Source organism: Corvus kubaryi, unplaced genomic scaffold (genome assembly GCF_017639235.1).
Source record: "Corvus kubaryi isolate FWS band 111438036 unplaced genomic scaffold, C.kubaryi_AGA036_p1.0 132, whole genome shotgun sequence".
NCBI classification, from domain to species: Eukaryota; Metazoa; Chordata; class Aves; order Passeriformes; family Corvidae; genus Corvus; species Corvus kubaryi.
In genome coordinates, this window is record NW_024580666.1 from 7,606,603 (window position 1) to 7,678,691 (window position 72,089).

The 72,089-nt window shown below is 41.4% G+C and overlaps 1 long non-coding RNA gene across 1 annotated transcript; it reads left to right on the forward strand.

Moving 5' to 3' along the window:
- Positions 1 to 474: 474 nt before the first annotated feature.
- On the forward strand, positions 475 to 29,781 carry LOC121666260. Its single transcript, XR_006016635.1, has 3 exons — positions 475 to 1,162; positions 23,253 to 23,382; positions 29,011 to 29,781. It is a non-coding gene; the product is annotated as an uncharacterized LOC121666260 (long non-coding RNA).
- The last annotated feature ends 42,308 nt before the right edge of the window (positions 29,782 to 72,089 follow it).

A 72,089-nucleotide genomic window follows, 5' to 3' on the forward strand; every position in this document is an offset into this window, starting at 1 on the left:
TCTCATTTTTTTCGAGTTTCTACTTTCTGCTTCCTTCCCTCTTCCTCTTTTTTTTTCCCCAGAATTATTGTGGTTTTGTGTTTTTCAAAATTGTCTACCTGGAAGCAAAACAAACACTAGCTTGCTTTCTTTCAAAAGAAGATTTTGGTTGAGGCAGTAATAAAACATTTGTGGTGAGCAGTAAGGAGCCCTTGCAAGGCCCCTTAAGCCTTGGCTTTAAGGGACCCATAAGCAAGGGTTCACTGCTTAAAAAATTATTCACAAAGTAAGCGTATCAGTGAAATGCACCAAAAGCAAACCTCCCAGAGTGCTTCTCTCCAAGCTGTTATTTAAAGCTTTTGGGTTGCTTCAACTCACATGGCTTTGAACAGAGCTTCTGAGGATGTCTGGGTTAAAGCTGCCCTCTGTTTTACTTGAGGACAGTCTGCTCTCCCACTTTTTCAGCTACTAGCCTGCAGACAGGAAGATAAAAACCAACCTTGTATCACATGTGCAGGGACTGCAGCTTACTGGGAAGGCCCTGGACCTGCAAATGCCCATCAGACTAACCATATTCAGGACCATCATTAAATCAAAGGGAAATTTCTCATGAATGGCCTTCCCACAAGCTCTTCATGTTGATGATTTGCAAGACACATTCACTTCCAGTGTTAGAAGATGAAACCTGATGGGGATGACTGCCTTCTCTGCATGAACATGTAAAGGCAGGGACCTGGGGGAATGGTTCTTCGTGTTTTCACTTCTCCTGCTTGGCAAGTGAGAGGTGCCTTTTGACTGAAGAGCTGGGAAAACCAGCCCCTTCTCCAGTGTCCTGATGTTATGGCTAAGGCACCAAAGGGATTTGGGAGAAACATGATGAAGGCAGCAAGAGCCACCCATGCCTGCTCTGTATTTCATGAATCTCCACACTCCAGGTGTCTGTCTCCCTGTTGGTCCTGCACTGCAGTTCCTGCACCTGCAATGGCTCTGCCACACTGAGCTGGGACTTGCCACCTCTCATATGTGCCACTTGCAGTGGGAGAAGAAGAGATGGGAAGAGCTGGCTGAGTCTGCTCCAATTACTTCAGCTTCAGTAACACTGCTGAGGCTCTTCAACAGCTGCCTGCAGCCTGCTTATCACTGTGCTTGCTTATCACAGCGCTGACAGGCATTTTGATCCTGAGTAAGTAGTGTTGCAAGAAATTTGGGATGTTGGGTGTGAGCTTGTCTGTTCCAGTGAGCTTAGACGGTCCTGATCCCCCCATCACATGAAGTTTATAAGGCAGCTGGAAAAAGTTTAGAGATGGGCAATAAAGATGATCAAAGGTACAGCAAGGCTCTATATGAAGGATGACTAAGCTAGGACTTTTGTATTTGGAAAGGAGATAAAGGAGGAGGAGGTGATAGATTTACAAAAACAATCTTGAGTGGCATGGAGAGAATGAATAGATTGATTTTTTACTCTTTTCCAGGACATGAGGTGGGAGACATCAGATTAAGTTAATAAAACTGTAGGGCTCCAAACCAAACATCTCAGCCAGCTGACCCATGGATCTCCTTGACAAAGGATGGTGTGGGTGCTAAAGGTTTTAGAATTTCAAGGACAGACAAGAGATTTAATATAAGAGTAATCCCCTGGGAGTATTAACTACATATAGAAACCACAACCTCATCAGGAGGCTCCTGTTCTGAAAATGTCTGGAAACTGGGGGAGTGTTACAGGGAGTTTTTCATATATGCCTGTTCACTAGGCATCCACTGTTGGTGTGATGGGAAGTAGGGTAGAAGGATCTTCAGTCTGACATTTTACAGATTTTCTTCTGTTCTTCACAGCAGTGAAACGTCTGCAAAGCTGTACAAACTACGAGCAGGGTTTAGCTCACTTAACTTTAACCCTCGGAAAGTAGAGGCTCTAGTCACCCATCTCCCAGAAATCAGTGGCACGCAGGGCGTACCACCTGCCCTAAGATAGGTGTCCAAAAGGACAGATGAATCACCATTTCCAGCTACCATTGGTTTCTGCTTTCCCAGAGAGTCTGGACAGCTGTCTAGTGCTGGATGAGTAGTTTCTTTCTAACTTTAGTAAATCTTATTTGAGTGAGACTGATCCTGTTTAAAGAGGGTTTTGGCAGTAGGTTTAAGGCCTTTTTCTGCAAGGTTTTAAATGGCACTGTGTTAAGGCTAGCATTTATTAGATGTGTCCTTTGAAAAAAGCTACTTGAGCATGACTGGGAATTCCTCTCTTCAAAGGTCAGTGGTCTGCAGCAACAAAACCAATCAAGCTGTACCTGGGGTCTGAGAAGCTCTATTTCAGAGTGTGGGACTTCTGACATTTCACTGCCTATTTAGACACTGCATCTGAAACTAATTAAAAGGAAGGTGACTGATAGCTGAGAGACAGAGATTACTGGCTTGTGTTGTACTGTCCAGAAACATTACATGACCATTCCCAGCTGTTGTTCCGGCATGGGGTACACCAGCTGTCTCATCAGCTCACACCATGGAGTAACAGCACAGAAATCTTCTGTATTATCCTGCCATAAGAAAACAACTCCTACTGACAAGACCCCAAAACCAAAAAAGAATATCTTAAAAGCTAATTTTTTTGCTTCCTCTGATTACATTTTACCTTCCAGGAAGCAGATGTAAACACAGTCCACATTCATTCCAGCTTTGTAATCACCAGCCTTTGTTTTTGTAAATGTATCTAAGCTGCTAACTTCATTTTCACAGCACTTAAATTACTTGGAAAATTTTTTCTCATCCAGATTTCCAATATGTAGTGTGACAGACTTTGGCACTATTGGAACAGTGTACCCTTCCTGCCTTCTGTGGATGCTTCTGTGGATGTGTTAATCATTACAGCACAGCTTTCCAAACCAATCAGATATTGCTGAATGTTTTATACACCTTAATGAAAGTGAAATATATACTTTTTTTTCAGTTCTGCCTTTTAAAGGGATTTTGACATTGAAGATCTAAAACAAATTTGTACCAGAATTTAGATTTCATAGGGACAGACTTCGTAAAATCCAAGATTAGCAAAAATAGCCCCATTCTATTTTCCTTTTCTAAATTTGACTGGATGTAATTCTTTAAATGTATAACCAGTATCTTGTCAAGACAAAGCTACTGTATTTGATCCCAACTATGAAACTGGCAGGATATGGGTTACTACAGCAAAATGCAGCAATGAGGAATCCACTTTCACCAGCTTGCCTGAGGAAAAGGCTAAACATTTCAAAACTGTACTTTAATTGTAGTTGAATTTAAAAAATACTAGAAGTTATTTGGTATTGAGATATGGAAATAATAATAAAATCTCTGAATACTAATGTTTCAGGGTCTTACAGTGTCATAAACCCAGAAAAATGCCACTGAATACATCTAAATTCTGCTGATATAGAACTGGTGGAAGGGTAGAGTCAGATCTGAGGTCTTTTTTACCTGCTATGTTTAACCTGGCCAGACCTTTACCTACTATGGTCATTGCTGTGTGTGCAAAGCTCAGACATCAGAGTTTTTTGTCTAGAGAATATGAAGCAACACTATCCTTAAGTAAAGGGAGCCCTAAACACATTCAAAGGCTACACAGTGTGGGAGAAACTCATAATTTAAGCCAGTGTGGGTGGCTGAATACTCTGAATATTTTTATGGATCTTTTAAAAATTATGAGCTGACAGCATTGTAGCTTACCTACTGCCCTGAATGCTATTTCATGCTGTCCTTGATCAAGGCTGCCTGGGGGAGGTAAGGCTTGTTGAATGACTAAGAGCCAGCAGTGTTTAGACACCTTCCTCCCCTTCAGTTAAAATTAGGCACAGAAATGCCTTTGTGGGTTTGGACCTGGCGAGCAGTGAGATATGGCAGAGAATCAAAGTGACCTGCAGGAGCAGCATGGCAGCCGAGTGGTTGCAGCGGGTGTTTTGTGGCAATGCTGGTGGCAGATGTACCAAAGGAATTGTCTCTGGATGCACCACTGCTGTTCTCCTCTCCGTGCAGAAGCCCTTGCTCACCTGAGGCTGATGCTGACTCTCTAGGATGGATGAGAATTACAGCTGACCAAGTATCTTGTGCTAGCCGTCCCATCAGCTCTCTGAAGAAAGTGTTTTCTTAGAAGCATTTCTAGAAGTCCTCTGCAACTTGCAGAGGTGGTGAGGCACTTTTTAGGAATTTGCACAAAGTGAGACTGCGAGCAGCCAGACAAGGGTTGGACAGTGTACAAAGAGATTTTCCAAGAAAGAAGGCTAATATCAACAAATACAGGTCAGATACACATAATCATTTATCTGCTCTAGGCACACTAACAGTAAACCAGCTGCAAACATATGCAGATGACATGCTGAGTGTACTTCAAAGGCTTTTTACAATTCCCTAGCTTGGACAGAAGCAAGGCAATGTGGGCACCAAGATAGACACAGAAATCTTCCCCAGACAACCATTTCTTAGCCTGGCATTGCATGTTGATTACTCCCTTTCAGAAAAGGAGAGCTGCCATGATTACCTGGTTTTCTTGCTGTTATAATTGACACTAAGCTACATGGTTTTTATGGTTGCATTTAATTTTCAAGTCTAAAGGAAGGGAGAGAAGCCTAGGGCAGGGAAAGGTGAGACATGGGTTTTAGCTGAAATAATCTGTAGGGCTGGGCAATTTAGATAGAGCCACCAAATATCCAGTGTAAGGATCGGGAAAGTTCCTTGCTGTTTTCAGAGGCTGCTTTGGACAATGTGCTGGAAGTTTGTGTAAGGGGCAGGCTGTCCCGCTGCCCTTGCAGGGTCATCATCCTACAGCCATGCTGGCGGCAGAGAGACACAAGCAAGCACACTGAATGGTTAAAGGCTGGCCTGCAAGGCCAGGAGCTGGGCAACATGGCAACAAGAGTCATGCCTGCTGGGAGGGCCATGTCCCTGTTACCCCTGTTCAGAAACTGCCATCTCACTTTGCAAACTCTCTGAGGGTTTGTTGTGAGCCTTCTGTGGCAGTGACGTGCACCTGGGCTCATAAACACTATGCACCACCTATGAATCAGCACTGATATGATTAAGTCTTAGTGAATTATCTTTTCTTTTTTTCCAGACAGATAAAAGATTCCTTACAAATCTCTTTCAGGTGTAGTTCCAGTATATTTTCCATACTGAATACAGCTACAGATTTCCGATCTTACCAGAAACAAATGTGCCACAAGGGCTGTGTACAAGGACAGGTAGCAAATAGTGCTGCAAATCCCAAATAAATGTCATCATAAATACCTGTTGATTTTGGAGCCGTGTAAAAATGACAACTGAGCTCAGATTCAGCCAAAAAAAAAAAAAAAAAAAAAAAAGTATAAGCTTCTAAAAGAAAAAAACCTTGTGTATGTATAAAACTTTTCCTGGGATTGTGATTTTTCCAAAGTGCTGTGAGTTGAAAGTTGTTTTTCATTCAACAGCTACAGCTGTGACTCCAGCTGTCCCTCCTGAATGTTATTTGATTCAGGAAGCCTTTCATGCTGAGGGGACTGACCTTTCAAAGGGATTCATATTGTATGTTACCCCTTTTTGTGCTTCATTATGTATATGCTGATGAGCTGAGGGTGGTGGCCCAGTGATAAATTGCTAGCAAGTGATAAATTGCTAGATAACCTACTCATTAGTTGTAAGACTTGTATGTAAAGTAGAGAAGAAAGAAATGTGAAGAGCAAGGACTGTTAGTGGAAGCTGGTAAGAGGTCCTGTAGAACAGGATTAAAATGAGTGAGTCTCAACCTGACCATATGAGTGGATGTAGTTCATGCTGCCTTTTGGAAGGGATGGCTGGACATTCCCACCACAACTGGAAAGTTTTCTTCTTTAGCTCTTTGCACATGTGAACTTTTGTGCTTAGGAGTGTGTAAATAGATTGCTCAGCCTGTGTGTATCTCTGTAAATCTGTGCTATTATAATCTTAAAATGAATAGCAACACTGTCTGCTATGTGGAAAAAACCCTCTTTTCCTTGGGCAAGCAAGGGATGGGTATTTGGTTGATGCTGACTCCAGCGTGGCTTGAGATGCAGTTTGATATGTAAGGCCAGGCAGTACAGTAGTGCCACCTTCGACCTAAGGAAGGCTCTCTTCCTTGTTGAAGAAACCCTTCATTTTAGTAAGACTGCAGAGTGCACTGGGGTTGATCGTCCTTTCCTGCCCAAGAAAGCACTTGTTTGTTACCTGTGAATGCTGGCAAAATACCTGGAGATAAATGTTGCAGTTTCTGGCAATAAATTTTGGAGTTCTTGAGACTGCAAATGCTTTTCAAGCTGTGTATAGCTGGTGGAAGCCACCCCTCTGCCTTAGCTGGCCAAAGCTCATATTTAGTACCTATCAAAACTTAGTTCTTGAAAACTGCCCCCTGAGGGAAACACTTAATTAGCTGGGCTTTCCTGAAATGGATAGGTGCAAATGGGTCAATTTAATTACTTAATGTAGCAGTCTTCCCATGTAGGCATTGAGGATTTCTCTTGTCTAAAACTGTTTCTGACAGAACTAGGACTTCTGGTCAATCAGGGCTGGCAGTCACTGTGAAATTATCTGTGTTTTTGCTGGTATTGGAGTGAGATTGTTCTCTTGCCATCGTTTTTTGGCAGCACAAGCTACATGTGCAAAAGAGACAATAGTGGAGTCAGACACAGACTTATGGATCCTCTGTGGCTGTCTCCACACCTATGAAAAGAAAATGCCTGATATTAGCAATGACACACCAACTTTGGGAAGTGTTCCAGGAGTTGTCCCTGAAGCATCCAAGGGAGATAAGAGTTAAGTATATGCTCCAGGAAACAGAAGGACAAACACAAAAAGCATGTCAAGCCCAGGTAGCCAGTCTGCAAAGATGCTGTGCACAGAATAAGCATGGGAGGAACCACAGCAGATATGCTGGGGCTTTCACAGCTTTGTCTGCAGTGGGAGATTAATCTAGACTTCTGTACTGTGCCTACAATACAAGGCTGGGATCAGGTAACCTTCTACCTCTTTCTGCAGAGGTTCCCATCTGCAGTGACTGTAGCCTGGAGGAGTTTGTACCATCTGCAGTGGACCATCATGAAACAGTCTAAGCCACAGAAAACTGTTTATTTAGCTATTAAAGCGCTGGTATTTGGCAGCAAATACTTTTATTTACAGTCAGTGCATCAACAGCTCACCAGAGGAAGCAATGATTGTTCTCAAGACAGTGATTTGGAAGGTCCATCACTGCAAAACTTTAGCACCATTCACACATGGATATGCGATGATAGTAGTGTTTTATGCCCAAAGTTACTTTAGTGCTGCAGACAGCTGTATTTCAAATTCTTGGGCCGTGGAGTAGCATTGTGAGCAGTTAGTAATATATTAATGTAGATCAAAAAATACTTCTGAATATCTGTTGGGGCCCTTCCCCTGCCATGGGGTCCTGGGAGAGGGGCCCTGGGGGGGAGGCACGGGGTTTCCCTGCCCCTGCTCAGCCTCGTTCCCATTGGTTGTTTTGTGTTCCCCTGTGCGGGCAAGGACCCTCGGGTCCCGTGATTGCCTCAGTTCCTCGGCAGAGCTCCAGCCATGTGGCTGGAGAAATAAAACATCTCTGAAACATCTATCAAGAATCGGTCCGTATATATTTCTTTTCCACGGGCCTCATTGTTTGATATGTGTTGCAGTATCCACACTGTAACAAATATCTGTGCCTAGCAAACACTGTTGGTAGGGTGAGGGGGAAGTGACACTGAGGACTTGTAACACCCAACTTTCCAGACAGTCTCTTGTACCATTCAGTAAAGGGTCACTAATACCAATTCTTATTACTATTTTCTAGCTGTGTACAAAAACATCTTAAACCCCTTCAAAGACCTTGAAGTGAGATACAGTTTGAAGTTTTTGTTTTCCCAATAGAGCAATGGAGAGACCTGAAAGGGGAGAAGCCAATAAAATGACAAGCTTTTTGCGTGATCCAATGGAGGGGTTTTCAGCCACTGGGAGCTGGCAGAAGGGGGTTTTACCCCTCATGTGCCGACACAAAGAAGCCTGGAGGTCAACGCTGAAACCCCTCTGGAAGGCGGCACTCAGTGCCCAGCACACAGTGAAAACGGGGCAGAGCTCCTCACCCAAAAGGGGCTGTATCCATCTGTCACTGTTTAGCAGGCACACAGGCGAAGGGAAAGAAGTAAAGAGAGGGGACTCTCCGTAAGTGTTCCACGCAGGTTTACTCCCATGAAAAGACAGGGACGAAGAGGCCAATTGGTGGGAGGGTTCAGGGATCTTATGCTGAGTACAGAATAGGTGGGGAAAGGGATCTCAGCCAATGGGATAGAGACAAGCAGGTGGGGTTGACAGGAAGGGAACCAATGGGAACAACACATAGGAGGGACTCAGGGAAGGATCCAATGGGGCGTCGAGGAACAAAGAACTTTCTAGAACTAGTACATATTAAAGAAGGAAAATGAATATACATAACTTCCTACATAACACAGGGAGACAAAGTATTAACCAATCAGGGGAAAACATGCAAAAGGCAAAACAAGGGAGTCATGGGTTCTCAGCATGACTGCAAAATTAAATGCTAAACTTGGGTCGCTAACCACCACAGGTGGTTGTCTTAAGTTCTCCTCAGGAAAAAGAGTAGCTACAGCCACCTGCACTGCTACAATCCAAGATAATCTTCATCTGAACATTAGAAGCAGGAACATCATGTTAAGAATGGGGTGAGAACAATTGCTTTGAGGATGAAAGGACAGAAAGTGGTTTCCAGACATCAAAAATGATACTGTGGACTCCCACTCTAAGTCAGGATACTTATAGCAATACCGTATGTGCTGTAGAGGTGGGAAGAACGGTAGGTAGGAGGAATAGGAATAAATTACCAATATCAGAGGAGGTGAGCGCTTGTTCTAGATTGTGTAAATCCGTGCCAGGTAATGTGTCCTTGTACATTTATCTTTTGATGAAAATAACATTTTAAGAACTTCCTGCTCTCTTCCCATCCACAGAGCACTATTTACATCCACACACCCCCCTCATCCCCTTCCTCTCCACCTTGGTTGGGCTACACTGATGTTTAGGAGGCCACTGGGGAACTGGACAAGTGAATTGATCAGAAGCCTTTAAAAGTCCTTGCCAAAAAAAGCATAAAACATCCCTGTTCCTGAGCTAGTGGCCCCTACCTATGTTTGCAAGGTACTATTACTTCCAGTCCAAAGTCTCTGTGTGGAGCTTGCACATTCTTCCTCAGCCTGGATCTAGCTTGGGGTGCCAGCACAAGGTGCAGATAAACCTGGTTTATCCCATGTGCTGGCCACAGAATTGTCCATACAGATCCTGATTGGCTTTGTAAGATCAGGCCCATCTTCTATTAAAGGCACCTTAAATTATCCTGCTTTCCTGTGCTTAAGGGTTCTCCTGACAGAACTTCTTCTTGGGACATCTTTTCCTTAGAACTTTGGATAGTAGGGACATATATAAATACGCACATAATCCCAGGACTGGAAGCTTTGTGGATGCTGTGCACACAAGCCAAGCCTGTCACTGGGAGTTACAAGTATCCCATGAAAATAAGCAGCATCACAGTAGCAGGCAGTGATCTGGTAGTCCATACAAGGTGGGATTTCTTCTGCCCCTCCTCATCCCCATTTAAGGTTCCTCAAAGTAAAAGATACAGTGATATATTTTTGCTGTTTTCATCAGCAATTCAACCACACGAGTTTCAGCAAGCTTAATATAAAATTTTTGTTGGTAACTTGTGTTTTGAGTAGTTGTCACCATTTTTTTAAATGACAAAATCTATAAAAAACTTGATACCCTTAGAAATGCAATATCTACAGAGAAAAGCCCCCATATGAAGTTTGCTCAGGGTATTTCAAAGAAAACATGGTTATTGCAGTAACTGTTGATCCAAAACACTTCACATGTGGGAAAATTTAGCTGAAGAAAGAACAGTTCATGCATATAAAGATAGACATCTATAAAAATAGGTATATAACTTGACCATTTAAACTCCTAGTCATGAGTTTAAATAGTGAGGTCTAGCTCATTTCCTTTTCCCAGTATTTCATCTGCAGATTTATGGGCGTAAACTCTAGGAGAGAGATTCGGTTTACGTGTTCTATCCTGCTCCATCTGGCCTTTTAAGAAGGCTCACACTCAAGGTGGTTATCTCTTGGGATGGCACATCTTCATATGGTGGTGATAGCTTGTTTCCTTTTAAAGTATTTTTCTACTGTGGTTCTGTGTCTTAGAGGAGCCAATTAAAAGCATGCTCTTGGCAGGACATGACTAGCTTTTTCAGCATATTATTAGCTTATCAAGGCTGGAACTTGCTAGATAAGCTCTGTTGCAGTATATGCCTAGATCATGCCTCTGAGGCTTTTAAATGCACTGTAACTTAATGCTGACTATCAGTAGTATAGTAGTTTCTATACTAGGATTTAAACACTGGAAGATTTGGCTTTTTACTGGCTTCACTAGAAAGTTATGAAGAATTACATGCCAGAACTTAATTTATTTTTTTTTCTTCAAGTTTAGGCCTTATTTTAAGAATTCTATATTGGCTTCATGCTGAGGTCTACGTGCACAAAAATTGGTGCATGGGGAACCACATCCTGCCAAGGGGCAGCCCCCAAAATCTTTGCTGCCCCGGGTTAAGAATTGGGGTGGATGTGTGGGGGCCTCACCTTGTGCAAAAGCTGGCCATGACCCACATGTAGATGAGCAACCATTGCTCTCCAGTGCTCTTTTGGCTTGGGATGTTGAAAAAGAGCTGAGTGGTGTGTCCAGGAATAGGATGTTAGAGTGGACTCCACAGCAGGACAGAGATAAGGGACTGGGAAGGGCTGGGTGGCTGCTGCTGCTGGTAATGTACTCGGTTGTGACATCATCTAAGTAAAGGATTTCCAAACCTATATGCCCAGTATAAGGGCATGTCAAAGGATCTTGGGATGTAAAGTTGTAGTGGTTTGTAACCAAAATACTCATTACTGTTTACCTTCTGTGAGATAAGAATTAGGAGAAATGCAAAGCAGGCACTAAACTTGAAAGAATATAAAGAAGTTTATTAACAGACCTAAAAGAGGAAAAAATCATACCACACCTTCAGAACTCTTCTCCTCCCCCCACCTTTCTCCCTTCTCCCAGTGACAATGTAAAAAGACAGCCCTTGAGATGTTCAGTCTGTTTACCACTTCCATAATAACTTTGTTCAGTCCATTTAGGAAAAGGAGTCTCTCTGCTCACATGTGAGTCCCTTCCCCGACTTGCAGCTTTTCCCACAACTGCTTTCGAGGGTCCACTCTTGAAGTTTTTTGGGGTACAATTTTAAGGTTGAGCCGTTCAGAAACAGAAGTTCTCTTTACCCATCTCTGGGAGCATTTCATCTCTAAGAACAGAGGCCCTCCTCCTTCCCTGGGAGCAAAGGGTATTCCTCATCTTCATTGTTAGGACTATCTCTGGGAGCATCTCTAGGAACTGAGGTTTTCTCCTTTCCCATTTGGAGCAAAAGTCCTCATCGCTTCCATCTCTCCCTGTTCAAACTTCTCATGAAATTACAGCTGCTTCAGCATCTGCCTATCTCAGCACAGGTGCTTTTGCTCTCAAGTACAAGTTGAACACTCCACCCCCCATGCCTTTATGAAATTACAACGGGATACTCTGATATATCATAGCTTCACAACAGAATTTCAGCTTTAAGCATCTCCTCTTTCTTCTCCCTCAGGTTTTCAGCTCATCACAGCACTAAAAGGGTTAATCTCACCCAGGTCTTGCAGCTGGAATGTCACTTATCGCTGTTGGTCACATGATCTTTGCCGGACAGCGGTGCAGCTTCAGCTGAATCTTGGCCGCAGGGGGAGCCGAGCCGCTCCGGCTGCCCACAGCAGGGCTGGGGGGGGGAGGGGTTCTGCAAGTGGAACAGGGTCCATCAGCTCCAGGATGGCCGTGGCCTGGCCCGGCCTGGCCTGAGCAGGGCCTGGGCCAGGCCCGCTGGCCCCCGCACGGGGCCCGCAGCCACCTGTCCCAGCACTGGAAACGAGACAGAGAGGCTCTGCCTCGGAGTTTCCTATTCTTAAGTGTGAATCACAGAGGCGGTCACAACTTCAAGTGGCTTAAAGAATTGTCCATATTCAAACTGGCCAGCTGATAGGTTCTATCAGGTCACAGAGGAAGCTGTAAGCACCCCTTTGCAAGAACATCACTTCCAGGACTATGCTTTGCTAACCCATGACAAAAGTACACTTTTGCCACAGCTGTGCTAAGATCCTTCAAGCCAGAGCCCACTTAGTGCCATTTGAATATTTCATACCTTTTTGGTTTTAGTTTAGTTTATTATCTGCTTCCAGCTGAGTCACATGAGTGTAAACAGATCAGTTTGTCTCTGAGAATATGATTCCACAAAACTGGGAGAGGCAGCTCAGTCCAAAATACCATCTGCAGAAATGAAGATTTTAAAACTCACATAAGGTTGACCAATTTTATACTGCTCCTGTTTCCTCTCATGTTTTTCTTGGGTAAGTGTATCATTTTCTGGCACAAAGTTTAATTTGTTGAATGGATGCTGACATGGCAGCAATGTTCCTCAGCACACCCCAATTTTGAAAGCAAGAAATGGCCTATTTCAAAGTAATGCAGATATTCACAAGCTTGTGCCACCAAAATCAATGTGGAGACCTAAGCTCTAAGAAAAGGTAGCTGTAAAATAATTTGGGTCCTTGAGAACTTTACCATCAGACTTTCTCTTGTTAATGTTGCTGCCATAGATTTGCAGCCAAAGCAAAACTGGCTATAACTGCCACAAGAGCCAACCTTGCATCAGCTCAGCTCCACAGCAGTTCACAGGACCATTGCCATTGTTCATATTTTCTGTAGTTTGGTCAAGCGGCTGCCTGGTTGCAGCAATTTAGGAGCTCAACAGATGACAGCTCAGTACAGAGGCAATGCTGGAAAATGTCAGCACTTGGAACAGGGACAAGAAGCAAGTTTGGGATTAGGAAGCTGCTAGAAGTGCTGATGAAGCACCAATTTCTCTGCTTTTCAGATTTGTCTTTCAGGCTTGTGCTACTTGTGAGGAAGAGCAGATGACCGGTTCTGCCCCTTATTGGGAAAGGCACAGGAGGAGTAAAATATCAACAGTCACATTACACAGAGGTGTGCAGACATCCTCTGATTCTCTGATTACTGAGCTGAAGCTCACTGAAACAAACTTATGGACTGCAGCTGTACACCTGCTCAGCACTGTGCCCTGGCCTTCAGGCAGTAGGATCATGGTCCTCAGGATGACTGCCACGATCCATTTATTCTTGAGTAAATAGTTCTTAATTCCTCTTCTGGATAACATATGACTAACATTAGTGGGACACCCAGTTACTACTTGGAGCACAGTCAAAATTATCTTTCTTACCACTTTGCTTTGAATCCTCCCATTTCTCTGCTTCATCTAAAATTTCCTCTCCCTACATTTCATGGCTTCTTCTAGGCAGGCATGCTGTAAGCATCAGATCTCCTCAGCATGCCAGTGTATCAATCTACTTTGTTCAGGCATTAGTGACAGGATACCATCCATTTCTCTCATCCTACTGCTGCTCTTTCTTTCAGCACTGCCTTTTACAAAAATGCCATACTTCCTGACCTTTCCCAAAGAAGTCTGCAGCCTGCTGTGTTTGTCTGTGGTTAACTTAAAGCACTCTGAAACAGTGGGGTCCGAGTCCCATTTTGGTTTTTTTTTTTTAATCTGGACACTCAGTGCAGTGAAATTTATGTACAAATTGGGATATTAGTGAGACATATCTTAACTTCTTGACTGGAAATTGGTTACCTTGCTTAATGCCTTCAATAATGAGACTCAAAACCATTTAGCTCAGATAATGCCTTTGGGCTGATCCAGACTATGAAAAACCCCCAAACATTTAGGATGGAAAGTTGTCCAGACTGTTCTCTTCTTAACATAGCTGCTTGTATTTGAAATAAAATATGATGGCTGTCATTTAAAATGTGATCTTTACCTTTTGTGCCTCCAATTCCCAACTCCATCCTGCTGCAGCAGGAAGGAGGAAGGGAAAAGGGAGCAAGGGAACAATGTCTGATTTGGGAGAGTCTCCATGGGGATGAACTGGGGAGTGTGATTCCTAAATTATGACATCTGCAGTCACAGCTGAGAAACTTCCTGTGTAGAAGACAGCTAGTTTTCAGAAGTCAGTTTCTGAGCTTTTGACCCATTTAGAAGCTTCAGACAGTGGGTGTTTTCAGTATGCAAAATGTGTGCATGGTATTTTTGAGCAGTCTGCTTGCTGATGAGCTGTTGCATCACAAACAAAGCTGCCTAACTGGAGCAGCTTCTTGCAGCAAGACTTTCAAATAGGTGTCATTGTGACCCAAGTTGTGGTGGCAGCAGCAGGGACTGGAGGAATTTTGCATAGTTTTCAGTCTAGAGTCCAAATTCTGACTAATCCCTGCATGGGTCCTGGTATCCAAATGACGAGGTGTTCTCAGTCCCAGCTGGGTACACTGCATATCTTCTTTCCAGCCTTGTGGGCTGAGGGAGGGAAAAGTGTGAATTGAGTGTGACTCGGATTAGAATTAGGCCCTTAAATGGCTTTATCAAACTGTGGGAAAGCAATAGCGTTGCCAAGCAGAGGAGGTACTGAAGGGTCATTGCACTAAACATGTCCTCCATTTCAAAGCAGAGGAAGGCCTTTGTGTTGGGAATTCCATTCTCCTGACCAAAACAGAAAATGGCATGGCAACTTTCCCTTTCTTGGTTCCTTTCAGGTGCTTGCACATTATGTGTTGAGGATATGCGTAGGAAAATTTGCTACACTATCTATAGACTTAGTTTCTTTAATCCATGCAGTTATGGGCATATTGAATTTGAGGATTGACCCTGGTTTTTCTGTAGTTCTGGATTTTCTATTTGATGTGGTTTTGAAAATTACTAGTAAATTCTTGCAGAAATCTTTTGTTTCTAACTGTGGCTCATGGATATTCTCCAGGCAGAATGGCAAAACTTGGCCTGAACTTTCTCTTCCTGCTTCTGTTAAAGATTGGTTGACCCTTCTTGGTTTACATTGCATTTGAGCTATGGTGTTGGAAAAAGTCCATTCTGTACACATATAATCAAGGCTTTTCACCAAACTTCCCCATAGTGTGTTCCAGCAGAGATTAACTATGGCCACTTCAGGCATAACCCACATGTGGCAGTTGTGGGTAGTGAACAGAATGTTAAACATCTCCTACAGAGAGAATCATGACACAGGCTGCAGTCTCATTAAGTCCCTTGTACTCTCCCACTTTTATTTTGTCCATTTAAATTCCCCTGAAGAGGGAGTATCAGCTTTCCAGAAGAGAAGAAACACTGACTGCTTACTGAGCAACAGCTGAAAGCTATCATTTTTAAACTTACAATTTCTTTTGACATTGAATGCTTATACTGGAAGACACATTTTTCACTACAAACTATTTCTATTTTGCTTTGTAGAGAAGACGAAATGATTAAAGCAAAAGCTGTTCCCAGTTTACAATCACTTCTTCAAGATGGTAATAATAATTGACCTTGGGTTAGTCCCTATATAAATTATATTTGAAATTGTGCAAGTTGCAAAGAAGCACAGCCGGACTGTCCCCAACACATATTTTCCAAGAGAAAGTTACGTCAGGTTTGAGTGAGACACGGAGTGAAACTTTCTTTGGTTCTTAAAAGCTGGTGCCCTAAACAGAAATCAAGCACTTGTGCCCCATATGTTACAAGCATAATGTTTTGCTAGTCCTTAACAAGAAAAGTATTATGCTTAATCTGAGGCTTTTCTAAAGTCTTTTTTTTGGCAATTACACTATGGAAGGGAGCAGCTGAAATAATAATAAAACTTTATACTTGCAGGGAACTTTCATCTGGGAATATCAAAAATAATTTATAAGCCTAGTTAAGTCTATCTTGATATTTTCCTAGGATCCTGCTTTCCTGTGGCAATTGGTAAGCCAGGAATTTTGCCCTGGTTTAGCAGAAGGGTGAACTGGGGCACAGAAAGGGTAAACAACCCATGCAGGGTTACTGCAGCAGATCACAGAGGGTTAGCCAAGATTCATGCACACAGAGGTGGTATTTATGTGATGGGTTTGGGTTACTTTTTGGTTTCTTATGGTAGGGAGGTTCTCACTGCCAAGAGCCTTTCCCCTATCAGTGTGGAATATCCAAGTCCTAAGGATCTGCCTCTGGGTGCTGGTAGCTGCCTGCCTCCCTCTTAATTTCATTCATTCACAAGGATCACTCGCTAGGTTCCCTTCAGATGTTCTCTTCCTCATGCCAGAAAATTGGGCTCTGCAGCAGGCTCTGCCCATTCCCAGCAAGGAGCCCAGCTGGGACATGGAGCACCCAAGTGACAGACTCCCAAACAGCCACGTTGACAGGGGAGGCAAAGATGCAGCTGCTGAAAGCATAATGCATCTTCTTGTTTCTAGTAAGCATCCTGAGCTACCTAGAGAACAGCAATCCTTCAGTTATACGTAATGAAGGTCCACCTCCTGATGCTAAATCCCTAGATGAGAAGAAAGGGTGAAATCTCCTGGCCAGTTGAATATGGGACCACTCTAGGGAGTCTGTCAGCCACTTAAGAGACACGTCTTCAAGACATAGGGGTGGCTCTGATGTGTGAGATCTTCATGTATCTCCCTTGAAACAAGCTGACCCCTTGTTCCAAACAGTTCCTTTCTGTCTGGAGCTGCAAATACATCTTCTTTAACATGAATATATTTTCACAGGCTATAAATCAAACAACTCTTCTTCATTAAGGGAGAAATTCCCCATCTTTCATGGCAGAAAGGTTGTAAAAGCACAAGGGTACTCCCTGAGCTAACCTTCTCTGTGGATCTCTGGGTCTCTGTGGATGGTCTGTGCTGGATGTAAAGCAGAAGCCACATTGTGTGCTCTGGATGTAGAAATTTTCTGGTTACTCTCATTTGTGCTGCCCATGTGAAATCTAACTGTGAAAGCACTAACTGGGAAATAGAAATCTATACATTTATAATAAACCTTTAGGCAGGTACCAATGCCTAGTCTTATGGATATTTGCAAGAAGAATATAAACTTTATTTGTTCCGTTTCATGTGTGTTGGGCAGAAAGTGTTTTAAGGAATAAATCAAGAGGTGAAAAAAGGACTCTGCTTTGTAGCTCATTGTCAGTCACTCACAAGGATTATTAATTTTTTTGACAGAGGTTCCAATAGCATTTTTTAAAAGCACCTTTTTCCTTTCTGGGATGCAGCATATAGGCCTTTAATTGTAAGAATATCAGATTTTCCATCCTATGCTGTTCGTTTTCCTTAAGTGCTGCCTTCTTGCCTCAATTTATAGCTGAGATTTTTGAGGAGGAGGCACGGCTTAGAGAGTACAATGTAAAGCTCTGGAAACCTGCCAGAGTGTGGGAACTGGTCTGGGACACCAGGACTTTTGGAGGATAAATGAGCTGCTCAGTCAGGTAAGGGGGCACTGAAAATAAGCATTTGCCTTTAAAAATCTGGATTTAGACCACACCCCCCAGTTATAAGAGATCTCAAAACAGAAAATAGCATTTGTTTTGCTGCAAGGTACCATGCTGTTGATTCAGAACTGAAACACCACAACTCCACCAAAGAAAAGGCAAATCATGTATCTGCACGGCTCATATTCAGGAACAATCAGGGGTTTATTTATTTATTTTTTTACTATTATCTTTGTTTTTCCAGTGATTCTGTTCAATTAACATGACTAGATGTACAGATCCCGATGTCATTATTGGATTCCAAAAAAAATAAAAATAGCAGGTGCCGAGCAGACTTGCAGATCTTCCAGCAATTTTACTCATTAATGAACTCCAAATACACCCAAAGCAAACACATGTACCGAAGGCTTAAATCCAGATCTGTTGAAGGAATTCCAGTTCAGGACATTTTGCTAACCTCCAAATAACTGATTGTGCTTCAGCTCTGCACATGTTTTGATTTGTCATTGCTCAAAAAAATTGACAGCGCATGCAGCTCAGATGCCTGGCTGAAATATTTTGTGAAAGTGAATGATCAAAAGCAGGTCAAATGCCTCATTCTATCTTGCTCAAACATGTTCAAAACCAGAATAATTCCTAGCATTTGGTTAACTTCATGTATGCTTTCTGTCTTTTGTTTTCTAAAATCTCTGTAGAAGAACATCACAATCTGTGAATTCCAGGACATAAACATGTACATGCACAAATTAATTGCTAGTTACGATGTGCACAAAACACTAACAAACCAGTATACTGAAAAAAATCCTTTTATGGGTTGTTACCTGCTTGAAGAGCATTATTATGGTATGAAACTGAGATGTTAGTTTAAGTTAGAAGGAAAATTCTCATGCAAAATGAATAATGCAGAGTCTCACCTTGCGGTAGCTGACACAGGGTTTTGGTGTGAAGGTCCACACAAACTGGGGATGTTTGTATTAGAAGTATCATTATAGTCTGGCTTTTCTTCAGCAGGTGATCATGGCAGTGAAGGACAGAATCCTCGGACTGTTTCCTAAATTTCATTCTCTTAATGGAAGTTAAGCCAATTTGCAAATAATTTTGCTGCTGTTGATCACAATTTTACAAGATTTTTGAGTGCAGAAGCTCTTTCTGATATGTGTGGAAAAGTGCTTTCAACATGTACTTTTAATGGTCTTAGGAAGAAGGTAATTAAAACCACATACTTTATAATGAGCAATGTAACTTTAAATCAGAAAACTTTCATATGTCTTTGGTTCTTTTGCCATTAACTGTTTTTCCTTGAAATCTGCTATAATTTCTGGGAAAACACTAGTCTTCTGTAGAACGACAAGGAACTGGGATTTTGTAATCCTTCTAAGTGCTGTTAAAATTATTTCCCACAATTGTTGTTTTCTTTAGGATGACTAAATGTCCTTATTGTGTCCCATATACATACCAACTGTCTGTAGTAACTTGGTTGGCAATCAATGTCTTTTATGGGAGGTTTTTTTTTTGTTTAGTTGTAGTCTCACCTTTCATGTGGATGATACATCTTGGCTATATTTTTGACCAATGTGTATTTTGGTTTATATGTTTATATGCATATGTGTGGGACTGATTTTTAGTTTGATGATCACTGAATGTGTGGTAAGACTAATTACTTTCACTGTTTCTTTTGACTCAAATCTTTAAAAAATTTATGGTACTTCAAAGTGACTAATGTTTGGTTTCTGTTTAGAATGAAGTTTTGAGCCAACTTTTTCTTCTTCCCCCTCTCTCCTCCCCCAACCTGCCTGCCTAATACCTGAGCCATTTAACCATGTGATTCATGTAAAATAAGGATCACCCAGGATTTCACTATCTGTAAGATGAATGATATTCTCCAAACATAATATAGTTGGAGACTTGCTCTTCACATGTGGTGGTTTTCTTTTTTTTCCTCTGAGTGCACTGTATGATCTATTCATGAGGGACTAGTGAGACTAACACTGTTCCCTGCAGGGTTCTGGTTTGATGATTATTTTATTTTTAGGGCATTGTTATTGACATTGGCTAGCATTACTCATAGCCTTTAATCAAAAGGAAGAAGTGATAAAGACATCTTTACGATAAGCCCGTATGTGATAAGCATGAGAAATATGGAAAAAGATTAAAGACCTAGTATCTTGGCCTCAGAGAAAAGAGTCTTTGTCCTGTTAAAAATAAAGTTGACCAGATGTGCTCATTTAGGCATGGCAGCTCTCATTTTCTCATCAAACACATCACTGGTTAGGCTTTTAAAATCAAAACCTTAATTTTTACTTTTTGAATTTGAGTTCCCATAATGTTTTTTACACTGCTGTGTGACTGAGTTATGGAAGCCACTTCAGCTTGTGCCTTTCTTCCTGCAGGTGTATAGCCAAAACAAGCTGGCAACTAAGTATGTCCTTCAATTCCTCACTGAATCAGGGCATCAAGTGACAAAGTTTGTCCCTTGCTGAGCTGTTTCTGTGCATGAACTTCTTTGTAGTTGCACTGAAGTGAGGCAGGTCAAAAAAAAAAAAAAAAGAAACAGCTGTAGGTGCAATTGTCCTATCACATAACCTGTACAATCACTCCACCTCTACATTTATTGCTCTAAAAGTACCTAAAGAGTTAAAAAACCAAACTGATAAAATTAAAGAAAATTAAAATTAAAGTGAAATACCAACCAGGCCACCTGCCCGTGCAGCACTCACCCACAGGGCTGCATATGTTTGACACTGCTTGAGGATGAGGTTTGTCAGAAGCAATGGCATATGGCAGGGAGGATTCTTCACTTACATGTTCAAGGTTCGTGCGGTTAACCGAGCTCTTCTACTTCAGGGTCAGACACAGCTTGAGGGAGCATTTTCTCATTAGGTTTTACAGTTTAGGGCAGACTGAACATATTGGCCCGCAGGACTGCTGAGAGGTTAAATTTGAGACTGGGATTTTAATAGGAAATATTTGCATACAACTGTGTGCTCTGGAATGAAGACTTATTTTTCATTCAGCCAGGCAGCTGACTCTGTAGGTTCCTACTCTAAGTACAGAGAAGAAAAGGGGAAAGCTCTAAGAACTACATGTCAGGACACCAAAAAGCATCTGGACACATCCTAAAATAAGACTTTTGGTTATATACCAGGCACTTAGGCCATCACTGTGACTGTATTATGCTGACACTCAGTGAATTCCCACCCTCTTCTGCATTTTTGAAACAGAACCACAATCCTAGGAGAATATATATTATTAAGGTTTTTTTTCTCTGTTTTTTTTTTTTATGCAACCATTGTCTGCTTTTGAATGCTCTTTATGGGAAGTAAGTCTATCTTTCAAATGCCTTTTTGCATAGGGTACAACGGTCCTTTCTTGTCTATCAGGAAGCATTACTGGCTTTTGCTGGAAGAGCATAATGAAGGAGATGTTTGGGTTATACAAGTTTTTAAAAAATAATTTTATTACTGTTAAGTGGAAGCACTTTTAATGCTTTCATATCCTAGATGGGAGTTATCAGTGTTGACAGAAAGCCTAAAGGGGTGGAGAAAACAGTAAATAGTCTTTTTAAACTGAAAGTTTATACATGTATCCAAGCACCTAGCAGCTCTTTGATACTGATAGTTTATCTTCAAATCAGTAGGAACAGCCACATGGCTGCATCATCTTACCTGATGAAATCCTATTCAATTCTTTACCACTATGCCCCAATGTTACGGAGGGGAGAGGCAGGGAGATGGTTTTATGAATCCTTCAGCAGTGTTTCACATCACTCATTCCCAGATGGTGGAAGAGCTGCTGGTGGTCTGTAATGCCAAGGGCCATGCTCATTTTGTGCATCAGCACTGGAAGGGCTCCACTGCTGTGCTTCAGGTCCCTTCCCATCCCTTAGACTGCCGCAGAGCCACAGTCTTTTCCCTTCACTGGGCCTTGCTGTGCAAAATGCATCCTTTGTTGCATGGCAGGTTGCTTGGTGGCCTGCTGCAGCCCCAGCCTGCACGTTTATGTGATGGTTTGCAAAGGAAAAAAGGCACACAGAACCCATCACACACCTACATCCAGTAACTGGCTTGACTGCTTCAGACCCTTGTATAGTTAGGAATGGGGGTTAGTAAAGATGAATGGTATCTTTGGTGGTCATTCAAGTACAACAGAAAACTCCTAGGGGGCAGATGAAGTTTGTCTGGCCTCCGCTGCCTAATGACCCTTTTTCTGGAGAGTGTCATGCTGAATTCATAGCTGTGTCTCTCTGTTTAAACACTGACTTTCAATTTATTACTTAAGGGACCCTGCCTTAAATTAGAGATGGGTCATTATTTGCCCTTCCTAATGGTGAACTGAACTGTGCACACAAACATATCAGAAACAGCTGAGGGTAAAATGCTTTCTCGTCTGGCAGCCCAGCACTCTATGCTGGTGTCACTTTGATTAACATAAACTGTCTGTGGCCATAGCAGTTAGAGAAAAGTTCGTCTTTATTACCTGGAAACTCAGCAAGACAGTTGTTATTGCTTTGGTACAGCAGTAGGATGGGAAACTGATAGTCTGTGATGCCCTGTGTTGGGTGCTCTGTGAGCACAAACCAGAAAGTCTGTTTCCGTTTCCTGGTGCTCGGAGCAGAGGGCTCTGGCCTCCTTGGCCACAGACCATTTCCAGGCAGGCAGTAGACATCCTCCAGAAATGGCCAGGCAGGGCTCCTAAGACCTGTGCTGACTCAAGTGAAAGTCCAGCTCAGTATTAAGCACAAGTGAATAGAAAGGGCCCTCTGAAGACACAGCCATGCTGTTTCCAGTTCTTGTTAGTCTTCCTTAGACCTAGGGATATCAATAGGCAATAATATAAATCTACCCAGTAGCTTTTTCCCCTTGTAGGATTTGTATCTCATTAATTTTTGTTGCCTAGAGAATATATCCACTAAATACCTAGTGGATTAAGCCCAAAAAAGTAAATATGATAGTCTTGGTTCCCCAAGTATGATAGTCAGTGTTCCCCAGGTAATCCGTCACTTTTTTCTCCATCACTTGGTGAAATGGAGCTACATGTAGCTAGAAGGGAGCCATGTGGGAATAAAAGCATCCAAATAGCTAAATGTGCTGCTGTTAGGAGCATGGAGGTTGGGCTGAAGGGCCTAAACAAACCTCACTTACTGTAGATAACAGACTGCATATATTACTGTGTGCATTCAACATTTGCCAGCAGAGTTAAGAGTTTTCTGGCTGATAAACAACTTCTGTTGTTGCATAAGGAATTGCTATAGAAAACCAAGACTAACCCAAGCTGGTGGAGTTTCATTCAGTGCTGGGATTTTCTTGTGATGTGTAACCATCCTTCAAAATTGAGCCTCTATGTTATCTAAGTCACAGCTGCCACTTCTGACCCCCCCTCCAGCCCCCACAGTTAAATGTGAGCATGATACCATTCTACAGTCAGAAATGTTTGCAGGTTGGGGTTTTCTTTGGCCTCCTTATATTTACTTGTTTGTTTCCCTATAATGTCATGGTTCTTGGAAATATGTTTGGCTACACAGGAAGAGTATCCATTGCAATTTATGCTTCCTGATCTTTTGTGAAGCTAAAATAAATTGCTTTTTGGAAAGAAACCAGAGGCTCTCCTCTCTGTTCCTTTCAAAGAAATCTGACCTTCCAGTTGTTTCTTGTGAAGACAGTAGAAGCTTCTCTTTGAGTCAGAGAAAAGAAAGCAGGAAAGAGTAAAATTTTCCTATGCTGACATTTTTTTTTAATTCAGATATTACTTGATGGACATGGGGTTTTTCAAACCTTTTCTCTTATTGACAGGGCAGCTTTGCCTGTCATGCCTTATGCACTTAACTTCTTGTTGCTTTAACAGAGTATCTGGCACCCCCAGCCACTGCACCTGTGTTCACTCTCCTGGAGCCCTGACATGGCTGCTACTGTTCCCTCTACTGCATATCCAGAGAGGATGAGAAGCCACGGACAGATTGGACTGAACTGATGAAGTAAGTTCCTGCAAGCCCCTCATACAGCCTTTGCATGAATTCTTGGAGATACTGTCCCAGCTGCAGGGGTCACGGGCTGGAAGTCAAGCTGCAAGTGCTATACAGCAAGAGGGTATTGCATAGGAAATAGAAGAAATAAATTCCGCCAGCTGATGAGGGGTCATCACTCTGGCACTTTTATGGTCTTGGTGATCATGGAGAGGCAAGCACAGCATCAGCTTGCAGCCTATGCTGCTCAGGGGAATTGCTGGAGCCTGGAGGTTCAGGTGCTGTCAGTGTAGGCCCAGATAAGCTCTGATGCCTTCTCTGTGCATCTGATTTCAGCTCCAGGTTTTCCCAGGGAGTGCTCAACTCTGTCCAGGAAAGAAAGTCAGCTGACTTACATATGTAACCTTTTGCTTTTTCAGACTAGGTGTATGTGTTTGGGAAAAAATGACAAGCTCAGGTGGGCAGTGACCATGAAGTTCTCAATCTTAACCACGTGCCTATGTCTTATCAAAGTCTGAGGCTCAAGGTTGTCTAAAGCATTTTTAAATTACTCTTTAAAATGAGTAAGTAATGAACCATCCTGCACTTTGTTAGGGAAAACAATGCCATTGGAGGAGACCAGGAAAGGTTCCTTTCTGACAATTCTTTTTAACAACGTGATACAATTTATCTGAAATTTGGGAAACAGCTGGGGACAAGGGGAGAAACACTCCTCCCATTGGTTAACCTTGCTCGGGAAATGTGAATCACTGAACTAAATAAAGTTTGTAAAAGATGCTCTGAAAATACTATGCTACGCCCTATAATTCAGCCAAGAATGAAGGAGGCGGGAAAAGAAAACATCAAAAGTCCCTGCTTTTTTTATATTGCTTCCTGGCACATTTCTCTTCCCCCACTTCCCCCTCCTGCCTTCCCATCTTCTTTCTGGTTTTGTTTCATTTCTTTTTTTTCCCCCCTATTTAAAAAAATCCTATTCATTTTGTAAGGCTGGTACCATAACTTTAACAACACTCTTGTTGTCTACAGATGACAACAATGAGAAATGCCAAAGGAGAAGTGAGTCCTGTAGGGACCAGACGACAACAAAGACAGTTTTCAACCATTTTTATTAGGACCTCATGATGCACACATGAAAAATTAATTTCAGAATATGAACTGCTCTTCAGATGGTGCTGCTTAAATCTGGAGGATGTTAACATTCCTGCTGCATGACAAAGGTCCGCCACCCCCTGTGTCGATACTCATCCTGCTCAAAGGGGCAGTAACATCTAAGGATGAACAGAGGCTGGGCACCAAATCCTACTTGAAGGCTACTTTCACAGACTTATCTTGGGATTTTCTAGCATCCCCTTGCCAGGGTCAGTTTGCCCTTGAGGGCTAGGCTGCCAAGCTCTAGCTCTCTGCAGAGCTCCAGCTGTTTCACCATTTCCACACGTTTGGATGTATGCTTTGGCAGAGAGGATTATTAGTGGTAGAGAAGAAAAGGCAGCAGGAAAGAACCTGTCCCTAAAGTATGGAAGTGGGGGTTTTGATGCTGTTTAAACAGCCACTCGTAGTCAGGTGACATCATGGGGAAAGAGTGTAGACTGTTTGTATGGACAAATCCATCTGTGGTACCCCTGTGCTGGCCTGAGTGGACACTGGGAGCTGGCAGAGGCACGTGATGGCAGTGTGACAGCAGGCTTTGGGAGGCCCTGGGCTTGTTCCCCCAGTGCTTGGGGCAGCCGAATGTGGAACCCATCCCTTCAGTGTCTGGCATCCAGTCTTGCCTGTTTAATAGAAGTTTAGCAGGGGGAGCATGTGTGGATCACTTGAATGATGTTCCTCTGGAGCATGCCTGAATCTTCCCCACTTGCCTAACCATGAAGAAAGCAGCAAAAGAAACTGAGCTGTCTTCTTTTCCTGTGCTTTCTAAAAAGCCATACTGCTGGGGGGACCACTGCTGCTCTGCGCTTTCCCCGGTCCTGGTGGATGCCTTGTGGGTAGCTCAGAGGGGTAGGGACCCGGGGGTGTGCAGCCTCCTGGGCTTTGCAGGGAGGTGGCAGCTCTCACTGCCAGGGAGGCACAAAACCAGCTTGTCATCTGCTTTTCCGTCTCTGTTTTGCTGCCTGACCCCTTGCCCAGCCTCATAAAAACAAACATGCGCATCCTGACTTCCAGGTGCTTTGGCTGGTTAAACGCCCATCACAGCAGATGCAGCCAGGGAGGGCTGGGGCCTACGGCAGCATGGGAAGGGAAGGGAAGGGAAGGGAAGGGAAGGGAAGGGAAGGGAAGGGAAGGGAAGGGAAGGGAAGGGAAGGGAAGGGAAGGGAAGGGGATTTTCTCCCCAGGCTACCACAGAGCTCTGCAGCCACTATTTAGCCTGAGGGCTGGACTAACATGCATGAGGCTCAGGCACCCCCTATGGAGCACTGATGACCTTTGGGTCTGTAGCTTCACAGTCTCCAGACCTGGTGCTTTTCCATCTGGTTCCTGCTATTCCCTTAAATCCCTGCTGGCTGTTTAATAGCAGTCAGGGAGTTTCAATGAAGCTGAGGTCACTTTGACTCACCAAATGTCACTGCTTCTAAACTGGAACCAGACTGACCTGAGGGTTGTGTTTCTGCTGGGGGGAGCAATGACAAAGTGTCCTCTGACTCCTCATCAGATGTTGATCACAAGCCCACAGCCTGAGCTCAAGGTTTACTTTGTGTGAGGGTCAGCCTCTGCAGTATATTTACGAACATGCCCCTGAGTGGACTGCTTTTCTTTAAATGTGGGTTTTATGCCGAAATCCTTATATATTTTGTGGGGGTTTTTCTGTTTGTGTGTACTCACAGTTTGTGTGTACCTGAAGTGCCCAGCCTTTGAATCACCGTGTCTCTGTGACGAGTATGTACAAGCTCTCAGTAGCCCAGCATGAGCAAAGAAGCTTCTATATATCTTTAAGGTCAATGAAAGCTGAAAACAGATGATTTCTGACAATTGCTTGGCTTGCAGATCTGCTGGTAGCACCAAGACGCTGTGGCCAGTTAAGTACTACTGAAACAATCCCCGAGCCTGGCTGTGCTTCCCTCTGTGGCTCTGGCTCCATTATGCTGTCAAGGAGCACAGCCTCATGCCAGGAGAGCTGCCCCAGAGACTGCTGAGCAGCAGGGCACTGTTCTTAGTGTGTGGAGAGGAGGCTTGAAGCTGCCCTTCAATGCAAAGCTTGAGTGCTCTGCTGAAGAAGTGATTATGCTGCCCTTCTAACCCCTCATCCTTTTTCTTTTTTTTCCTTCCTCTTCTCCTAAGAAAGTAATGGGGGAAAGTTTGTGAGAGAATAGTGTTTGCTGATCTTGTGCAAAGCATGGTGACAAATGATGGCTGGAGAAGCATGACAAGGCATGTAAACTTGTGCTAATGGAAACCTGTGTGCCAGCTGAGTGTTTATTCAGGCCTGTCATTGTCAACAGAGACCCCTTTACAAGTATTGTTTGTAGTAACAAGTGCACCATGAAGGAGAATGTAGCTTTGAATTCTATGTATTTGCCTCTTTGAAAGAAATTAAAAAAAAAAAAAAGCCATTACCCTATCTTTACATGGAATAATTGTAGTAACTAAATACCTGTTTATATGTCTGCATATTTTGGATTTAATCAGCCTACTTTTTAGAAATCAAACTTCCTCTTAATTGCACTATTCTCATTGATACTGTTGAACAGATGTTACTGCCCCAAGTGTATATATCCAGTCTGTCATCTGCATCTTTTGATATCCCTGACTGAAGCAGGATCAAAAAAAGAAACAGACAGTGGTGTCCCAATGCTTTTTCTCAGCAGAGCAAGAGGTAAAAGAGACTGTTGAGCAGACCATCACACTTATTCTTGTGGCTTTTTAGCAAAATGTTTCTCACCTAAACAAACAATAGTGAAAGTTCATTTTGAATAGAATTCACTGATTTGCAGTTATTTAGACAAAATACATATGAATTCTTAAACAAAGAATAAGCAAAAGCATAGACAAAGCACTAAATTTTATTTCAAAACTGCATTGAAATATACTGTACCCACTCTGTAGAAGTAGGAGAGAAATATCCAAAGAGTTTTGCTGATCTTTGACTGAATTGATCACATATACCTTTTTGCCCTTTTTAAAAAATAAGAAAATCCTACAGCTATACATTTTTGCCAGCCTCGTGGACCTATACAGATACCAGTGGACTGGATACCAGTTGATTGAGACTGAGAGTTCAGAGACTCAGAAATAGGACTAGATAACTAGGGTAACAAACTTCATCTACATTCGGCAATTTAGAATAGCATCCAAGGCTTGCCTGTTGGATCGCCTGAACTGCATCACGAAGAAATATGTGATGGCACACACTGGAAATTTGGGATTGATCTGTTTCTAATTCTGCTCTGGCTTTCTGAGACTCCTAATTTCATCATACCTCAGTGTCTTTTACTTAAAAACCCCCAAACCTCCACACTCAGCAGTACTTTCCTCAAAAAGATACTGTGAAATTGAATTGCTTTAAATTCTTGGGGATGGTTTTGGAGAGAAGATCCCTTTGAAGATCTGCATCTGCACAATGAAGCAGGGATTAGTTTAAATGGTGAACATGGCCAGTGCAGTGATCTTTGAGCTGGGAGAGAGGAATCCTGACACAAATGTTGTCTCTTATTTCCTGGTTCACTGGTCTTCTACAGAGATTGCTGCTGTACTAGGGTGCCAGTAACACCTCCTGCACATCTTGGGTGGAGCTGATTAAGGGGCAGGCCTGAATGTGTTTGGGGTATGCTGGCTCACCAGCCAGACCCCTCCCAAATGTAACTTAAATCCCAAAGCTGCAGCAGAAGCGGTGGGGAGGCAGTGCTGCAGTCTGCTGTATGAGATTAAGTTTTAATCTCTCCTGTTCCCCTTGGCACTCCTGCTGGCTGTGCATAGAGGAAAAGCCTTCAAGTTGGTTATGCATCTGGCATTTTTGTGTAGCCTTGGGAGGACCCTGCTTACTAGGCTCTGTTCTCTTGTTCAATAGAAACAACACTGAGTTTGTGAGCCACTCAAGAGCTTAACTCCCTGTTATTTGGAAAAATATCTGCATCAGGTCTCAAGGTCCTCTGTAGCTAAGCTTGTAGGGTTGGCTGTTGAAGCAATCCAAGAGGTAAAATGCAAAAATCTGCTCCTGGAAAGAAGTGAAAATGGAAAGAAATGATACGTTTGAGTAAATCGGGGAGAGAATGTGCAAAGAAATTTAAGACAGAGCAATTTAAGCACTGAACAGTGGATGGTGGAAGATTTGCTCTCAAGTGTTTCCATTTTTCTTTATCAACTTGAGAAGTGAGCAAATTGCTGGCATTCAGTTCAAAAAGTATATGCCCAGACCTCTGCAGACAATGACAAACTCTTTCAGATGCTACTGACTCTGGAATCCAAACTCTACCAGCTTTATCTGTGCTTAAATACCCAGCCTTCTAGCAAAGTGCTTGACAATGTTTCCTGGCCAGAGCAGGCGGTAATTAATTGGTTTATACATGTTTACACTGGACAGAAACTAACCCCTTGTTAGAAAAAACCATACATGAAAATGGTTATGACAAAAGAGTCTGGACTCAAAGAAAGACTGTACCTTAAGTCACCTAAACAAAACCTCTTGTTTCCTTTTGTTTTCATCAACAGGTATCTTTGAATTTTTACAATGAAGTATCTTGCCAAGATCCCCTGGTTTCCTGACTCGGAGCTGTGGGTCAGCAAGCAGCGTAAATGTATCAGCATTGCTCCCTGCCCAGGCCAGCCAGCGTGCCCTGACGCAGGCTATGCTGTCAGGGTGCATTATTCTCTGCATGTGGCTCCAAGGGCTTTGTGTTTCCAAATGGCCCAGAGATGGAGGGACAGACAAACATCACTAGGAGACCTGGCCATGCCTCTCAGTTATACTGCAGAGATACCTTGTAAGCACAGCCCTGACTCCCTGCTCTTGCTCTGCAGCACTTCTTGAGCTGCTCTGACAGTCCAGAAGAATAGAACATTGCAAGGCACCTTCAATAGCCAAGCACATTGCTACTGAATTTTATTAAGTTTTTTATTTTTATTAAGTTTTATTAAGAACCTTTGAAATTCCCAGGCTAAAAACAGATGTGCTTTTCTAAAGGTGCTTCTGCAGAAAGGTTAATTTTGTATTAGTTACTGTCCAGGAGAGAAATTTTGTCATCAGTGTACAGCTAGTAATTTGTCTCTAGAAGGGTTAAGGCAAAGAAAACTCTGAGTCATTAGAAAGGAATAATTCCTTTATTTGAAGCACATGAAACAGGAGTCCGGATGGCAAAGGAACAAAGCCTCATTCTTTCATGTGCATTTGCTGAATGCCTTGGTGTCTTAGATAAAGGACAAGTATCTACTAGTGGATTAACATTATGAAAAAGTCAGGATTAAAAAAAATAAATAATTCTCAGTGAGGCTGTGTAATTGAAACTCCATAGCAGTTCAAAAGCTTAGGCCAGTAAGCTCCTGGCCACCAGCTAATTCATGTATTTTACGACAAGAAGGCAGAATGCTAATTAACAGTGCAGCATATGGAGGGGGAGAATGAGAGGGCTTCGTGGATATTCAGTGACAACCATCTGAACTTCAGAGGCAGTACAGAGGGCTATTAATGCACTCCCTTGCCCTGTCTGAGAGTGCTGACCTCACTTCTAATCCTGCCCCTCCAGGGTACTTAATTTCCAGCATTGCTCAACCCAGTCAGGCCTGTTTAACAGTTTCTTTTCTGAGTTAGTCTCTTTGAAGAGGCCCTATTTTCTGTTCAGTGACATGAAAGAGATACTGATGTTGATTATTAAAGGCATGTGCTCCAAACCACCAAGCATCTAATGCCCAGGGGAGGTAATATTATCTCTGCCTTCAACATTTACATCCTCCCGCCAAGAAAGATGTGGTGGTTAACCAGCACATCTTTTTTTCCTTCCTACTAATTTTACATGAGCTATTAATCAGAGGGGAAAATTAACTAATTCTTCAGCTTGTAGGTCATGCTAGGGCAGCACTCTCATCTAGATTAAAAGGACTGTGGACTGGTGCAAAGTCAGCTGTGCTGTTCCTTGGAGCCAGACAGGTTTATGTATGGTCTTTTTGCTATGTTTCACCAAAGAAGTTTCACTGCAAGTCTGTCCAGTGACTGCAAACCATAGCCCAGCTACGCAGCTGGGGTCTGGCTGCCCCCACCTACTCCTGCTTCTGGGAGGAGTCTGCTCCACGTACCAGCTGCCAGGGTAAAGATCAGTCAACATCTGCCTGCTTGCTGTGAACAGGAAAAAAATTCTCTCCTGAAGAAGGAGCTCTTGGGCATTCACCTTCTGATGAAGAGCAAAGGCCTCTCTACCAAGCAGTCATAATTGCCTGAGCTTTTAACCCAGAAATCCTTGAAATTACACTGTGGGTAGGTGGAGCTCAGAGGTAAAAAAAAGGGAAGCAACTGCTACCTTAAGTGAAACTATTGCTCAGGGTTTCTTTCTATGACGTTTTCCTACTCACCAGCTGAGGAACTTTGTCTGATGAAGGGCAGCCAAAGAGCTGTGGCTCAGCATATTCACACAAAGCACTGACAAATGACATCATGGCTGAGACTCATCTCCTGAAGCCAAAGTGATCATGCATGATGTGCAGCAGCAGGTCCTCTCTGATGCAGTGGTTCAAATCTCGTCCCATCATATGACCCTCACTGTACAGCAGCTATACCAGGCATGCACGTATATATCGTGCTTTTTGCTATGGATTCTTTGGTCTGGACTCCATGGCTCAAGAGGTCTCCTCCAATTTTGTGTTAAGTAAGATTACACAAAACCAGAGAGTTTTTTCTTGAGATGGGAATTGAATCCCGACCTCTCGCCTTGTGCTTCTCTGCATAACTCGCCCCCCCCAACACTCTCAAGGTACATTCTGACTTCCTAGATGACAAAAATAAGCAATCCCAGAAGGCCAGAGGAAACTGTTTAGCTGAAGTTTAGCTGGATCAGCATTTATTCATCTTTTGCCCATCTTAAGATCTTTTAAATAAAAAATTTCAGCAAATGCAATATTCTTTCTAAGATGCACACAAATCCATCCCAACGGATTTCAAGATACTGTGTGCACTGATAGTGAAAACAATGTAGATATGGTCACTCAATTTTAAATTTTTATCTGTGATAAGATTTTGAGCTAAGGGGCTTTTAGTTGAAAAAAATGGCTCATATAAGCATCTAGACAGATTTAGGGCTATTTAACTAGGTCAGGTACTCTCTTTTGAACCAAATACTAAAAAGTTCAGTGAAGAGTATCTAATCTCTTTTCAGTGAAATATGGCCACATGAGTTTTTATAACGTTTTACAAATATATTGTATCAGGACACTGACTAAACACTTAGAAATTTTTCTTCTAATAGTGTCTGAAAATGGAATGAATGTGACCTCCTCCACTACTGATGGATCCCCTGTGGGCAGCTGTCATCAGTTTGTCTGTTGGATTTTTCTTTTTATAAAGATGTAAATGCACATACAATATCTCATGTAATTATTGCAGTGGAGCACACGTGAAGGACTTCTGGCAATAGGAGTATCTGATCTGCACATGTTCTTGCTGTGGTGCCAAGCCTGGGGAACTCTTTCTGCTGCTTACTTGTGGACCTGCCCTTTCTGCATGCAAACCTTAGACATTCATTCATTCTCTGTAAGAGCTGGCCCCAAGTATTTTTGAGATTTTTCACAAAAATTATTTTGACTGAAAGAACAACGCTTAGGTCAAGACTTTCAAGCCTTTGCTATCATTTTTGCTTTTGTCCTTTATCTGGCATGCACAATACAGATAAAAGCCTCCTTTGGCACTCTTAGCAGTTTTCAGCTCCATATTGCTACCAGCTAATGAGTAATCCATTCACTACTGAATTGCTAATGAGTTTCTGCTAAGAAACACAGAAATAACATGTAGGAGCAAATGTTCATGATGTGCTTCAAAAAGTGCTTGGATTTGGTCTTCCAGAAGAGGATTCAGCAGTGTTTTCCTCAGTTTTAATTAATCCCAGAATGAAAGAGCACCGAGCTGTGTTCAGACAGTTCTGTTCTGATCAAGACTGATTTTATTCAATAGTGTGTCTGCACATAATAATACATTTTATGATGACTGTGCTTATTCTGCCAACACTTAGCTCTGGAACAAAGGACAATGGCAGCGGTATATGAAAACATGTGTGTGTAAAAGGCCTTTACTGATGAGATCTACACTGGACAGATCAAAAAACCAGGACCCTTCACACAGGAGGAAAAAAAGAGTATGATTGCAGTTTTTATCTTGATTTGGAAACCAAGTGTTCTGGCTCATCACCAGCATCAGACTTCTGCTCTTTTATGCTTCAGCCTCTGGAAAGTCCAGCCTTGGACTGAGGCCACTGGGTAATAACTGGAGGCTGCCATTAATCCAGAAAACAGGAGGAGCTGACATAATGGCAGGGCTAGAGCTAACAAGACTAAATGAACCTCTGTTCCTCAATCGTGAGTTGGAGGGAGCCATGGAAAGAGCTAGCAGATAGTTCAGTCTCATGCTGAAATCAGGGTAGGCTGAACTGAATATCAAATGTTGGTTTTGAGCTGGGTGATGTGTTTTCCCAAAAAGCTCATTTCTCACTAGGAGCGTTGGTCTTTGTTCTAGGATGTTCTTACATTTCAAACATTCCTTGTTCCAAGAAAAGGTGAGTAACTTTATCTCATTTAAATTTCATATGTTACAAGTAATACCTATATGTTGTCTGATCCAGCTTATTCCTCTTATGTCCTCCTGTGTATATAAACTCTGAATACTTTATGTCACAAACAAACAAAAAAAATTAAATGCTTTAGCAATTTATCTTGCTTTGGTTATTTCAGAATAGCTGTGAACTAAGCTGTTAATATATTTAGCTCTTACTTTGGCAATGGCAGAGCTATAATGAAAAAGACTACATTCGCAGGAACATTGCCAACAATGTATGTGCTTGCTCTTGTCATTTGGCATAAAATGAAAAATTTTTACAATAGGCAAGCTGTGCAGCTCTGATTAGCTATATCCAGTTATCTTGAATAATCTTCTACATTAAGCCTGTTTTGAAAATGGGGACTTTTAAGAGGAGGTTGTTGGTTTCAAGGCCTGTAGCTTCATAGGAGTGGAACTCAGTAACACACCAGCATTTACATTTCAGTGACACTGGTACCATTTTGTTGGGATCTTCTTGTGTCTTATGGGGGAGTTTTCCTGGAAACTGTTTAATTTTGTGTTTTCTGCAACTTGAACACTCAACTCCTGATCTCAGAACCACTGGAATCCATGGATCTTTGACCACATCCCCCAGGTATAATTGGGTGTATGTCAGCCTTCTGTGAGGAGACTACATGATAACTACATGAATACTATGAAAACCAAACTTAATTAAAGGCTGTTAGTAAAGTGGCATTTCTAATATCCTGTGATACATACCACAGTTAGACTAACATGGTCAAAATACCTCCACTTCTTGATAATCTGTCATAAATGTCCTGGGCTCGGCTGTGCTAGAGTTAATTTTCTTCTTAGCACTTGGTACAGGGCTGTGTCTTTGATTTAGCATGAGAATAATGTTGATAACACACGGATGTTTTAGAGGTTGCTAAGTAGTACTTACTCTAAATCAAGGACTTTCCAGTGTTTTGTGCTCTGCCAGTGAGCAGGACCACGGGAATTTAGGGGATAACATCACCGAAACAGCTGACCTCAACTAGCCAAAGAGATATTCCATACCAGAGAATGTCATGCTCAGTCTATAAACTGGGGGGATTTGGCAGGGAGCCACCAATCACTGCTTGGTGGTATTGATAAGTGGGTAGTGAGCAACTGTATTGTGCATCATTTGTCTTTCTTGGGTTTTATCCTCTCTCACTCTCTCTTTTTCATTACAGCTATTATTGTTCTTACTATTATCACTAGTGTTATTAGTATATTTCATTTTGTTTGAATTATTAAACCATTCTTACCTCAACCCACAAGTTTTACTTTTTTTTCCAATCCTACTCCCCACTGGGAGGTGGGTGTGTGTGAGCCAGCAGCTGCATAGCACTTAGTTGATAGCTGGGGTTAAACCACAACAGGGCAGCATATAGATCTTTCCACTGATGCAATTTCCACTGCCAAGTTGAGCCAGCTGGCTGATTTAGGCCCATTTTTGATCACTTAAGTGTCCATGAATCAGCTGGTTAATTATTACCACTGCCAACACTACCCATTTTGCTAGTGGGCTGTATAGCTGTAAGCAATAAGAGAGGACGTTCAGGCAGAGTATGATCTTCCCTAGAATGAACTCATGTTTTGTGGAAGCTCTGTGCCAGTTTTTTCCTTCTGCATTCCCGTTTCGTATAATTCTTGAGCTCAAAGGACATCCAAACTATAGGCTCTATTCATCTTTTTCATTATAGCCTTGCCAGTGACCAGCACCCTGGAAAGAGTCTTGTGTAGCTTGTGGGAATGTAATGATATTTTTAAAAGCCACAGTATTTTATCCTGACGGTGTTGGTTCTCTGTGTTGTGAAATTTTGCTGTTGGTCTGCTCAGTATTATTAAACAATGCTCAATTCTTTTATGCTCTGGAAGGGACAGTAAATGGGTTTATTTTTTTAGTAACTTGAATTGCTATAAGAAGTGCTGGGGGTAAGTCGAGTCTGAGAGAACATTCATTCACTGTACTCTCATGTGTTAAGTTCACAGCTGTGAAGGACATCTGTGCTACTTAAAATTAATAGCTGTTGTTACCTTAAAATAAGGTAGGCAGTTTCCTCCATGTTATTCCCTCCTGAGGCCAGAATTTTCCCATATTTGTTCATATGATAGTAAAAATCCATCAAAATTAATTTCAAATATAGTGCTGCTTTTTTGCTGCCCTCTTTTACATGCCAAGCCTTCTTGCAGAATTCTATCAGTTTCTTTTACAGGATTTATTCCCCCAAATATACTTGAGAAGGTGTTTTTAATGTTCCATACTAAAAATCGTTATTTTTCTGAGGCCACTTTCCCTGTCCTGATATTGCCAGAGAGAGATACACAAAAGCATTATATAATTTAATATAATAACTGATCTGGATAGTCCTTCTCCTTCCATTACACTGATCATCTGAGCTCAGCAACCATCAGAAAAATGCTGGTGGTCTTAAACATGAACTGCTATGTTTTTCCAGTTGACAGCTTTTGAGTGGAGGCACAGTTGGCCCAATACCTCTTTTTCTGGGCAGAGTTTTTGCATGCAAAGCAACAAATGCAACCTGTGGTTGAAGAGTAATGTAACCATTCTTAGTCAGTTATTTCATCCTTACGCAAACATCTTTCAACACTGCTGTTCTGTACAAGACGACACTTGGATGGTTTCAAACAGATCTGTTATTGTCATTCTGATTATGGCACAGCCGAGGGCTTTGATCAGCACAGTAGGCAAAAAGGCTGCTGGCAGAATGGAAGAGTCATTTTTTAAAAAAATGTTCCAAAAATAAAAGGCTGCAAATCCAAATTTAATCTTCTAAGCCCTGAGCTCCCCTCAATAACTCCCAGTTATGACCACACATCTTGAAGAAATAACATTACATATTAACACAGGAACCAGGGATATGATCATATTCCATTTGTAAATAATCTTACACCTTGCAGTCCTATTCCCACCTTCAAATCTCTACTGAGTGGCAGAGTGCAAAGAAGAAAAGGCACAGGAACACAGTGCCTCCTCTTGTGTGCTTGCTTGTTAGAACAGGGCTCATTCCTTGGCTGTGGCACAAATGAAAATGTGCCCTTAAGCTCCCTCTTCTAATTTTGCTACTGGTTTACCTCAAGAGGAGCTGTGTAAGAATGGAGGGGAAAGCTCCTTTGCAATCATACACTGAATATGGGAAGTGCCTGTAAAACAGTTAAGATCTGGGTGAGTGCAGACTGTGGGATGATGCAGGGTGACCCCAAGCAGGGAGTGGAAGACAACTTGTTCCTGCTAAACCCTGCACATATTAAATGTCTTCTGGTGTGCCCATGTGTGTTAAACCACCGTCAAACTCCTAGAGAAGAAAAGGATGTCTTCATGTAATTCTGCCCATATTCTAAACCAGCATCTGGCCCGGATAATGAAAACATTTGCCCACCGTGAGCTACAGAGTGGCTTTTCCTGCTGGGTCTTGAATTGAGGCTAGAGCAAAGACATACTGCTGGGAGCAGAGCTGAGGAGTTTCTGCTACAAATTGCCTGCTGTTTCTCCAGGGTAAGCAGGATCAAGCCCTAGTCCCAGTGGAAGAAAGGCAGTGGGGATTCTCTTATGGTGGGTCTGCCCAATTACATGAGACAGAACAGCAGCTTCTCTATAATCAGCTCTCCCATGAGCCACTAGGCTATTTGTCAAGCTTTTTCTCTTGGTTTTATTCTGCCTGTGACCACATCTCACTTGCTGTTGAAAGAAAAAGCCATGCAGTCCTTTTCCTGGGACAGAGACTACTCCTGCAATGCCCCACAGCCTGTTTGCTGCTGCAGAAAGCCCTCCCTGACTCAGTGACTTAGCAGCAGCCAGGGCTTTGCTGGTGACTCCTCACGTGCCAGCTACTCCCTGCATCTGCCTCAGGAATTGTGAAACAACAGTGTCAAGTTAAAATAACCTCTGCTCAGTCCCCAAATCCACATGGAGGAAATTGTGAGAGGCAGCCTGGCCTGTGGAATGTGCCCATGGCATGTGCTTACATTTGCTAGCACGACAACAGTCCTGAAGAGGCTTTGGAACACTTTGGGGGCAGTGAGGGAGGAGGCATTCACACTTGTGCTGCTCCTGCACTTTTTTGGTCAAGAAATATTTCACCACACAACAGAACAGGAGAAAGCACTGGTCCTTTCAAACATTTTTGCAATACATTCACGTGCTTCTTAGTGAGAAGAGGACTCCTCTTTTTACTTGACCTGTTGTGCCCCATTGCATTGCATGTGACTTTGCTGATGAGCACAAGGAGAGCCTCTTGTGAGCTGGCAAGCAGCCCGATGTTGTGGCTTGAAAATCTTCACAGGTGCCTTCACACTCCTCCTTTCCCTTCCTCCATCTGTGCAAGGGGAATAGGGCCAGGGAGGGAGGGAGGTGGACATGACCAAGGAGAAGAGAGGAAGCACAGCTGAAGAAAGCAGAGCTGGAAGACTGGCATGGGAAAGGGGAATATGAAGGCAGAAATAGGAGGGTCAAACAGAAGGGCTTTGAGAAAGGAGAAAGGAAGGAGGTAGAAATAAGAAGTGATCCTTTCTAGTCTGCATGTTCCCCAGGCCAGGACCTGTGCCTGCCTCTGTGACTGCATGCTGTCCTTCTCAGGTACTCTGAGCACTACTGTGTCAATTAGACTTCTGAGCACGGTGGTGGGAACTAGGGGGCTGAAGGGTGCAGCAGTACTTGGTAGCTCCTCTTTGCTAGAGACAGGGTGATATGCAGATGCTATGCAAAGTCCTTTGCATTGCTTGACCTGTTGAGAGCTTTCTCTCAGGTGAAGCTGTTGCCTACAGCTAAGGTATGGAAAGACAGTATGAGGGTGTCCTTTGGAAAGAGAGCTTAATAATGATAGAGGAAAGGAAAACATATATCATAAAGTGAGATAATAATGTGTGTCACAGAACACCTTAAAAGTCCTGTGCTGAGCTGCTAATGGCACTGTTGTTCTGAGGAGGGTTCATGACCTTTATTGATTACAGGCTTCCTCCTCAGCCTTCTTCCCAAATTTATGTATATGCTCCTGCTCTGTATTCAGCAAGCTGAATGAATGAATGGATGAATGAACAAATGAATGAAAAAAATAGTTAATATGTGGCATGAAATGCTAACCCAAAACATTCATAAATGGATTCCAGTCCATAACTGTCCAATTAAGAAACTGCAGCAGCTTTACAACCTAGTGATACTAGACTTGGGCAAGCCAAGTGATCAAAGGTACAGCCAAGCCATAGTGAAACAAGCCAAAAAAAGAGACATCAGCCAACAAAGCTGACTAAATATGTCAAGTATGAAAAAAAGAAAATACATAATATATATGCAAGATCACTGTGGCCGCCAGGAAAAGGTGCCAAAATATCCCTGCTGGCTTTGGTTCCCTTGGCTTAGATCTACATGTGGATGCTGATTGGGGCCCAAATGAGGCATCAAGCATGAGCCTGGCCTGCTCCTTCATTGGCTCAACAGCTCACCCTTGACAGACTGCGTGAGCTGGGTTCACTACGGAGATTTGCTTGTCCATAGGGAAAAAAGCAGAAAAGTCTGACCTGATCTCCCCTCATTGCCCCTGAAATGAGGCCACCTTTCAAGGTTTCATCAAGATCACTCCCACTGATGTTATAACACTAATTTTTGTTTCTGGTTTTTCAGCTGTGATCTGATACCTGCGAGGCAATGCTCCTGAAAGAAGCCAGGTCTGCTTTCATTTGCGGTTCTTTCTCCCCTGCACAAAACATGATAGATTTAGAGAGGTGTGGAATGTATGGTGAACGCTTCCAAGGGCTGAACATACTCCAATTATCATATTGATGCAAAGGCATTTCATTAGTGTTTTTAATTTCTTCAATGAGATTCTTCATCAAGGTTTGTAGATGGCAGTAGGTTGGTTTTCTTTGAGGTATTTTGCTCAAATACTTACGCATTAGGGCATGTGTTTTTCTCTACAAAAACAGGGATCTTCTGCAGGGTCAACCTGCAGTGAAAGGTGGTAGCTAGATGCCATTCTCCAATGATTTGGGTCAAGGATTCTGGAGGTACTCAGGGTATTTGATTCCTGTATACAAAACTATTGAGCAGGTCCTTAACCACAAATACCAACAAGTAAAGAAATTTCCTATATATCAACAGTAAAGCTGAAAAGCAACAATACAGTATGTCAACTTTTGATATTTACTTGTCTCTGGAGTCTCTCAGCTTTGTGCTCCTTACATTTACAAAGGCTTTTGGCAAGAGAGACTAGTGACTTAAAAGTAGATAAGAAGAGTAAAAAAATATCTGAATCAGCGGTGGAAAGCTCTATGGAGTGTTTCCATTGCCACCAGTGACTTTTTGGACCAAGGCTTTCCTGAATTAGAAGTTAGTCAGAGACACAATGTTTGTCTCAGAATACATACTTTAAAAAAACAAAAGTATTCATTCAGATTTGATGCTGATATGCAAAACAAATGCTAAAATTATTAGGATTACTTATGTGATAATTGTTTTCCTTCAGGGCAAAACAGTAATTTGAAGAAACCAGAACCATCACTGATCTTTTGGTTTGTAGTTACCTTTATAGATGCACAATTGCATGTTTGGCTCTGGCAATTGAAATTGTTCTATTTGCTTTTCTTTGTGCATGTTGTCTGTAATTACTACATCTGAGCACAGAAGACTCTATGTTGTTGTTTTGTGCGACCAAAAGGATGAGGGAGCCTGTGGTTTAGTTGCTGGATAATTTCAAAGGCATTTTGAATACAACAAAATTCCTAAGGAATTGCCCGCTTTGTTGAGTTACTTTTATTATATTTCTTCTCTCTTTCTCTCTCTCTCCCTTTTTTTTTTTTTTTGTGTGTTCCTAAGGGTGTGGAGTGGGAGGAGAGATGACAAGACCATATTGGCTTATTTACTACTCACAGAGGAGTTCAAGCATTTCTCTGCCTGCTCTAAGTATCGGGGAATGTTGCTAACAATTGTAAATAATTTTATGCTTATTTTGCAATGTGCTTGAACTGCATGACTTAAACCCATGGTTGTTTTGCTATTGTCATGAGTGGATGGAAGCTGAGATCTTAAACAAAACTGTGATGCTGGAGTGTACTTCTGCTTTCTTAAATCTGCAGATAGATTAATTGGTACCCTCCTCTGATTTTTGGAAAACAATGGGCTGGATGAGAAGGACTGGTCAAAACACAAGGATTATGACCAAGGATGGACAATTCAGCACAATTGTACCATATTTTCATTTCCCCTGTGCAAATGACAGAGAACTTTGTTCTATGATTTGTCTCTGCACGAAATACTCATAGCATACAGTAAATTTCTCCATTGGAATACTTACTCATATATTTTGATTTTTATTTGTTTAATTGGAAAGGTCCCTTTACAGCTTTCTGGCATAGTAAAACAACTCCAACACAGACATAATTTTCAAGGACTCCTGTCTGATGTCTAGACTTCTATCATACACACACACACACACATTCTTGCATATAAGAGAAGTACTATGGGCTGCAACCTTGCCCATTTGGCAGAAGAGGACTCTTTTCCATAAACTAAGGGTTACATGTGCTGCTTTCAGCCAGAGGAATAAACTCCCCCAGGAACTGAGGTCCTGCACAGACTTAGCACTGAGTGCCTGCCTGCTGCAAGTGCAAAGTGACTTCTTCAGCCTTGTCTTCTGTAGTACAGATAAATATCAATATACATAACCAAAATTTAAAGTAACCCCTCAAAAAAATACAATCCAACAAACTTCACTGCTTGTGCCTGTCTTCCCTGAGGAACAGTGAACAAACAGATGGCATGGGCCAAATCTTAGTCACATGGGAAGATTTCAGAAACTGCTCAAAAGCCATGGTGAAGTGCAATATTGAGGCATGAATACAACAGGAATACAACTATTCCCTGCTGCTGCTTGCTGACAGTAAGCTAAACTTTTGCTTAGGACTTAGGCCTTTCTTTGCCAGAATCTCCCTCTTAAATCGTAATAATTTTGGTTACATACTTAATTTTCTTATACACACCTCTCCTCTGGCTTCATGACGGTCAAATGGGATATGAATGAGGGCAAGGGCACACCCCAAGTTTTCTCCTTTAAACTATGAGAATCTGGTCCCAGAACTGAGTTAAACTGAGTCTGACATGAGCCTCATTAACCTTGCTATCAGTCATGAGCAATTCCATGGGATCAGTTGTGGTTGTTGTTTCTTCAAGAAATTTGTTTCTACAGAAGAATCTTTATTTTCTCTTACCTCTTCACCTGGACCTTACTTTGAGGGACACCATACCTGAAGGAAGCAAGGAAAGTGAGATGAACAATCTAGAGCTATCATGCTTCCATTTTTACCATGCACTTTATCTCCCCTGATATTTCGTCAGGATTTTCAGGGGATTTTCAGGAGCATTCAAAATTCTGAGGAGACATTTGAAAACCCTGAGACAACAGAGAGAAAGACGTGATAAAGGGAAGTGCAGCACAGCCACAGACTGCATTTATTTCTCCCTGAAGGCAGTGGCAGGTGGAGAGCCCCAGGCAGAAGGAGCTGAGTGGAGATGCTCTAGAAAATAAGCCAGGGGATGAGTGAGGCTGGGTGCCAGCCTTCTCCACAGCCAGAGACAGGGGAAACACCTCGAGGGAAAGCTGGGATTTTTCCCTGTGTTGTACCTCAGTAGTATCTGGCTCTGTCTTATCAGTGAAGCTTCAAATAGCTTATCTTTTGCCTGCATACATATGTGTTTTTCCTCCTTGCCAGCCCAACATTTCTTCATTTGAACGTGTGAATAATAATCCCCTGAGTAGATATGGGTAATAGAAAGGCATATTAAAATCCCCAAATATTCGGGGAAAGATCTTATCTTTTGTTACATGGAAAGATGTCTACAGTCTGGCTTCAATAAAGGAATAACTTAAAAGGCAGAAAAATAAACAGCAGAACATCAGCTCTCACTTCAGCGTGTAAACTTTGGAAAGGCCACCTGTCAGATCTCTGGTGGAAAGCCACATTTTGTTTGGCATCTGGCTGATTGCCATGATGAAATGTTGAAGTGTTTGGAAACCTGTGGAACTTTCTTCAAAAGACACACTTCCCCCCCCCCCCTTTGCCCCCCCCCCCCCCAAAAAATTAAATCTTAAATGTTCTGGCTTGCAGTTAAGAAAAGATAAAACATGACAGCAGGATTCTTTCAAACACACTAGCTAATAATGTGGGGGCCTTTCATGTTATTTATTTTAGCTTTTCCCACATGAATTACAAACGAAATTGCTTCAGTGTCACCTTAACTTTTCATCCCAAGCAGTCACTGATTCTGATCTTGGTAACAGTGAAGTAAATCTGAAATAACTGCTGAAATGTGACCTACTTGCAGAGGACTGCATATTTATTCCTGTGCAAAATTGGCATGTGAGCACAATTGTGATCTTATAAGTCTTATCCTGTCATAAAGAGTATCTGTCACTAGAAGCTACTCCAGATTTGGGAGACTCATACAAACTGATTTAGCCATTGTGACTGAGAACAGAATGAGACCTACAAATGTCATCTGGGTGACATCTTGTCTTGTGCAAAGATAAGAATTTCACGTGAAGTCTGTTTGACAGCAGGCATATTTTTACTGTTTTCCCCAGCAATACATTGTGTATCAGGGTCCTGCTAGAAGTAGTTTCATGATTCCAGCACTTTTAGGAATGCAAAGCTCCAGATTAGCACCATCTGTTGTTTGAAGATAAAAGTAAAGACACTGTTGTTAGTGGCTAGTTCTTTTTGTAATTGCTGTTCTTTAAAGTAGCAGACATTACGAAGTTACTCTTACCCCAGTAGATGTACATGGGACTGCCAACAAGAGGATATGTGCTCTTGAGAAGCTGGAACCAAATTTTCTTACAGTTACTTGTGCTATTAAAAAAAATCTTTTTCTTACAGTTACTTGTGCTATTAAAAAAAAAATTGTTTTATAGCCTGAAGTTTCTTGTTGGCTTTAGTGCTCACAGGCACTAGACAATGGAGGGCTTGCAGTCACCCTTGGCCTTGATGCACACACTGGGCTGCCAACATTCAGCCTTCTCCACAGTGTCCCACTAACATGTCTTGAAGCAAAGCATGAGAAGTCAGTCTGCAGTGTCTGTGCCACAGTGGGCATGAAACAGTAGAGCCTACAGATGAAACCATGTGCTGCTGAAATACTCCCTAGTGTTTTCCCGCGTGTGTTATGCACACCATGTGAGTGGGTAAGTGCTGTTCCTTCTGAGGATCTAACTCTTTGTCTTGCATATGGGAGTCAGAAGAGTGCAGGGACAAGTCTGGTCAGTGATCTTGTCCTTCATGCTGGTTAGTAGACCTAAAGAAGGAAATGAATTTGCTACAGGTAAAGGAGCACAGCCAGAACCAGGAACAAGGCTGTAATTGTCCAGTTCTCTCTGCACAGCTCTGGCAGTGTTTTGGCCTGAACTCAAAAAGAGCCTGTCAAAGGCTTCCATACACTGCCCAGCTACAGCTGGGAATTAGCACAAGACAAGGACCAAAAGGCATTTTGGGTGCAAACACACTGTTTAGACAATAAGGCAGTATAGCTTACCCTATAGCTGTGCTGTGCCTCTTGGCCTCAGGCAAAGAGCAGCTGAACAGAGAGGGCTCATTTCATTCACCACCACACTCTGATCTACCTTTGGGAGAAGCCCAGCATCCAGTGACTTGATACCTGTTACAGAGTCACTTTTGAGATGCAGGATGTGTTTCCTACTGGTTCCCATGAGGTACAAGTCAGGCGTGCTGCAATTATCCCTTGACTCTGGCACAAAGGAGTTTAATAACAATACCAGTTTTAATTGAGATGCAGGCAGTTGAAGATACAGGTAATCAGATGGCAATCACCAAACTCAGCTTGCAGGAAATGGTGATGTCTTTACTGACACATGTTGAACTTCATCCAGGAATTTTGGGGTCCATAAAAAACTCTGTCTCACATCTTTTGATGAAAATCTGGGAGTTTTTATATTTTAATATCCAAGTCTTGAATATTTTTTTCTGTGTTTTTAGTGAGTAAAGTAGTTAAAAGAGGAGTTTTGTGCAAATAAGAAGTGAGAAAGTCCTCTAGGACAGGACTGGTCTTCAATATTTCAAAACTATTGACAGTGTTATTGTTTTAAATAAAACAGGTTATTTCACAGCTTTGACATGATTTAAAATCTTTTTCAATTACAAAAATAAATCAGAAGAAAAAAAGGTATACGTCTATTAATCACAAGCATATTTTTTTATGTATTACAAAATACAAAAAACACTGGGATGCAGAAAACCCTGAAAAAGGTTTCACTTTAGTAAAATTTTTTGCCACATCCTGGAATCCTCAGGCAAACAGAGAGAGAGGCTTATGAGAAGCTTCTTTAAGTTAGGCCTGCAAGGGTTCATCTAAAATGTCCTAAAATAGGTGCACAAATGGCTCCTAAGTGGAACCAAACTTATGTTTCAATTTATGGCCATTGCTCCTTGTCCTATCACTGGGCACCACTGAAAAGAGCCTGGCACCATCCTCTTGACACCCACCTTTGAGATATTTACACACATTAATGAGATCCCCTCTCAGTCTTCTCTTCTCTAGACTGAACAGGCCCAGCTCCCACAGTCTCTCCTCATAAGAGCGATGTTTCAGACTCCTAATAACCTTCATGGCCCTCCACTGGACCCTCTGCAGCAGCTCCTTGTCTTTCTTGTACTGAGGAGCCCAGAGCTGGACACAGCACTCCAGAGCTGGCCTCACCAGGGCTGAGTACAGCGGGAAAATCACCTTCCTCAATCTGCCGGCCACTTTTCCTGATGTACCCCAGATACCATTGGCCCTCCTGGCTGTAAGGGCACTGATAGCTCATGGTCAAGAGTCCCAGTCCTCCACAGAGCTGCTCTCCCATAGGTCAGCCCCCAACCTGTGCTGGTACTTTGGTTATTCCTTCCCAGGTGCAGGACTCTGCACTTGCCTTTGTTGAACCTCATTAGATTTCTCTCTGCCAAACTCTCCAGCCTATCTGAGTGGCAGCACAGCTGTCAGGTGTATCAGCCACTCCCCCCAGTTTTGAATCATCAGCAAACTTGATGAGGGTGTATTTGATCCCTTCATCCAGGACTTGGGGATGTTGACTGTTGAGAAGCTTGACATGACCCAGCAACGTGCACTTGCAGCCCAGAAAACCAAACACAGCCTGGGCTGCATCCAAAGCAGCATGGCCAGCAGGGTGAGGGAGGGAATTCTGCCCCTCTGCTCTGCTCTGGTGAGACCCCACGTGCAGTGCCGTGTCTTGGTCTGGGACCCCTAAGGAAAAGAGAACATAAGAGTTCTTGGAGTGGGTTCAGAGGAGGGCCACAACAATGAAACACCTCTCCTGTGAAGACAGGCTGAGAGATCTGGAGTTGTTCAGCCTGCAGAAGGCTCCAGGGAAACCTAATAGCAGCCTTCCAGTATCTAAAGGGGGTTTACAAGACAGCCAGAGAGGGACAACCTGCTGTTCCCCTTTGAAGCTCTGCTGTGTTCCCCTCAGACCTTCAAGGATAAGGAGGCATCCCAGTCTCCCACAGCTAGTCTTATACTGCAACCGTGTTGGGTGGAAAGCTGAAAGACAGTCTCCTAAAGGACTTCTTACTGGTTTAGGATCTGGGGACAAGCCCTGTGGCATAGCCCCTGGAGAAGAAGCCTGCCCCTTGGTGAAAAGAACAAGAACAACTAAAACCCCTTAGAACCTATGTTAGGGTATTTTCACGCAGAGTTTTTTCCCCAGAGCCTCTTCCTGTGGGTTTAAACAACAATGGGGATAGTTCAGACCACCGTAAATGCTGATACAATTGTAGGAAAACAAGAATCTAGTTTGCCCTTTCCTGTCAAAGAGTAATGTCTTCACTCTGAAAGTGATGACTGAGGTCTGATCCAAAGAAATCCTGAATGCTCAGCAATTCACGTTAAGGAGCAAAACAAAACCCCAAATCCCCCTTTTATTCTGCCATAGCATTTTGGTAACTTTTCAACATGCTGTCATCTGGTGACAACAACGACTTCATATCTCCTTTCAAAAGCCTTCCTTTTGACCTTGTACTAATTAGAGTACAAAACAATTGCAAATTAAAATGCAGAATAATATCTGTGTTTGCTATTTCTAAAAATAATGATGAATGGCACCAAGAAATATCAAGACAACAGCTTTACGTAAGCTGCTTGTGATTTGTAGATATCTTTGGTTAGTCTACAGACTTGCACACATTTTTCTGACCTTTATGAGGTTATGCTTTGCTCAGATTTCTGGTCATGTGTTTAAAAGCTAATATGAGGACTTTGTTTTCAAAGCAAGCATGGGGTTTATAACTCCAGGACACATTTTCATTCCCATGGTACAGAGGTGTATACATATCAGGATGTACTGCTTGAAGATAATACTTGAGAATCATACATGGGCCTGCTGGAATTTTGTGTTCAACTGAATGTGCACATCCCAGCTAAGAGAGGATAATGTAAACAATGTAACTGTTATTATGTAATAACATACTGTAATTAACATATTGTAATGTAAACAATGTAACTGAATATTTGGGGATTTCCTCGGGGGTTGTATAATACTGCGTCCTCTTGACGTTCAGTGACAAGAGCTCCACATAATTTATTAAGCATGTAAGAAATGTAAGCACTTAATTCCTATTTGGATCTGTGGGAACTTGATCCTGATAGAGATTTTTGGTCACTCTACAAAGATTGCTACAGCCCCAATCAGGTCTTGAAGGATAAAAGAGAAAATTCCTTGAAGTAAAACTTGTTTCAGTCATGTGTATCCCTCTCCTTGTTTCTCACTACTGTGAGAAACCAGGAGATCATAGTATAATTTAACAAGGTTTCATTCTTATGAGGTGCCTGTGGAACAGGCTGCTTGGTGCTATCTAACTTCTGTGCATTTCAGTGAGCAGCTAAGGCACATTTTTGACTGAGAAATGATCCTGAACAGCCTATGCTGTTATTCAGAATGCCTGTGGGTGTGACAGGAATTTGTCTTCACCATATGTTTCCTTCCTAAGATTTTAAGTAAGGATAGCAAGATGTCTGGAAAGACTACAATGGCGAAGCAAACAATGATCCAGATCAAAAGAGGTACTTAGTAATTCACTGGTTTGGGGCAGTGGGAGTTAATGGGAGTTGTGAGAGCTCAGCACTTCAAAGGATGTACCTTCACTTACAGATCTTGTCTCATTCATCAGTCCCATCCCTCTGGCCTATGTCCCTATGTGATGAAGGTCTAACTAGTTACATGAGTGGGATCCAGGGGTATATGGAGTCTGGAAGCAGGTGACAGTCCCTGAACAAATTCATCTGGCCTTGCCTGCCTGGAGCCTTCTTTGCATAGCCTGAGGGTCAAAAGTTGTTAGGGCAGCAAAAATGTGCTTGTCTGCTTTCATGAGCCACCTGGGGATTTGCCGACAGGCTACTTAGGAGCAAGCAGGAAACCTCAGCTCATTTGCGCTTTTACAGGTCAACAGCAGACCTGTACATTGTAAGGGACTTACAATGATGCAATGTCCCCTTCCCTGTCAGCTCATGAATAGAGAGATTGAATATCTTTCATTTGATGCAGCAAGTATGAGTATCTAGAAGCAGCATGAAGCATGATGACAAAGTAAAGGAATGCTACCCTGAAGATGTAACCTACTGTTAGCTTTCGTGGTATCATTTGGTAAGCAGACTGGAATCAGTCTGTCTTAGATGCTTTTAACTCAGAGTACAGGCCAATGCTGCAACTTAGCAAAAAGCCAAGCCTTTCTGACCTCAGCTTATGCCCAGAAGCACAACAATTGGTGAGCCTCATCTTCTTCTAGCCTCACTGGCATAACTGCCGATGCCCTTCTTATTCTCATAAGAGTGATGCTGAGGCTGGGAGAAGATTGCTCATGGTCCTTGGTACCTTCTCTGGTGTTAGTCAATGATAAAATGATGCCTCCCAAAAGGAATGTAAGAAACATCCCAACTTGCCCAGCACAGTGTCCTGCACCTCCCCACTGAATAGGACACAAATGGAAACAGTGTGTCAAATGAAGCTGACCACATCCCACAGGACATTTCTGGCCACCAAGGGTGGACACCCAGGCTGTGTGGACACTCAGGCTGTATGCACAGCCCAGCTCTTATGCCAAAATTTGTTCAGTATTTTGACTCCACAGAAAAAAACAAGCTTCAAGAATAAAGACCAGGCACTGGTCTCCACTTCAGATGGTGCTAATTTATGTACCTTTAGCAGGTCATGCCATCAGTATAGAGGTGGGATGAGGACAACTGTAGTAGAAGTAAGGTGAACAGCACCCAAAAAGTCGCATTCAGTAACTAGACAGCCCTGGTGCAAAGAGATCAAAGTTTTAAAATAAGAAGTTTGCAAAGAAGAAAGATAGACACCAGAGAGAAAGAGAGTACCTGGGGTATCTGTTTTTCCATACCACTCAATTTTTGTGTTTTGCTTCTCTGACATAATGCTGCCCTGGGTTCTTCTTTCTCTGGCAAATCACCAATAAGGAAACTCCTCTTCATTTGTTCAGGACCTAAATTTCCCAGCCTTCATTCTTCACATCCAAAATATATGCATACACATATTTAAATGCTTGCTCTTTTTCTTTTTTTCTTTTTTTTTTATTAAGAAATAAACAAACACATTTTTTTCACATTATTTCTGTATTTGATCATGAAGGAAACCCTACAATAACTTACTCAATACAGGATCCTGTCCAGTGCTGGAACACTTGTATCCAAGCCAGCTGTCCCAAATGTACTCCCATCCTTGAAAACAATTACCTAATTTGTCTCACTAATGACACAATTTCTTTGCTAACCAGTAGAAAATATATCACTTCTACAAGTGATATTCCCTCAAGCTACACCTTCTTCCCTTTTATTTTACAGTTATGATTCACAGATTCCTCATTCCGGTTTTCTTCCATTTAGCATTCTTCCATTACTCATGCTGAAACTGTAAAATGAAGGGCCCAGTTACAGCACTAGATTTTATGACTTTTTGTGTGTATATGAGTGGAATGTGTGTATAAAACCATAAATGAATACATAAAGAGATCAAATTAAACATGGCACCTACACTGGATTGCTTCTCCTCTTTGTAGTTATTTCCACTTGCATATAGCTTTGCCAGGTTTGGGCTGCAAAGGTTAAATCTTTCTTGGAGAACTTAAAATTACATCTTTCTGAACTCTCAAGTGCTTGACATTGCAATTCAATTTTCTTCTACAGGGGTTTTTATTTGTTTGTTTTTGTAATATGCCAAGTCTTTCCTGTGAAATGTAGCTCAGCATTCATATTATAATAACACCTCAGGTGTTATTATAACAGCTCAGGTGGAAATGGATGCTTAGGGGAAGAATGTAAGAGCAGTACAATTACAGAATGACCTTCCCATTGCTTTACCTCCCAGCTTCCAGTACTAATTTGTTTAGGGGCTCCTTAAGCCACAGGCTGAATCTATGTTGTTGTGTTTAGCCATGCTGTATCAGCTGTTTCTCCATGAATCTGTCTTAATTGTTTTATAAAAGTAATTTTGGGCTTCAGAGCATCCTGTGACAATGAACTCCCCATTTTAATTATTTGCAGAAAACGTATTTCCTTTTGTTTGCTTTGAACTGCTTGTCTCATAACTCAATTAGTTGCCAATAAATTCTTACAGTTAATTGTTCCCTATTTATTTTCTCTGAAATGTCACTTAGTATCATGAGACCCTGCTACAACTCTCTACTGCCTGCTTTAGTTTTAGCTATCCTGAATAATTCTGTGTCATTTACTAACTTCATCACCTCACTCTTCAGTCCCTTCTCAATTCATTTAATGAACTGCATGAGTCAGTATGGCTCCTCATATGTGCCTTACTGGTAACCTCTTTCAGCTGAACAAGCCAACTATTTATTCTTACCCTTTATTTTCTACAAAATTAGTAATCTATGTGACCACTCCTTTGACAGCTTAGTTCCTTTAAGCATCTCTCTTAAGAGATGTCAAATGCTTGCTGATAAAACTACTGTATCAATTGAATCGATGTCACTTACAAGTACAGTGACCGGATCAAATTTATAAATCAGATTTATAAGATAATACTTTTCCTCTAGAATGCTTTACTCTCCTCTTCAAGTCTTTCCTAGATACATTGTATTTATCCATATGCACACTAATGCTGTTCTTTTTAGATTTTCCATTGTATTTGTCACCTTGTATTTCTCTCCTGCTTCGGCTGATTTAAGCAATGTATCATGCACCACAGCTCATTCATAGCCTTCACAGTGAGCTCCTCTGGACCACTTAGGTAAATACCACATGGTCCTGATTAATAATTATTGTGTGGTTTGCATTTTTGTCTAGGCACAAAAGTCCCTGTATCAACACTTCAGTTTGAGATAAATCTTCAGACTCTTTCTCTGTAAAGGACAGTTCTGGTATGGGAAGCTTCATAAACTTCTCTGCAGCAAACAGTGAAGCCTTGGCATCAACATTAGGTTTTACACACAGATAATTTTTCAGGCTCACCAATTCTCTGGCATGTGCCCTGCTTTTGATGTTTGAAAAGTTTCTATTATCATTACCCTTGGTAAATTGCGTGCTTCCTATTGGCCTTCCTTTATGTTTGTCTTACCTATGTTTATGATTTCTTCTATTTTCCTCTTAAAAATAACCCCCAGTTCTGAAGAATGCAATATCACACCTGACAGCTTTTGTTGGTGGTGGTGGTTTTTTAGCTGCATTCGTTTCTTTGTTTACTGACTGAAAATTTTTAACTGGTATAAAATATTTAGTCTTCTAACATAGTGCCCCTAAACCTTCTTCTTGCCCTCATTCTCCCAAGTGTTAACTTACCTTGTTAGTTCCTCCACCTGATTAGCTTTGCCTTATCTTTCACTGGCTTTCCTGAGATTCAGTGCAAGGCTCTGCATTTCAGAATGTTTCTGAATTAACACATTGTGAAACAGCTCCTGCTTACTCATCAGGCCTAATCCAAGAGCAGCTTCACTTCTTTGGATCTTTCATTATTTTTTTCAAATTGTTACTATTTTCATTATTTATAATTTAGATCAGCCTCTTCTTTTGATAAGTTTCCTTTGTCTGCAGTAGGGTGACTGAAATTCCCAGTTACTATACTGTATTCTCTGACAGCTTCTCATACCTCTGAGAGTCAGATGGAGTTTCCAGGATCCTGAATGTGTTTTTCTTCTACAACCTAAGCTCTCCAGGTGCTACAGAGCATAAGCTGTCTACTCCTGTCTAGTGTATTTTCATGCTTATTATATTCAGCAAAGCTCAAGGAAAAGAAGCTCTTCAGCTGTGTCTCCAAATACAGTAGCAACCTTATTCGATGGATTCTGCCATTAACAATGTGCTCCCAGACAAAGGAGAGGCCCTGTGCAGTACTTCAGATGAAAGAATTCTTCTTAAAGATCTCCATATACTGCAACATGATCAGAGCCAAATTATTGTAGATTTCTACATCAATACTGGAACTGGTGAATTTTTCAATATCTTCATGCTAGAATAGGTCTTATGAATATATCCAAGAAACATTCCAAAGCAGATTATAGCAATCTTAAGGAAGGCCATCTTTGGATAGAAGACTCTTGGCAATGGACCTTTAAGCTTAAAAATAGCAACCTACAAGTCTTAAATTACTGGGTTTTTTTGCACCTGAACCTTGAAGCTATGGTAAGACTTCATGTTAGATTTGTGAAGAGAGGGCCCATCCTTTGACAAGATTATCAATCATAGATATATCACACCTTGAATAACTTCATGTGAAGAGTGAGCAGCATTGACTCATGTACTTCTTGGCACAGTATGGCTCCCTGTCTCAGTGTCACAGTTAGAGATGAAGGGAGAAAATTTAAAATATGTAAAAATACAAACTTAGGAAAGTGGGAAGAGAAATCTTTAAAGACACTATTTCTGAAAGATAATAGAAAGGAAGTTTCCTCACATATGTGGATCTAAACTACTACAAATCTATATGGGGAAAATCAAACAAAAGCATTTTATTAACTGTTAAATTGAAAACAAATGGACCATCTTAAGGAATTATTTTTACCATATGGTACCAGCTGTAATGTTATATTCTTCTTTCTCCCCCTCTCTGCATATAGTAAGCCATATCTAGCTCTTCACTTTTTAATCTTGCTTAATACCAGAAAGAAGTAAATGCCAAAATGGCCTATTTCTATTGATGTCATTCATTCCCACTAAGTTCAGTTTTCATTTCAGGTACACAGCAATGATTACACATCTGTTTTCTGTGGTCCCTGGGATGCATCTACACAGACTCTGCAGTGAAAAAGGGGGTGTGCACAGTGCTAAATTGTGAAAGAGGGAGGGACATAAAATGATAAAGGATGAGGATGCTAAGAAGAAAAAAACAGACTAGTTAACCAATAAATGGATTTTTGTTTTTTTTTTACTTCTTTCAGTAAAAAAGTACTCCAGTTGATATCCAGTAAAATGACTTAGTCCCAGGCCTGATATCACAGATTGGAATTACTCCGAGACTCACCCTGGGTTTCATTTCTTTGGGAAGTCTTTATAATGTCATACCTTCTCTGTTATCTGCAGCAGTATTTCAAGCACAGATGTACTCCCTCTTCACATATGACAGTGTTAGGCTATTCCCAATCCTGATGGCTCAGGAAAAACCCTATATTTTTTCCTGTGAAGAAAGTCCACTCTTTGCCTGTGTTTTAATCACCCTGTTCATTTTGTCTCTTATGTCCATATTAAATTTATACTCCAAAACCAAATGGGTGGTTTGAGACAGTATTTTTCAATCAACAGCTCTTATTGTTGTAGGTGAAGCTGAGTGATAGGTTAAAGAGGACATAAAGGCACCAAATTCTGTAGCCTTCAGTAGCTGAGTTAGCTTGGGTTGAAGTTAATGGCTCCAAGTGCCTCGAGGTGACTGAGTTGCAGAACTTGAGTGCAAATATTTCTTCCTTGTACCTTTGCCAAGAGATCCAGTTCCCCTCAAGATTGGAGGAAACAGCTATTAAATAACACAGTGGATGATTAGGGAATGTTAGTCTGAACAGGAGCTAAGTCTCCAGGCGTTGTGACTATTGAGGGCTGAGTACAAAGCTATTATACTCTGGCCCAATACTGTTTCCTCTTCTGTGCGTACTCAGATGTGTATCCTGTGGAAGCAGAGACTTCCCTGCCATCTTAAGCTCTAGCAGGAATTAAGGTAGGGAAATGCTGAGAGAGCTGAAGTTCCAAGGACTCTGTTGTACTCCTCTTGTAACCATCATCACGTGCCTTTTCTTCCAGCACACTACAGAACACACTAGAGTGCATCTAGTGTGAGCCATCCCAAAGCATGTATGCTGTAAATTAGAAAACAGCTATTATGGAAAGCTGCAGAAGGGACACATGAAGGCAGAGGATCACGCTTCCTTATGGGAATTTTCCAGGTAGCTCAAAGAAGGAATTGGACTTCAGATGTTTGAACCCAAGGAAGAATTAACCAAAAATATCTGCAGTATTTCCAGTAACAGGATAGCAGAGAGCAACACAGCACAGCAGAAATGTCACAGACCAGATAGCTAGTGTCATTCTGGCCAGGAGACAAAAGGTTGCCTTCCTGGAACCAAGAGGAAGGAAGCAGGCATTCGAGCAGGTGACAAGCTCTTGGTGAGCAGACTTGATGCCTGAGAGGCTGCCTCATCTGCATGGGTTTGTTTTTTTTTTCTTTTAAGCTTTTATTGATAAATATTTTTTAATTTATCATCTACTCAAAATGTTATAAGCACTTTGATTTTCACTTTATCTTGCCCTGGATTAATAGGGATTCAGAGGGAAATGAATAACAAATAATTGCTTAAACAGGGAGCACTAGACAACAGCTGTATGTATCTGTTAGAAGAGCACTGGTCTGAGAAGCACAAATGGATTCAGAGAAAGACCTAATCTTCAGAGAAGGGGAGAGATGACACCGATTTTTTTGTTTGGATTATATGTTGTAGCTTGCAGAATAATTTTTACCCCTCTGTACTATTATCAAAATGTAGTTTTCCTTCAAAAAGCTGTACTTGGCTTATGCCCACATTCAGAATCTTTTCTGTGTCGTGCCACAGAAGGTTGCCAGGCCCTCTCTGAGCCTAGCTTGAGACATAGCTACAGCATCTGCTGTAGGAGGTGGGTCTCTACTGCATTTTCAGGAAGGATGTCCTCAGACTGGTAACAGTCTAGCTATGACAGGCTGGCAGGCACAGTAGGATGCCAAATGCACTTCAGAAACATGAGAAATTAAACCCACACCGTGCCCTCTCCTGCTGTTATGAGAATGGCTCTGTACTGCTTTCTGTGTCGTCACTGCTAGCTTGATACCAAAAACTGAGCCAGATTGTTTAAATCTAGTTCAAGTATTTGTGCATAACATAGCAATGCAGAAGTATCCAGGAACTCTCATTACATTGAACAGACAAGCTATTTTATATTTTTAGTGGAAAGGAAAAAACCAACAACCCCGCAGTCTAAAAAATATTTACATAGGACATTGCAATTATTGTTCAGAATTAATGAGTTTTATCCCTCCTTTTGGCTTAAAGAACACAAAATCCCAATGAAAGGAAACAGATGTAGTTGTTTTAAGCATTTCCAAAGGAAACTGCAGTAAAGTCTGAAACATCATTGTATAAAAGCCTTGTGTGTCATGGAGATGTTCTGATATTGTTTTCATTTGCCAGCTGTGTGTAAAGAGGGAGTTATGTCTGTGGCCAATAGATCTTCCCACATCAGAGCAGTAACAACAACAAAGCAACGGAAATATTAGGAAAACACTAACTTTACCTTCAAATACACTTGATTTTCCTAAACGAGAAACGTGGATTAGGAATCAGTTCAAAGAAAAATGGCCAGAATTTATAACACTCTACTGAAAAAGACAATAAAAGGAAGAAAGAGCATTAATAAAATAAAACAGTCTAAAGGGAGTTTGGCCAACAAATAAGATATCAGAATGTTACCTCCTGGCTCTCCTTGTTAGCTATTGCTTGTCAGTCTCTATCCTCTAAGAAAAATACCAGCACTTTCAGCTGATCTGAAGAGATATGGCATAATAAACTAGCAAAGAATTTCTGGGACTGCAGATGAAGGGATTCAAGTCCAGCTCCTGCCTCTGCCTTTACTATTGGTTTTAAATGTTATTATCTGTGTTATGGTAACACCTAGAAAACTCAGTGTACCAGGCATCTCTACAGCAGACCCATAAAACTACAGTCTTTGCCCTGGAAACACCTGCAGCCTGGTGATAGAAGCTTCCTGTGCTTTGGTCTTTCTATCAGTCAGATGGGGAACTTCTGTTTGACCAGGACGTCTGTATGACTCAACTGTGGGTTTCCGATTGATGTTCTTTTTCACCTACTGACCACTGTGCTGGAAAAACAACTGTTTGAACATGGCAATCCACTGATCACAGGTCTAGTTTTGCATTCAACACTACACATTGCAGGGATATGTTCAGGCCTTACTACATACAGAGTCCAAGCTAGTGAACACGTTGGGAAATAAATCAAACCAACACATCCAAGGGATAAAACTTCTTAAAGTGCCTTTGAACCACATGATTGTATGATAGCATGACACTTTAAATTACTGACTGCACTTGTTTCATCTGGGATAATGTTAATTTTCTTCCTAATAGTTGGTACAGTGCTGTGTTTTGGATTTAGTATGAGAATAATGTTGATAACACACTGATGTTCTGGTCGCTGTTAAGAAGTGCTTACCATAAATCAAGGTCTTTTCAGTGTCTCATGCTCTGCCAGTGAAGCAGGTGCACAAGAAGCTGGGGGGGGGAACTAAACTGACCAAAGGAATATTCTATACCATAGAATGTCCTGCTTAGTGTATAAACTGGGGGAAGTTGGCTGTGGGCTGCTGATCACTGCTTGGGGACAGACTGGGTATCAGCGAGCAGGTGGTGAGCAGCTGTATTATGCATCACTTGTTTTGCTTGGATTTTATTCCCCCTCTCTCCCCTTACAATTATTATTATTTATTTTGTTTGAACTGTTAAACTGTTCTTATCTCAACCCAGGAGATTTATCTTTTCTTTCTGATTCTTCTCCTCACTGGCTGGGGTTAAACCATGACATTGATGTTTTCAACTGGGAATGCAGTGGAAGTGACAAAATATCTTCTGTGAACTAAAAAAATATAATGCACAACTAACATAAAATAATGGCTAAGATCTGCAGTGGAAAAGACAGTAGTTACCTGTGAAAATCCTGTCTTTGGTTTGTGTTTTTTTAATGTATTTCTCTGACAGTGTCTTTCCAGTTAAATCATGAGATTTACAAAACCCCTTAACCCTAAAAACCTAAAAAAAATTTTAAAAAGCCCTAGTACCCTAATAAATGAGTACATAGGAAGAAACTTCTGGTGACCCAACAGAAAGAAAATATCAGAGAACAATAAACCTTTCAGGAGAAAATATTTCAGCAAGTACGTATCCTGTTCAGTGAATACCATCTACAGTGTTAATAAAATACAGGAAGGCTGTCAGAGCTCACTTGCTGGACAAAAGCTCTAGAAAAGGGAACTTTTATTTTTCCACCAACAGAGGATCCTGTTTTCCATAGAATCAAGAAAACATGGGTCAGTTTACCAACAAGGGCCTCCTCCCTGCATAAAGGAGCTACAGGGAGAGATTCTACACAAGAGCAGTTACACAAACCAAAACCCACAAGTGGATTTGTGGTAGCTTATGCCATATCTGCACAATGTTTGCCATCCTTCACCGGTTCTGCTGTGCTGAAATTCATCCATCATCAAGGGCCTCTGGTCCTGCCTCAAGGATGTGCTGCTGAGAACAAGACACTGATGACAGAAGCTGCAGGTAGCAGAGGCTTGGAGTAATGAGCCTGTGCAGAAAGGCTCTTCACAGCCCTGTTTTGACAATGTGTGTGTGTTTTTTGGAAGGGGGGAGGATGCCAGAATACAGATAGAGAACAAAGGTACAGGGTAAGAGTTGTCCTACATCCATGGTCAAATTTTTTCAAAACCGTAAAATAAACAGGGGTCAACCTGTATTTGTGATCTTATTCTGCAAAAGCAGCATTTATTCCGTTCTTTCCCTTTTCCAGCCTTCAAGACTGTTAATTCCAATTCTAGACCAAGCTCCAATGCATCTTGTATTTTGTATCTGCAACTTAGTACATGCCACCTTAACATCTTTTATAACCTTTTACCTGTAGCTTGCAGGTATTTTGGATCTATACCTGCATGTTTTCAACAACATTGCCACACAGTTGTACCCACAAAGACATCAGAATATTCACCTCTACAACCAGCTCCACCTTTCCCATTTTAAACTTTTGTATCTTGAGAACAGCAGGCATCCATCCCAGCCCAGCTCATATGATACTATTCTGGTGATTTGCAACCTAATTAGGATGCACAATTCCATCTTAACAGCATCAGAGAACTGCTGCACTTCAGTGGAGTTATCAGCAGAAGCTCTGCAGAGCTGAGAACTTGCTTCTGGAGGAAGGCAATTAATTTTCAAATTAGTAACTTGTACACATATTTTCTCCTTCCTCCCTCCAGTTTTAATTGAACAAAGTGTTTGAAAGGAACTCCAGAAGAAACTTCTTCGGTTAAGACACCAGAGCCAAGTTCTTTCCCTGCTGTGGACTTTCCAGGAGAAATTTGGCAAACTTTGTAAACATCCCTCTTCACTCTCAGTAAAATTTAGAAAGTGAGAAGGCTATAGTGAGGATAAATCAACTAACAACTGCTCCTAGGTATCATGGGATTGAAACCACATAAATTCACAGAAAGCTAAAAATCTGGAGGCTGGAAAAAAGTAAGTAGACTATAATAAGAGAAAGTGTCTTACTACTGTCCCACCAACGTGCCTCATTAGTATGGATTACAAGAGAATATTCAGAAATGAGAGGATAATTTGTCCCCAGGCCCATTAAATTCTTGGCCCCTGTTTAGTAGAAGTGTCCAGGGAGGCCATGTCCTTTTCTTTTTTTCTTTTGATGGAAAATGTTCCTTGGGATGCATAACCTTAAGACGAGTTATGAACTTCACACAGTTCACAAATAATCCTGCAAACTGAAACAGCTTGATCTCTACCACTTCGGTCCAAAGTCACCTAGGGACTGTTCCCTTGGTTGAAGTCTTTGATCAGTCTTATTTATGTGACATAAGTTTGTAAGCAGACTCTAAGATTAATGGAAAACAGAGAGATGTTCCAGCAAAGACCTTGGAGGGATGACCCAGAATCTACACAGAAATAAGGCATTAGAAACCTGCCCTCCTAAATACAGTCCAATGCATGAACTGGGCTGAGAATGCAGCTGAACGGTTTTGTTTGGCTAGGCACAAGTACAGTCTGTATATAGAAACTGTGAGATATATAAGACAAACAAGAGTGCTAGAACCCTGTTCTACTTGTTCACATAAGCCCCAAAGAACAGACTTTGGTAAATCAAGGGGAATGGGCTATTTCTAGCATAGTGATAACAGCACTCTCTTACAGTGCTTTTTAATCAGCTTAACAAGCTTTCAAGTTTTATTTTTTAACATTCAAATTTAACCTTCTATCAAATTTATTTAGTTTAAAAATGAAGGCTGATCTCATTTCCACCAAGTGAATTCCCAGTTGTTATTTACAACAAATAATTCTGACGTTATCCTTCCAGATGCATGTTAAAGGCCAGAGAAAAATATGTATGGCAGTCTGTCATACTCTGATCCTGTATCTCATTTCCCTTTTTGCTTACTAGGCAGACTTTCTTTTCAAAGAAGGCTGCTGCAAGCATTTTTTAACAGATAGAAAGCAATTTTCTTTGCCTGTGGCCTCTGGAAGAATTTCAGACCTTAGTGGCACAGCTCTGGGAGAAGTGTCTTGCTTGTTGCTTGAATTTTCTTCTTCACTGGTCAGCATTTGCCTGTCAAACACAGCATTGTAAGGGCAGTCAGCTGCCATTCAAAGTAGTGCTGAATGAAGAGTCCAGCCAAGCTGCAGCTGTACAGGACACAGCACCAGCATCCAGGCAGAGATTTGGGCTTACTGTGTTGATAGACTGGAAGTGACAAGGGCCAAGAAGAGAAAACTGTCGTGAGGCAGCAAAGAAACACACTTGCCCTTAAGTGACTTTCCTCGGATAGAAGACAGGTTTAAAAGACTGTTTCCTTTTCATTTTCATTTTTCTTATCTTATTGTACTGTTCTTCTGAAAGATGGCAAAGCTGTTAATGTCCTCAAAAATGAGAGCCAAATATCTATACCTTCCAAAAGTCTCTGACATTACCAGATTAGCACTGGGCAGATGCCTGTAAGGAAAACAGTTAATTGTGCGTTGTACACACTTGTACCTAATCCCTCACAGAAAGGCACAACAGTTGTATGCATATATACAGCCAGGCACATCCAAGGAACACAAGATCTTGATGTCTGCTTCTAATGTGTACAGGAGGGATATTCGTGTAAGAAACCTGAATGACATGCAATCCCACTATGAAACCCTAATATGACTTAAACCTACCTACAGTGGTCGAATTTCAAAGTTGTGCAATAGGTGAGCAAAATGTGAGCACACCACTTAAACCAACTCCTTAAAATATTATGTGCACTTAAGGCTTGTAAGGACTGCATAAACCCCATTTTGGCATAAAAGTCATTTCACATCTGGAGAGAGCAGAATATGTGATTCAATCTGTTCACAGCTACAGGGGATAAAATGTATATGAAGGTTGTCTTTGAAGATTGAAAGGCTGCTAAGAGTGAACTCTTTTCATTATCTATGCTAAGTATCTCTGCATCAGTATCTTTCCTGAGAAACATATCTATCAATTAGTTCAGCTAGAATTTGGCTTTGAGCACGTACACTGATTCCACCAGGTACTGTCATGATAAAACATTCAAGCATTGCCAAGTATAAGCATGTCACATCTATCCTACTCTCAGGACTTTCTAACTGGAAACTAATAGGTCCATAAAATCCCAGCTGCCACAGACAGAGGAGAAAGGGGGATGCTGTTCAATGTCTCTTCCAGGGGAATCAAATAGAGCTACTAAAATTACAAGTTCAAAATAAATCAAAGAAGGTAATTGTTATCACACCAGCTAGATGAGCTGTGGAATGCCTCTTTAGAAGATACTATAGAAGCTGAAATTTTAAATGGGTGTGAAGGAAGATTGGACATGTAAGAAAAACCAACCAAGGTTTATGAAATATAAAAAGTAAACTCTGCTTAGAAAGTCTTCATAACAGAAGTGTTGGGAAGATAGAAGAATACAAGTGGAAGCATCATATATGATTGCCTTGTTACATAATTTTCTAGGTATTTTGGCTACTCTTGAAGAACAGAAGACTGTAAGAGATGGTTTTATTATCTAACCAGGTGTGACCCTTCTTAGCTTCTGATAATCCTCAGCCTCAGATTTGTCAAGCATGACAGACTTCAAAGCAAGCAATCCTTCATTTTATTTTGTAAGAAAAAACTAATCAGTCTCTGAGTTACAGTGTAACATTAAAGAATCATTGAAAAGATAAAGGCCTCAAAGAGAAAGTAGAATGCAAAAGCTGTGAGATTTTTTTCCTGCTTGCTTTATTATAAAGCATATAAAAGGAGGGGTTTCAGCTAAAAATAAAAAAAAAGCTCACTGACTGGGTCTCAAGTGCAACTGATTCAACAAACTGTAGTGTCAATTGCTCCCACCAAACAAGGAAAATGGGAGAGTAACTGAGTAACTGTTTTACTGCTGTTACTTGAAAGAAATTGTAATGGCAGATAAAAAAATTTCAGATGGATGTGTGATTTCTGTCTGTGAAGGCAGAGAAGCACAGTAACCTAATGGAAGGTTGTAGAACCAGTATAAATGTGCCTGCTTGATCTGCTAAAGGCAGAAAAGTCTTTAATATCTTGGACAGTACCTGTGGCACCTGTATATCATCTGATCAAGCCTTTACTAGTACAGTCTTTCTTTTATTTTTCCCCTTAAAAATGTTCCTTCTCAAAAATAGTTCTGTCATTTGTAATGGCTTCTGCTGCCTGCCTAGACTTTCCTCTGATAAACCTGCATTACTTTTCCCACTACCTGATAAAAGATTCTTCTCTGCTTCCTATCCCCGCAGGATAGCTGAAGTGAGCAAAATCTAGTAGTGGCAGAAAATTCATGATATAGGGTGACTATCCTTTAAAAACATTTACTTAAAGAGATTTTCTGTCTATGTTATACCACTAATGTTTTACTACTTCCTTTCATCTTCCTCTCTGGAGGAAGAGTGCAAGAATCAAATGATGGAATGGAAGAAGACAATCATTCCTACACTGTTTTCACTGTTTGTCTCTTTTTTTCCCCCAAACTGAGATTAATATGCTGTGGAGAGATTAGAATGCCAAGACATTTGTGGTTCATCTAAATGGAAGCAGCAATTGGGGGATCTGCTACATAAATGTGTCTGTGGGCCAGATTTCCTTAGCAAACCCACAGCTGTACTGCAGTAACACTCATTTTCTTCCTGTCTTCCTGGGCAGTCACATGAAGAAAATATATGGTCTTTTCCATTATGCAGGTACAGCAGCTAATCTGGAATACTTCAGCAGACCTTGCAACAAACATCTGAAGGAAAACCTGGTATCAAGCCAACATTTTTCCTAATGTTGCTCCTAGGTAATCCTAATGAAAGAACATACGATGATCTGAATGAAGTCTTAACCTAGAACCTTGATCCAAACTTTGCTGAAGTAGGAGGATATTTTCATCCAAATTTAGGTCAGAAGTTTTTAGGTTTGACCTATTTTTGTAATGAGACAAATCCACACATTGAGTGAGCAACAATCTTTTCAGAAATTCCAATTTCAAAGCTTGGGTCAGTGACTGAAGATCCATCATTGCCTGGCTACTTTGTTTGTACATGTGTAAGTGAGCCTTGAATTATTTTTATAACACTAGAAAGAAATGATAACCCACTTGTCAAGAACAGCATGTCTGTAACATAAGAAATTAATCTCTTCATGCTGATTAACTGTACTTTGTAGCACTGATCCTGGAAGAACTGTTACATGTCCCTTTAGAAATACATTCTGTACTCTTTTATCACTGAAGGGAAAAGAAAAAGAAAGTACTTAAGATTACTAGTGGCGATTAACAATATCTACTAATTAAAAATACTTTTTTTCAGAAGGAGAAATAGATTATGAAATTATTATCTGGGTTAAAGATTGCATTCCAGAAATCCTTTGTAATGTACTTTCCTTCCCAAAGGGTGTATAAATGAATACATCATTTGCTATGTCAGTGTAGGTTTATACTTGTTGGCAAAAGGAAAGTCCTGGAAAACAAAAAGCAAAATTCCCAGTTATAATAAAATCTAACTTTAACTACCAGCCTTCTGGAGGTGGTCTTAACACGACAGATTTAAACATTAAATTCAACTAGCATTATAATGGGAATGTGATGGGCTTGACAACTGGTATAGCTTACCGGAGGCACTCATGTGCAATTTCAGTGTACAGGTGAACTGAGATAATTAAGTCCTAAAGGATTAATCCAAGAGTTTTGTACAATTCTTCATCCTACTGGACTAACTTTACCTTTGATTTCTGATTTGGTAATGAACTTGTCCGTTTCGTGGATTCTTCCAGACAGTTTGATCTTGAGGTTTCTGACAATAGGCCATCTTCATTATTCCTAGCAGCGTCGATTTACATAATCTGAATTTTAACATCTACATTACTCTCTGCAGGTCTCTGTTCAACAACAAATGAGATAGTGCATCTGTAAAGTAGCTGACCTACAACTGGGTTCAGGAACTGCCTAACAGAAAAACACTCCTACCATGGGATCTCCAGCAATGCTCAAATTTGAGCAGGAAAAATCCAACTTAGTGCCTTTCTTCTTCACATATAGTGTTTTTCTTTTGATGGTAATAAATGTTGGAACAAAGCTCCTTACCTTATGTAGACAGTCATGGATGAGGGGAGGGAACAAGCCCATGATACCTCCTGTGGAAAGTCCAGAGCAGCAGCCTGGCCCCAGGAAAGCAACATTCCTTCACAGGTGGGTGTCCACAGACAGACAAGGAATCTGTGGCTTCCTTTCCCTGTTATTACTGTCATTGGTAATCATCACCCACACTGTTCTCATGAGAATTGGAGCTGTCCTTCTTCTTGCAGGGGCTGCCACATTATTGTCAGACTTTACTTACCCTCTATTTGTTTTCCCAGAATTGTCCTGTGAGAGGTGACACCAAGGGACGCCAGACAGAGAGGAGATACCCGCCCTCTCTAAGGGCACTGCCTGACATGAGACACATTCGCATGTGATACAGCTGATGCTGGCTGAATGGCTGCACAGTCCCACTCCTCAAAAAGAGCCAGAGGCCTCGCCACAAGCAGTTTGCCATGAGCTGCACACTGGCACAGGAAGCCCAGTCCCTGCCTCAAGGGACTTGCAGTGACACGGCTGTGCTGCAGCAGAGCCCTGTTGTGAAAGCCTGTTTGTCTCTGCAGAGGAATGACCAAACCCCATTATGCAATAGTGGCTTTTTGTTCTGTTTACTGCCTTTACTCCCTATTTGTTTCCATGGTAGCAATATGGAAAAATTAGGATTTGTAATGTAAAATCAAGGAAAGAGACCATTCTTTCCTGTCAGAAGCCAGTTTGTGATATACTGAAATACATCTATGACAGATAAACCTAAATCTGTTTCATCAAGAACAGATACATTTAGCAGAAATGTTAAAATCAGGATTTTTACTTCATTTGTTTCATAATAGTCCCCTTCAGCTGGGGTTTATAGGATTTATTTTTATATTTTTATGCTCCAGCACAGAGACAATGCTTACATATAAATCCATACATACCCAAAACAAGATAGTAATTTCATAGCAAAGTCTTCCAGTTCTTTAAACTGCATTGCAAATTAACTTAAGGTTATGTAACACCAGAACATACCACTCCTGTCTGGCACCAACCTAAACATTTCTTAATACGTGTTCACATAGAGCCCTCCTGTGTTTGCTAGGTTTCATTACAACAGCCATCACATCTGAGAGGCAATTTATTGACCTACATCGACAAGACTGAGCTCCAGAACGCCAAGCTCCTGTCCTCTCACATTTACACAACATGGACTGTTGAATTCCATTTGCCAAATACTGTATCGAGTTCCAAAAGGTGACAAGTGAGAATCTGTCACTAGCTCTGTCTTACTTACACCATTTTTCAGTGGCAGGCATCATAAACATCAGTAATTTAATTGTTGTTAAAAGTATTGCTTATGATTTTTATCATAGAATCATAGAATGCTTGGTGCTGTAGAAGACCTTAAAGACAATCTAGTTCCAGCCCCCTGGCCATGGGCAGAGACATTTTCCACCAGACCAGGCTACTTAGACCCCTACCCAACCTGGCCTTGAACACTTCCAGGGATGGAGCAGCCACAGCTTCTCTGGGCAACCTGTTCCAGCGCCTCACTACCCTCAGAGTGAAAAATTTCTTCCTAATCTCTAATCTAAACCTAATCTCTTTCAGTTTGAATCCATTTCCCCTTGTCCTGTCACTACACACCCTTGTAAAAAGTCCCTCTCCATCTTTCCTGTAGGCTCCCTTCAGGTACTGGAAAGCCACAATTAAGTCATACTAAAGAGTTCTCTTCTCCAGGCTGAAAAAACTCAATTCTCTCAACCTTTCCTCATGGGTGAGGTGCTCCATCCCTCTAGTCATCTTGGTGGCCTCTGCCCCAAAAGGTCCTTGTCCTTCCTGTGCTGGGGTTCCCAGAGCTGGATGCAGCACTGCATGTGGGGTCTCACCAGAGCTGAGCAGAGGAGCAGAATCACCTCCCTCAGCCTCCTGGCCATGCTGCTTTTGCTGCAGCCCAGGACACAGTTGGGTTCCTGGGCTGCAAGTGCACATTGCCAACTCATTCACAACAGCCTCTCATTCACCAGCACCCTCAAGTCCTTCTTGGCAGGGCAGAATGTTTTTATGATTCATTCCTGCACCCCTTCTATACTGAGATATTCAAAACCCAACTGGACATGGCCTTGAGCAGCCTGTTGTAGTTGATCATGCTTTGAGCAAGGGAAATAGACTGAAAGACCTCCAGAGATTGCTTCTAAATTCAGTGGTTCTGTGATTCTATTAACTCTTCACTACTTTTTCTGTATAATTTTGAATCATGCAGACAATTCTCCAAATGACATGGGAATAGGTGGTATCCCTCTTGTAACCTTAGTCTAGAAGTCACAGGTGAAATGAGGAGCTGCACTTAAAGTAGTTTTCTCTCCTGCTTTTGCTGTAGCCTCTTAGCCATCCATGTGGAAAAGATTACCTGGTCCATACACCCATGTGTGCTTCTGTTTCTCTTCTGCAGCCTTTCCATCTATAAGAATATATGTATTTTAGTCTAATGGTACTATCACAGGACACATTTGATAGAAGCAAATTAAAATTAAAAGGAGAAGAAAGATACTACCAGGCAAAAGAGCGAAATCAAATCCAGAAACCAGATGAGACAATGGGGAAAAGAAAGAGAGAACAGTGTAAAAAATGTAGGAGGTAGAAAGCAAACGCACAGAAGCTGGGCATGACACTGCTCTGCAATACTGAAAGACAGAACATGCATCACAAGGACGACTTGGCATGAAGAACTGTAGGGAAGGGCTACCTTGAGTTACCTTTCCTCCTCTGTAGGTCCACCTGTAGTCTTCCTTGATTATCTATGCAGGGGAAGCAGATCTGTAAGTTCAGTAATTGCTCTTTTTTAAGCAGGTTTAGAGACAAGAAAATACATTTTGCAGCTTAAAAGAAAGACTTTGTAGTTGATTTACCCTATAATTCTTCAAAATAAAAGTAGATATCTACCCCCATTTTCATAAATTCATTTCCCACATTAAGGGTAAAAAAAAAGAATATTAATTTTAAAAGGAGGCTTTGATTCACTCAGATTGAAATTTTCCCACTAGTGTTTTCAGAGGATATGACACTAATGGTAATTACATTTAAGGGAATTCACTATGCTCACATGATTTTAGCATATGAGAAACAGTTTAATTACGTATCTGTGGATAGCCCAAGGATAGGATATTAGAAATTACTTTCACAAAATTTTAAACATTTTGTTTTCATGAGAAAAACAGCTCTAGTTCTGTCCTACATGCGCTACAGTAATATAAGGTCTATTCTGGAGCGGAAAACAAAGTCAGAGTTTTTATCAAAATAAGTCACACAAAAGAAATGATGGACTATTTGAACTGAATGAATTTAAAGTATTCTGGTTCACAAGATTAAGGTGAAATACAAAGCTTTAGTTAAGTATGGAAAAATGCATATGACTTAGAAAGGACTATAGAAAAGGAAATAATGTGTTTGCTAAAGTTTATTTCAATATTTATTTCTATATTTCAAGGGAGATTCACGAATGGGCCACAGCTAGCTATTCTGAATGAACCAAGACATTCACTCTCTTCTAAATGTTCATCATTAACTCAAAAGGGCTGCTTACAATAAAGTCATTTTTAACTACTACAGGCCTACTGGAAGAGAAATCTAAGCCCTGGTGGGAGAATGACATGAAACATCTAATGCTTGCCTAGATTTAAAGACTTTATTTTTTTTCTGGAAGAAAATGAATAAAAAGCTTTAAATGCAGACAACAGGCTACAGTTTAGACTAGTAGGAATGCACTTTGTGAATGTCTTGTTCAACCCATCTAAACAAATTTTCAAAGGTTTGTAATGACCAGTGAACCCAAACTGCTCATCAGAGTGTCTCTGTATGAAGCAGCCCACCAAACTCTTCTTACAGCTTTGAACAGCACACATTCACACAGAGGTGCTGGACGTGTTTGATTTTTTATTCGAGAATAGAAATTTCAGTCACTATAGTGACTTGAAGGAGATTTTCTCCAGTCCACATATGAAATTCTAAAGGAGATTTTTGCTTTGACCTTTATCTAGAGACCAAGACCTAATGTACAGATGTAGTCCCTGTAGGGGTAAAGAGTCTTTAGGCCACTCAATCAAATGGAATCCTGGTATCAAATTCTCCTTTAACATTTTAAAAACTATCACACTACTATGTTTGAGAGTAAGAATCACCAGCTTTAACAGTGCTAAATGAACTGGAAGGTTTATTTTCTTTACTTCTGATGTTTACACGGAGAACAATAGAGCTTCACTTCTCAGCCACTGAGCTGCCCATGGAACTGAGTTCAGTACCTTGGGAGGCCTTCAGCTGCACCCCCACGTGGCTGCCACACCAGTTTTGATAACCAGGTCATTAGAAAAGACTTACAAAAGTGCATAGTTTGGGCTGTTGCAGACATGTACTGCAGAGGATGTAAATAACAATTCAGAGGAGGAGAACTGACTCCACTACAGGGGGAAATAGGCTTTGATATTGTCATCTAGTCAATGGTGTCATGAGGTAGGATGTTCAGATACATGGACAAAGCAATTATTCTCAGAAAACATTTTATGCTGAGGAATAAAATGTTGGGGGAATGCAGCAGATGTTTTCTCCATACTGCCATGTGGAAAAAAACCTAGCAGCTGGGACTGTTCTGCATTGTGTCTCATCCATTGTTCAAAAGAAGAGAGCACTGCATAGCAGCTTCTGTCCAGGCTTGCATTCCTGGTTCTAGCTAGGAGTATAGAAGATCTACGCATGCTCTTCTGAAGAAAACTAAGGAAAACCATGCTGAAAAAGGTTAAGCCAATTAAAAAGAGCAACAAAAAAGTTATCCCTTCTCTGTAAATCTTGCTTCAGGTGTGCAAAACTATGCTGTCAATAAAAGTGACCAAAAGCTTATTGATATCCTTGAATAAGGACAGCCTTATTGACTTTATTGGGTATTAGTGATCTCACTTCCCTGTGCATGGGTATAGAGTAGAAGCTGGCACCTGGAAGAACCAGTCATTACAAAATTTGGCCATCCTATAGATAAGTGTAAAAATCTAATTGTGCTTTCAAAGCTGATGAAAACTTAGGTTTCCCTGCCTCTGTTCTAGGATCTATTTCAAACAGTATTTCAGTGAAAAATTGAAGAATACATGTTCATATCAAGTTATGAATGCTTGATTTGGGGAGCAATGCTACACGCCATTCCATGAGGAACTGAACATCTTGTGGATAAACTGCTGGAAAGCAATGAAAGATCAATCAAAAGCCATTAACACTGGGTGGATTCTGTGTGGCTGGCTTTCTATCAGGAGAGTGTGATGTGAGAGTTTTCTGTAGAGGATAATTCAGAAAGAAGGAAGAATGAAGAGAAATGGGAGAGATTTCCAGAGGTTCTGGAATTGCAAAGCTGGAGAAGAAAAGGTGTCACATTTTTAAATTATGTATGTGCTCTACCTTGAGCAAGTTACCTCATCAAGAGAAAGAGAAGCTAAAGCAAAGCTATGATTATACACTTATGATGTGGTACTTAAATTGACTTAAGCAGTTCATGCCTGCACCATATATCCCTGCTCCCCTCTTTGTGCAGGTGTGACTGCTTGGTAAATTGCCAGAGGGAACAGAGCCAGCTAGGAAGAGCTTAGCCAAAAACAATAAAAAACTGTGACCCAGAAGGAGTCAAGGTGATTCCAGAACTGGTTTGCAGTGAGGTCCCAGTCTCAGAATGAGAAATTTTTGCTCCAAAGGTCATATTTCCAAGACCTAATCACCAGCAGAAGGAAGATATTTTTAATTAGAACAGGTTGCCAGGGCTGTGGAACTGCCACCAGTGGAAAATACAAAATTAGTAACAACTTCTATGAGACCACCAAAACAAGCTCTACAAACATTTGTTAAGGATGGGTCAGATACTGGTGGTACAGATAACCATCAGGTATGAAAGCAAGTTATCATTACTTGCTGATGCAGTGGTTGAGAAGATGAGGAAGTATCAAGAAGCAAGTCTAGGAGGTGACAAATGACAAAAATACCGAGTTGGTCAGATTCTCATCGGAGCATGTGGGAAGTGGTGTGGTGACAATTACAGGCTTTTATCCAACCTTGAGCTCTCAAAAACCCAGCAGGAATAGGTGACTCAACTCTCCTCCAGAAGTGCTTTTTTCACATCTGTAAATACTGTACACTTATTTGTGAGTCATACATGAACTATTGTACAAAATTAATTTGACTTAAAATAAATTACAATTTGAGGGTTTTCGTGACTGAGGGAAATGGAAGCAAGGGAGACCAGAAGGATAGTAGGTAGGACTCAAAGGGTCTTGATAATCATGCTGCATCATCTTACTACTTACTGGCAAAATCAACCTGCCTTACCTATGTGGACAGGCCACCTTACTTAACCTTCAATGGCAGCATGTAAATTATGTATGTTCAACAAATAGTGTGGAAGGCATTATGAGTGATTCACACTGGATATTCCTACCAGAATACCTGCCTCCTCTTTCATGTCCAATGAATCTGGAAAGCCAATTAGACATTACCACCTTCCCCCAGTTGGGATATTTCTAATATCTCTCTTTATTCTCTGACATCTAATAAAAGGCATGCTCACACTGCAGTCTTCTGCTATTTAATTAAAGACAATCAGTAGGGAGACACAAATCTACAGAAAGCCAGTCTTTATTAATTTTCCTGCCCTCGGAGTTATTTGTTTGCTTTCTGCCATATCCATTAAGGCAACAATGTCTGAAAAACAAATGAGTTTTATGAATTTAATGCTGAAGATAGGAAAAAAGGAAAGGTACTGGAGTACTGAGGTGCTGGCACTGGGTTGGAGTGATCACACAGCACATTTTTGTGTATATTACAGGCCCAAAATTTGTCTGACCCAATTGTACATTAGACCATTAGTTATGGCCTACTCTGCCTGGGAGAAGAAATATGCAGATCCCTCTCCCTTCCTCCCAGACAATTTCCTCAGCATGATGGTGGAGCTGTATTGTAGCTATGACTCCAATTTCAGACACTAATAAATTACAAGGCAGAACTTTCCACTTTCTGCTGCCATAAAAGGGTACCAGACAGAGGTGAGAAATCCAGATCTAGGAAAACTTAAATTCACCTTCCAGACCCAGTGGAGTAGCAGATAGGATTCAGCAGCTGAGTTAAAGTACATTTCGCTGCAGTCAGTCCTGACTTCCTGAAAGAACACAACATATTTATAGAAAAGTTAGAGCTAATTAAGAAACAAATTTTAGCTATGGTTGTACTGACAGTTTCGTATAACTAACAACAGCTCTCTGAAGGACACCCAGGCTGCCCTGATGCCAGGGCTGTGGGGGGACCTGGCCATAATGGTGGAAGGTGCTGTTTCCAGCTGCTTGCCTCCAGCCTTTAGACAGAGGTTAGCCCCACGAAGTCTCACACAGGTGCTTTTTAACCCATTTCAGACAAATGAGTTGTAACATCTTATGCAACCTTGTTTCTCATAGCTTGATGCCTTTGGTTGCAATGGTGCACATGAAGAAATGCTTAGATAGGAGACAGAAATTTGCTGCAAGGTGTAGTGATGGGCAGATGAGGGCTGGCTAATGATCAATGACTTCTACTGGTACAGCTATTTAAAGGGTTCATATCTTTGTCACTCCAACTGCTATCCCTGTAAATTTTTTCCACCTTGTACCTGGTCATTTTTCAACACCAAATTCTAATTCACAGCCAAGCACCATATGCTGTGATATGATCCTTCCCAGATGTAAAATCTCTGGAGGTTCCATGCCTACAAAATAAAAGCTACCCAAGAATATCCTATTTCATTTAATACTAGTCTTGGAAATCTTTCGTCTGGTCATTCCAGTATAAAGTGTGACCAGACAGTGCACATGTGCAGTTTCACTGGAAAGTGAACAGATATTTACAACCCAGGGAACAGAGCAGGCCAGAAGCCCTAGCAAAAACAAGCACACAAACTATAAGTCATTAATTTGGTGCTTCAGAACAACAGTCTGAGGTTATTCTGCCATTTAGTGCTGCTGTCTAGGATTTAATTTTCCCAGCTAACGCAAGTTTATTTGAAAGGCACTGCAGCAAGCTCACAGTCATATGGCCAGATCTATCCTGGCTGACATTGTGAGGGAAAGAAAAGACAGATGTGATGACACAGAAATCTTTCCGATCATAGCTTCCTCTGCTTTATACCTGCTACCACTGAGTGCTTGCCAAAATCCTTTTTTGTGTATGTATTATGCAAGACTAGCTATTTTCTCCCGATACTCCCATGATCACTCATCTGCTTTTGAAAGGAGAAAACCTCTCTACAACCTTTTTCCCCACTTTGATCTAGGACACAGAATAATAGTATTTAAGATTTAGTGGGGATTTTCCACCATCTGCAATAGATGATAACCTCTCAAGTGCAATGCAAGAACCAAAGTCAGAAAATTAAGTGTCCATGTCATCAAGGGAATGTGGGAAAAGGAAAAGGAAGGGAAAGCAATTCAGACTTGTGAGTTTTATGACTACCTAGAGTAAAACAAATCATGTAAATATTGCTTCTTTTCCCAGTTTGATGTAGAAACTTGTAAAGCTCTGATTCCTGTAAACGGTATGGACTTTCAGAGAATAACAGAATCACAGAATATTGAGTTGGAAGGGACCCATAAGGATCATTTCAATGACTTCTAGGCTCTGGGAAGTTCTGCAAATTTAACCAGCTTCTTGCTTTGCTTTCTCTCTCCTGTGTTGATAAATACTTCACTTATTCATATTACTGGAATGAAATAATGATGTCCAAGTTTGGAGAATAAATTCCTTCCTGGGCTCAATGACTGATCTTCTGTTACTCAGGGATGTTTCACATTAACAAAACTAAGATGTCAAGGAAGCTGGACATATGAGCAATAATAGAGACGTTAGCATTTTTGACTCAATTACTGAGTATATAATTTGGGTATCTTGCATGATTGTGTGGCCTGTGTCAGCAGCTCTGGTGTGCTCAGCCACCCCTCACACCTTCTACATCAGATCTCTGTGCCAGCCCAGCTGAAGACACCCTCTTGTTTTCACCAACACTGGGTCAGAAGTTCATGCCTCAGCAGAACTGCCTCTGGAGGCTTCCTGAAGGCAGGGCACGCAGTGCTG